The 72,089-nt window shown below is 33.3% G+C and overlaps 3 protein-coding genes and 1 long non-coding RNA gene across 6 annotated transcripts; 3 read left to right on the forward strand and 1 right to left on the reverse strand.

Annotated features, from left to right (window-relative positions):
- The first annotated feature begins 3,560 nt into the window (after positions 1–3,560).
- On the forward strand, positions 3,561–6,488 carry LOC107937313 (small ubiquitin-related modifier 1). The gene is made up of 3 exons (XM_016870178.2): positions 3,561–3,910; positions 5,898–6,047; positions 6,159–6,488. The coding sequence occupies exons 1-3, from the start codon at positions 3,833–3,835 to the stop codon at positions 6,219–6,221; spliced, it is 291 nt and encodes a 96-aa protein (XP_016725667.1). The 5' UTR covers positions 3,561–3,832; the 3' UTR covers positions 6,222–6,488.
- Positions 6,489–11,408: 4,920 nt separating this feature from the next.
- LOC107937307 (uncharacterized) lies at positions 11,409–13,650 on the forward strand. The gene is made up of 4 exons (XM_016870171.2): positions 11,409–11,956; positions 12,244–12,406; positions 12,634–13,284; positions 13,400–13,650. The coding sequence occupies exons 1-3, from the start codon at positions 11,492–11,494 to the stop codon at positions 13,281–13,283; spliced, it is 1,278 nt and encodes a 425-aa protein (XP_016725660.1). The 5' UTR covers positions 11,409–11,491; the 3' UTR covers position 13,284; positions 13,400–13,650.
- Positions 13,651–14,130: 480 nt separating this feature from the next.
- LOC107937306 (uncharacterized) lies at positions 14,131–20,711 on the reverse strand. Of its 3 annotated transcripts, none has more exons than XM_016870170.2 (10): positions 20,218–20,711; positions 19,990–20,064; positions 19,581–19,725; positions 19,204–19,485; positions 18,976–19,123; positions 16,365–17,306; positions 16,024–16,262; positions 15,874–15,947; positions 14,748–14,862; positions 14,131–14,211 (listed from the first exon to the last, which is right to left on the reverse strand). In XM_016870170.2, exons 2-10 carry the CDS (start codon positions 20,052–20,054, stop codon positions 14,155–14,157), a joined length of 2,067 nt encoding a protein of 688 aa, XP_016725659.2. In that variant the 5' UTR covers positions 20,055–20,064; positions 20,218–20,711; the 3' UTR covers positions 14,131–14,154. The 3 variants fall into 3 exon arrangements, 2 of the variants coding, with proteins under 2 accessions (XP_016725659.2, XP_016725657.2); XM_016870168.2 differs by having other exon boundaries at positions 19,990–20,097; XR_005930345.1 differs by lacking the exon at positions 15,874–15,947 and having other exon boundaries at positions 19,990–20,711.
- A 15,348-nt stretch (positions 20,712–36,059) lies between these two features.
- On the forward strand, positions 36,060–37,413 carry LOC107937291 (uncharacterized). Its single transcript, XR_001694638.2, has 2 exons — positions 36,060–36,791; positions 37,097–37,413. It is a non-coding gene; the product is annotated as an uncharacterized lncRNA (long non-coding RNA).
- Positions 37,414–72,089: the final 34,676 nt, after the last annotated feature.

The following is a 72,089-nucleotide window of genomic DNA, read 5'->3' on the forward strand; positions in this document are numbered from 1 at the left end:
AACTTTAAATGTGTTTATAAATAATAAACTTTCACAGTAACTTTGTTTTATTTTAGAGAAAATTTTTGTTTAAAGAAATGGTAATCTTCTTAAACAAATGCAAGATTATTGGTGCAGTTATAATTGTTGGTAGAAATACAAATATTATATTCGAAGAACTTAAATAAAATATTATTCATCATGCATTCAAATAATTATAATTAAAATTAAATATTTTAAAATAATTAGATTGATAATTTAAATATATTTAAATTAAATATTAAAAAATTAAACAAAAAATTTGTAGAAAACTTAGGTCTCATTAATTGAGAATCTTTATTTTTTTTGTTAAAAGAGGTAAGTATAAATATAAGGATAAACTATAAAATAATCACTTTTGTTTGCCTCAGATTACATTTAGTTATTTATATTTGAAATATTACGTTTTAATTATTTACATTATCGTTTTGTTATGAAGTGATCACTCTACCGTTAAACTTCGTTACCTCCCTAAAGGCAATCTTATACTTGTCACGGGCTAGACCTTCCATCTCGCAATCCGTACAGCCTTAGGCGATTCACTCGTCCAAACTTGCCTAAGTCAGCCTTTACTCGAGTGAGGATTCCTTAAGAACTCCTCCAAGGCACTAAATTGAAAGGCGGAAGCGATTTATGCCAAAAGAAGCAACCAAAAGAACAACAGAAAAAACACTCGCAAAGTGTTTGAGTAAATGTTCTCTATTCTCTTATTCACAAAAAATAATGAAACAATGTAATAGAGTGATTACAAATGAGGGGGAGGCTCTCTATTTATAGTTAAGCTCCCCAAAACTGACAGTCAAGATACATTTACATCGACGGACGAGATTAACCATATCCCACGATTTAAGGGATTTACAAGATATGCCATATTAAATCCTATCTAATCTTTACAATATATGACTCCCTCTATCTTTTAAGATTAGTTACCATAATTGCCTAAGTTGCCATATCTTTGCTATCGGACCAACCAAGCTTCAATCTGACAGGCTTCTTCAATAGTTCCTTGAATCGGGCCAGTTTTCGTGGGCCAAATGATCCCCATCTAAACAATAGACCTCCATCGGATGCATTTGTTGCGATGGTCATGGGCTTTGAACTCTGACCCGTGACATTCTCCCCCACCCATTCTCGCAACGCCCTCGTTGCGACTTCCGAATGGCACTGACTTGATTTGCCTCGATCTCGTCTTGATGCCTTAGCTTTTCCCTGCCTTCAGGACTTTTACCTCGACTTTCGTCTCTTTTTAACTCGAGTCGTCCTACTCGTTTGTACATCTCAATGACAAGGAGTTATGTCACTCCCTTGCCTACATTCTAACTCCCCTCGAACAAAATCCTCGTGATTCACAACACTTGGCTTCGCTTTGCCTATAGTCTCTAGGCCTTTTTACTCAATAACTTCGAAAGGGCCCCTACGTTTTTGCCAAGTCAACAAGTTAGAATGCAACACACTATCAGAGTGTTTGGAATGTACCTTTACTCGGGTCAACTGTCCCACATGCATCACTTCTTCCTCATCGAAGTCCGATGCACCACCTACCTCTCCCATAGGTGGAGCCTTATCAATAACTCAACCAACTCCGACGCTTCACTCGACTTGAGACTTATTGGTCTCAGCTTCACTGTTTTCATCGCAACTTCTTCCTCTAAGTTCGATGACAAACTCACCTCTTCCTTGGGTGGAAGCCCCTCCGACGACTCACCATGCTCGGATGTTTCCTTTCCTTTGACTACGGCTTGCTTTGGACAATTTCGCAACTCATGCGGACCACGGGACAAGAAGCCCTTTACTCGCTTCTTTTTGCTCCTTTTTGCCCTCTTGGCTTCGGCTTTTCCCTTGCTCGAACCAAGCTTCTTGGGCTCCTTGTCTGCTCCATCGTTCCCTTCGATGACAGAATAGGTTTTAAATGCCAACTTAGACGTCCAGTTGCTGGGATGAAAATAGGTTTTTAATTAAATAATTTTAATTTGAACAATTAGCATTTAAAATCTATTTGGATTGTCACGTAGGACTGCCGTTAGGAAGGTAATGAAGTTTAACAGTAGAGTGACCACTTTCTAACAAAAAGATAACATAAATGATTAAAATGTAATTTAAAACAAACAAAAGTGACTATGTTTATAGTCACAAGTACAAAAAACAAATATAAACATGATTCACAAGTACAAACAACAAATAATAAATCTTCAATCAACTAAAATTATAATCTAACTTAATATAAAACTCAAGGGATCGAAAACCAAATATTCATATTCAAATCATAATAAAATTGGACAGGGCCAATATATGATATTTGCATGGATGTTACTCAAACTTGGGCATATGAGTTTCTAATGTCTTAATCTTTACCAACATTATGAAAGTCACATTGGGGACGAATTTTTTTTATTAAGTATATTAGGTGTTGTTTGATAAGTTGAAAAAATAAATGTTGAATTTAAGTTATAAAATTTATTCAGTAATTTTTTTAAAAAAATATGATTAGATTATTTGATAAACCTAATTTGATAAATTTAAGGGTGAAGTATTTATAGGATAATAATGTTTAAAAAATAAAGTAAAATAAAAATTGGAAAAAAATTCTACATGGATAAGTATTTCTGTATCTACCTAACAAATTTTCACAAATTTTTATTGAAAAATTTATAATTTATTTTTTTATTATAAATTATCAAAGACAATTAAGATTAAATCAATGAATTATCAAATAAAACTGTAAATATTTAAATATTTAATACATTTGTGATCGAAATTAAAAAAAAACTCCACCATGATCTTAGGAAAAATCAAATATCCTTAGATTACATTAAAAATAAAAATAAATAAATAAGCATCTCCTAATACTATAATTTGGAATTTTTTAAATTTCACTGATAGCTAATAATAATATTCTATCATTAGAGATTAGAGATAGATCAATTAAGATATTTACAACCATAAGAAGAGATTGTATGAAATTGTGATTTTACGTTATTCATATCTCTTTTTAATAAAAAATGACAAATAAAAAAAATCTAATTAGGAAGAGATAAATATGACGTGAAATCATTTTTTCGTACAATATATTCTCTTACAACCATATACATAATAATAATTTTTATTTAAAGTTTCCATATTTGAAAATAATAATTTTTTAATTACATAATTTTATATACTCTCATAATTTAATATTTTTAATATGTCAACAATATAAAATAGTAACGGTATGATGGTAATGTTGAATAGATAAGGCCGAATAAAATACAAAAATATTTATTTATGATTTAGTCTTTGCATTATACTTTTATTTAAATATATTTGTCTCACTCAAATGCTTGGATTATTATTTTCATCACATTTTTATTTAAAAATTACCATATTGACAAAAAAATTTTTGGAGTAAACTGAGATGAAAGATGAAGGTCTAGGTATTAAAGTGAGACAAAAAGAAAATTAGGTATCTAAATTGAAAACAAACAAAATTTAAAGGACTAAATATTAAATTAAAGAAAAAGAAAAGCGATGCTTAAGTCCTTCTCAATCAATTATGTAGAATACGTGTCAAATTATAATTAGTCAATCAATTAAAAATTAAAAGTAGGATAAAAAAATAATCCAGTAATAAATCCCCACTTCAATGAACGTACGGAAATCGAGTTATCGGAATTCGGAACTGATAATAAAAAGATAAAAAGGCAAAGTAAAGAAACCTTGCGCTCGGTCTTCGATAAATACTATAGAAATCCAAGAAAAAATTTTTTAAAAAACCCTAATTCTATAAAAAGATCGAATTAAAGTAGAATCAGAAGCAAAAATCGCCGAGGAAAACAAGATGTCGGGGCAGCAAGAAGAAGATAAGAAACCCGGCGATCAGTCCGCCGCTCACATCAACCTCAAAGTCAAAGGCCAGGTCTCTCGAAACGTTTAGGGTTTATTTTTTATATTTTGATATCGCTTTCTTGTTTTGAATCCTTGGGGTTTTTTTATGTTGGGAGGTGGAATTTCGAGTTTTTAAGAGGTTATACCTTTTAATTTGTTTGTTTGGGTTGTTTTGATCACTTATATGGAAAATTATGCCGATATGGGTAAGTATTGAGTTTTTGTAATTTTAAAATTATTGGGTGTTTATGGTGTTTTTGGCTTTGGGATTAATGAGATGGTGATTGGCTAGTTGCAAAGACTGGTTTATGTTATATAAGTGTGTTTTATGCCTCCGCCGTGCTTGGAAGATCTCACCAGTTCAACCACCATGTGTGGAGTCCGTTAACCGCGGTGATGGCCTCACTGAGTGCTTCGTGGCTACGGACACGTGAACAATACACGATCTACATGTGGCCCTTGTGTGCTCCACACTTGTCTCCCGGGTCTTGGTGGCTATATACAGCCTTTCGCCATAGAATCCATCAAAAGCTCCTATACCCGGGAACGTCTCCCGGGTGAACCATTGTCAACCGTCAAACCCATGTTGGCCCATCAACCAAGTGTTGGTTGGAGGCTGAGTACTTTAGTTTAAGAATAAAACCTGAGCAGGGATTTAAATAGCGGTCCGATACCGCTATAGCGGCTGTTATATAGCGGTAGCGGCACCGTCCAAAACCACTACCGCGTTTAATCGCTATTATGTTTTACAATTTAAAAATTCACGACCGCGAAACCGTAGTGACCGCAATAGCATTCGTTATGTCTGCAACCGCGATAAACGCGGCCGCGACCGCAATTTAAATCCCTGAACCTGAGTACCTTAGCCTGTTATATCTATTTTTGGCTTGTTCTTTTTATAACTGAGATTAATGTTTGAGATTAGTTAAACCACCACCTGTGGAGACCTCATTAGGTTAACCTTGGAGATGGCCTCCCTAACTGCTGCATGGCTACAGACACTAGAACCATACATGATCTGTGCGTGGCCCTTATGCACTCCACATTTGTCCCATGGAACTTGGTGGCTATATATAGCCTTTCCCTATGGAATCCATGAGAAAGGGGGAGTTACTCTCCTTCTCTTGGGAATCTATCAAGAGCTCCGATCCCCGGGAATGCCTCCCGTTTAAACCATTGTCAACCGTCAAATCCATGCCGGCTGATCAATAAAGTGTTGGTTGGAGGCTGAGTACTTTAGTTAAAGAATTAAAACCCAAGTACCTTACCTTGTTATTTCTATTTTGGCTTGTTCTTGTAACAAGATTAATATTTGAGATTAGAGTTAATTTATTCTTTTCTTATTTAAAATATGTGTATTCTAGAATTGATTGCCTTTTCTGTTTGTGTTATATGTTGATATTAGCCGTAATTGGAAGGCATGACCGTGGTGTTTACTCATGCACTGTTATAGATTTAGCATGATTTAGATTACATTAAGATCTAAAAGATATGGTTTGTGATTTGTTATTACTTTTCCTTTTGTGTCTCTTAGCGAATCTTTGATTAAGTAATGATGGCAGGATCTTTGTTTGTCAAAAGGAACTCTATTTTGACCCTGTTTTTTGTGCATCTTAGTTGTCTTTCTTGAAGTTCGGAATTCTATAAAAATTTGAGAGTTTTTGATAATCCAAATAATGGGAAATCAATTGTTGTCTAATTATCGGTTTTAAGAAATTTTCAGGTTTAAATAGTTTTTCTGCTTTTGAACTGATAAAGAACTGCAAATTTGTGAAATTAATTTTTTGGATTGTGTTTATGTGGCCTTAAACAAGCCTTGATTTGACTCATCTATTTGTACAAACCTTTTTAATTTACTATTGAATGGTATATCTGTTTTGGCTTAAGAATTTTATTCACTTCTTTTAAGGTTGAATTAAGAACTTTGGTGTTGATATTTTGCAGTGAAATATAAGGTAAAACTACTCGGATTAAGGTTCACTATTTTACTTTTGGACTAAATTGTATTATGATTGTAGGACGGGAATGAAGTTTTCTTCAGGATCAAAAGAAGCACACAATTGAAGAAGCTCATGAATGCATATTGCGACCGACAATCTGTGGATTTCAACTCGATTGCCTTCTTGTTCGATGGTCGCCGCCTGCGAGGTGAGCAAACTCCGGACGAGGTATGATTTCATTCCTCTCTTGTACATATACACGATTACTTGTACTAATATGCACCACACAGATCGGAATTTTCTCGTTGCATAACTATTTAATTATTTTTGTTGCTTCAGCTTGAGATGGAGGATGGTGATGAGATCGATGCTATGCTTCACCAAACCGGTGGTACTGTGTGAAGCGAGTACTACTTTGCCGCATTTAGTATTTGATGAGTTAGTTATGGTCTGATTATGTAAGATGTTTCCAATGTTTTTATATACGACCTTATTGCCATGTTATGAAGACTTGTGGACCTTGTTTTGAATCATCTTGCTCTTATAGAAGAGCTTGAGTTTCTAGTGTTTACAAAGTGAGATGGAACTCGGAACTTTGTTCCGATATGCACTCGTTTTGAAGGCTGTTTAGCAGTCACTATCTATAAGTATTGATTTCTGGGTTGCTTACTTTGGATTGTGAGTTTTTTTTCTTGAGTTTTTTAGGCTGCCTTACTGTCTGATGAAGCCTGTTATAAAGCAGCAAATGCTTTATATGTAATTAAATTGGCTATAATATGGAGAAGCTTTAAAACTTCCCTCTACAATTTAAGACCTTATAAAAATGCCTCAGAATGTTGAAACTTTCAACTGGGGCTGAAAATTCGAAAAATAAAAAATTGACCCAAAAAACTTATTAAAAACACTGATTAAAAATTTTTATTCGATAATATTCAAAAGTTATAAAATTTCAGTATTTTCAGTTTTTTAAAATAGCGACAGACAATCCAACACCGATAGATGTAAGCTAAGGATGAAAATTGTTTATATGAAGTTTAAAAGATCTACCAGCAGGATTAATTAATTGAATAGCACATTTTTAAAAAATTAGACATGTAATCGCATTTAAACCGAGGTTGAGTTCCAGCGGTGGAATAGAGAATGAAAAAGAGGCCGATGGACCACGGCAGTAAATGTCACCTGGTGGGTGGCAATGGCAAATCAGCTGTTCATATTTGTTTTATTGAATAAATTCTATCTTGTGTAGTACATCTTATTATCGTCTATTTAATTATTTTCACTTATCACTGGTTTAAATTAATTTATTGAATAAAATATAGATAATTATTGTGTCGTTTTCTCATTTGTAGATAAAAACACGGTTCAACTGTTCATTCAATGAATTTTTATCTTAATTTAATCGATTTGTATCCATTTACATATCAATTAATTCTTTCCTTACTCAAATTTAATGTATAATTAATTTCTTCATAATTTATATGAATAAAAAAGACATTCCAAAATTAATGTAAATCTTATTTTTAAAAATGCCAAACTACTACCGTAAATTTTGGACTTTTGGCATGTTTTCAATTTTCTTAAAATTATATAGGGTGAATTACACCAACAGTCATTCAATTTTAAAGTAGTTGACAAAATAGTCACTCAGATTTCAATTCAGTCACTTAATTTTCGAAAAACAACAAAATAGTTACCATTAACTATTTTCCATTATAGACGTAATGGAGTTATCATTTTCCATTACAGACTTAACGGAGCTGCCATTTTTCATCCCCACATCACTGGTCTCCCATCTTTCTCCCTCTTCTCCGCCATCCTTCCCCCGCCCCTCTTCTCCACCATTAGGGATTGAACTTGTTTAGTTATTATTATTCAGAAAGTTCTTCAACTTCGTAAGGTTCGCAATCACCGGCGAAATCATTTCGACCAAGTTTTTCTTTGTGAGATTCAGAGTAACCACATTGCCTTGTGAATCACAAGTAACAAAAACCCATTGACAAACATCATTTCCAGACTAATCGTTAGAGAGAAAATTAGGGTACCCAAAACCACCAACAATCTCAAGCAATGTAGTAACTTGAAGATCAAAAGGATCACCATTATTATTACAAAAATTATTAGTACCATTAACAACAATGTTCTCAACTATGTTGGGAAATTTTGGAAATGGACCTTGTAATTTGTTATTAAACAATGAAATGTTATTCAAACAAGGGAGATTAATTAAAGATCCTGAAACTGAATCAGTCAATAAGTTTTCTTTAAGCTTAATATCAAAGGTACCCACAGATTTAGACAAATATGGGATCTGACCAGTGAACATGTTTTTATGAACTCAAACTTGAAGCAAATCAGTCATGTTAGATAAAACATCTAAAGTACCTGTGAACCCAACATTCTGATTGTTGATCCAAATATTTTGAATCATTGAACCGGCGAGATAAGGCGACAATGTGTCGTTCAAGTTGTTGTAAGACAATCTTATGCTTTGTAAACTGTTCAAAGATTGGAACACATCGGTTAAAGTGTCTTATAAGTTGGTGTTGTCGAATTGAAGTTCGACGAGACTCATGGATTCGACTGGGAATGTCCATGGACTCAGCTTCGTGTTTTCGCTTAAACTCAGTGTTTGAAGATGGGTTAACCTGGTAAACACTTCAAGGGCGACTGAAGTGAACAAGTTGTCGTCGAGGTAAATGTTCTGTAAGGTGGAAAGGTTGGCGAAAGATGGGATGAACCTAGATAAGGAATTGTAACAACCAGTTTTTTAGTGGTGTCGAAAATAGTGGTTTTGGGGCCACCAAATCTGATGAGTAAGTTCGTAAATATTATTACTTAATATTTACAAGTCAAATGTGATTTAAAAAAAATTGATTTGATCATTTATGTTATATAAGTGATTTATTAAGTTCAAGTGGTTTTAGAAAATAAGGTATCAGGACCTTATTTTTACAAACTAAGCGGTAAATATTTTTATAAATATTTAAGGAGTGTTATTAAGATGGTATTAAAGTTTTGTTAAGAAATTTTAACGTTTCGATAGTTAATTAATTAAGAGAAAAGGACCAAATTAAAAAAAAAGTGCATTCCTGAGACTCCATTCCCGTAAATTGGACTTGTAAATATTTTTAATAAATATTTATAAAGCTAGTTGTTTAGTTAATTAGGTTTTGATTAAGTGAATTTGCTTGAATTAAAAGTAATTAGATATAAAGACTAAATTGCATATAGGGTGAAAGTTGAATTATAAATTAAAGAAAAATTTAAGAAACCAAATTGCGGCGGCATAAAGATGAAGATATTTATAAAATTTAAAGTTAAAAATATATAATATTATAATAATAAACCTTAATGTTTAAGTATACATATTATATTATAATAATAAAATAAAAAGAAAGATAAAAAGAAAAAGAGAAAGATAAAACGACACATAGAAGGAAAGAAAGAAAAAAGAAAGTAAAGGAGAAAGTAGGAAAATTAGAATTTCAAGGGTTCAAAGCTCAATTGGTTAGTTAATTAGTTTCTTTTCTTGTAATTTTTATATTTTTAAAATCCCGGTATTAAACATTACTCGACCTATGTCAAAATTTTAGAAATTATTGAATTTTTTAGTGTTGTCTATGTTGAATAATTTGAGTATTAGGGATTAAATTGATAGATTTTTAAGTTAGAAATGAAAATTGATTGAATTGTAGAATAAATTGTAAATTTTGAGTAATAGGGACTAAATTGCGAAAATTTTGAAATTTAGGAATTTATGTGAAAATAGGGAGTTGAATTTAGTCTAAAGTAGAATTTGCATGAAAATAAAGAATTAAATGTGAAGAACAAAAGTTAGTTCAGTTTAGAGACTAAATTGGAATTTAGACAAATTTTGAATAATAAGTTGAAATATTCAATATGAAATTTAAATTGTATTGTATTGATAAATTTTAATTGTCTTAATTCCGTAGCTAACGTCATATCGGAGCTCTCGACTAAAAAGGGGAAAGATAAAGTCGATGAGGAATAACTCAGAATTTCTGGTTTGTATTTCTATAATCCGAAGCTAGTTATTAATTGTTGTAATTTTTGTTTAATGTATATGGTAAGTGTTGAGGTGAGAATATTTGTGTTTTGCAATTGAAATAGATTGATTTGGTATATGATGAAATTATTGAATTTATATTGATTGAATTGAATTGGAATATATATATATATATTAAGAATATATATGTGTAAATGTAATATTGTGCAAATATGATATTGAATATTATTATTGGAAAGTAAAATTAAATCCTATTAATTGTATCGGGCTAAGTTGGATATACATGCCATAGGAGTGGAAGAGTTTAGAAATTTCTTCAATTTCGAGTCGATGAGACACTGGGTGTCAATCTATTACTTCGGATTAATTCGATGAGACATTGGATGTCAATTTACTTTGGTTTAGCTGATGAGACATTGGGTATTAAATTATTACTTTGAATTATCCGATAAGATACTAGTTACCAAACTGGTGTGTTTTGGTTGGATTCGTGTATCCGTCGTAGTCCGAGTCGTGTTAATAGGGGTGATTAAATGAAGTGATACTATGATTGGTATTGGAAAACATTGAATGTGAAAAGCTATTTGAATAGCAAGTATGAGATTTGAAATAGTAAGAGATAAGAATTGAATATGTTATAAATGATGTATTGATGAATTGATGAATTGAATGATTAATGTTATTGTGTGATTAAATGTATATATTAATTTATCTAGCCTTTAATATTTGGATTATAAAAATACTACTGGGTTTATACTCAACGTACAGTTTTGTTTTCCGTGCGCAAGTTAGGTACTTAAGTTTGATTGCCGATTCAGCATCCATCAACGATCCCGAACTCAAAACGTGGTGATGTTTTTCTTTTTGTATCGGCATGTACTTAGGGCGTCTAAATATGAACTATTTTGTGAGTTGATTGTAAATAAGATTATAAGTTAATATTGGTTGATTATATACATACGAGTATATATTATGTTAAGGCTATAATATGACATGTTTTAAATTAGTGCATAAATGAATATGATATAGGCAAATTAGAATGAAATTGGTATCTTTACAAATTGGATTTATATGATGTCTTATTAATGTGTTTCGATGATATAATTGTGGTACTCATAAGGGTACATTGGTTAGATACCTAAGTTTACTGTTCTAACATGTTTTGAATGTGTTTGATCTGAAAAGTCTGATAATGCTCTGTAACCCTATTCCGGCGATAGATAAGGATTAGCAGTGTTACAAGAATTGTGTTGAAGCAATACGGTACGGAGTTCGGACAAGGTGGAGATGTTGGCAGGAAGTGAACCAGACAAGGATTTAGAAGCTAAGTTGATGGAAGTAGAGGAAGGATGGTGGGGAAGTAGAAGAGGGATGGGAGAGCAGTCATAGGGGATGGAAAATGGCAGCTCCGTTACGTCTATAACGGAAAATGGTTAGTAATGACTGTTTTATTATTTTTTAAAAGTTAAGTAACTGTTTTGTCAACTATACCAAAGTTAAGTGACTGATGAAGTGATTTACCAATTATATATTATAAAAAGGAAAGAGGCAAAAGCTTGGCGAAATTGCGGTACTTCAATTATTTCATGCCCTTAAAAGTCCGGGTCTTGTTTGAAGGAAAGGCACAAAACAAATAAAGAGGGAAATGGCAGCCAATCAATCTGAGAGGCAAAGCGAAGAACGTGGAAACACTGCAATTACAGTAACCACAACTCCACCGACATTAACACCATTGGTTGAAACAAAGCTGAAAAGCGCATGCTTTAAGTGCAAAAAGCAAGGTCACTGGGCGAAAGATTGCCCTTCCAACGACAACCCAACGGCGAAACCTTCCTCTCCGCCGCTCGACACCCACCTAATTCCGGTGCTGTGCTGCCATTGCGGTGTGGCTTGCACCATTCATGTTTCCCGTAGTGACGCTAACTACGGCAGACCATATTATTCTCGTAACTGTACTTGCGATAAAGCCACCCGAGGCAGAAATTTCTACAAATGGTGCGATGATGTTAAGGCACCGATGTGTAGTTGCGGCGCCGGTGCTTGTACCGTTAATAACCGGCGAGATGAAAATGGGAAGGAGACCAAGTACTTTACTTGTCGTATTAGAACGGTACGTTGGTCTCTTTTTTTTTGCTGTTTTTAAGGTTTAGGGTTCATAATTTATTAAAGATTTCATCTTAACTGGAGATCATAAGGTTATTGCAGACATTTTCACTTTTAAATAAAAACATTTTTGCCCCAAAAGCACCTCGAAACAAAAAAAAAAAAGTGTCCATCAGACGAATAGAAATTGTGAAATTCAATTGTTATACTTATACCAAGATCGATCTGTTACTCGGGTTCGGATGCGAGTGTTCAAAACATTTACTGATAAAAGGGTTGATGCTCTTTATATAGGGACATGGAGCTTGTGGTTTCTTGCAGTTCGAGAGTCCTACGAGTTCACGGCCAAGGTCTACGGAGATAGACGAAAGACCATCAACAATGAGACTCCGGCGTGGTGGCCTATCAGATATTACCACTCACGAGATATCTGTTACTGGGAATTCACCAAATGGATGTAGGTATCGTTGGTTGCGTCTTTTTTTTTCTTTTTTTTTCCTTCTAGTACTTGTTTTATGATGCTATCCAGTACGGGTTTTTTCGAGTTTTTCATATATCGGGAGGGTTTTTGGAGGATCGAATTCTCTCCAACACAGATACTTAAAGAAGAGTTGAGACAACTTAGATATGTTTCCTTTGCTTCATCCCTTTTAAGCTCAAGTATGATGCCTAGTGTTATCGCAGATGCTGAAGTTGATAAAGTATCACAAAATGCTCTATCACAAAATGCTCTCGGAAGTGGTACTCAACCATTGTGTGATCCTTTAGGGACTTCAAGCCTCGAAACATCGTTCATTGCTTCAGAGAAAGTCAGAAAGAATCTTCAGAAAGATTTCCTCTCTCATTTGGAGACAATTGAGCCACCTGATCACAATTCCATGTTACAGGGAGTGAATGATACTTTTGACGCTTCAGTTAGTCCTTTGATTGAATGCAGATCTTTTGCTGAGCATGTGGTGGAATCTTTTCGGGGTATATCAATAGTTGCAGGAATGGAGTCAACTCTCAAAGATAACTGCAATCAGTCAGTGCCTTCCGTACCTAAAAATATTGGGAAATCTTTGTATGATATATCTGGGAACAATGCAGAAACATTTGCCACCGTAACAGACACTGGCAATTATCATTTTCGGTCAGTCCATGAAGGAGCTTCTCATATTAAAGACACACTCTGTCAAATTGAGAAGCTTGAGACTTACCTTCTAAAAACCGCCAAGGATGTCGGACAGTTAAAGAGATACATGCAGGCTACAAATCAAGAGCTGACAAAAGCCTTGAAACTTACACAGGAGAAAGAAGAGCAAATGCATTTCAATAAGGACAACATTAAATGAGGTAAGAGCTCTACCTAAACTTATGTTATAAAGCAATGTTACATCGAATTGAGAGAGAATTAAAAATGCCGGAAAGAAGTTCTTTTGAGGGTTATATCTACGTATGTTTTGAACAGGTGAAGGACATGGAAGTAAAATGAAAATATGTCGTAATGTAGATATCCGGCTGGCAGTTATAAAGTACAGAAGAAAGCTTAGGACCTCATTAGATTAGAGGACAGCACTTGTAGGTGTATTATAACGTAATACTGCTATTATATTTTGGCCAGCAGAAGTATTTTGTATAACCATGTATGTGGGGATTTCAAGTGGATCATTATGTGAAGACTCTCTTTGATTATCAAGTATGCTGGACCAGTTAATGTTAGCATTAGCATACATCATGAACTGAGCAATCATCACAACATTTACATTAATCATATGAAGATAATCTTACATCCATAGTTATCATCCTTATTTCAGAACTTCCCAACGTTCCTTTTTTTTTTGGGGGGGGGGTTGGGGGGAGGGGATAAATAAATAGATAAAGTGTATATACATAATAATTACGAACTAGAAGCTGACTATTTAGATATCATAGAGGATTAAAACAAAAAGAAAGCTGAAGTTAATGAAACATTGAGAATGAGAAATAGACAGCTTCCTAGACACAGAAGGAATAAAAGAATGAAATTACCTCTAAAGAGCTATACAGGTGGTTTTTCTTTTCCCCTCCTTTCCCATGGTTTTTTTCTGTGTTGATATCAGATTGGCTCATGTTAGCTTTCGATTATTCATGTTATTGGTTGTTGAAAAGATTTTTGCATCGGAATATTAGCTCTCATCAGAACAAGGATTAGCTTCTTACGTTTTCCGAACTCAAAATGGCATTTCAAAATGACAATGCCGGAGGACAAGATTTACCATGGACTCTCCTTCTTATTTCTAACTGTAAAAATATAATGAAAATATCAGCTCAAGGAGTAGCAAATACAGAATGATTTAATGAACTATAAGTGTAGCAACAGAAAAATGGTTCATGCCTGCCATATAATGCAAAAGCATGCGGAGAGGAGAGGTAAAAATACTATGGACGATTTATATTGAGAGTTGGATTGCATTTTGTTTCTTCTATTTAATAAATAGTCAAGTTAGTCTATGTCTATTAAAACAAAGAGCAAATTGGTTATTCTATTAAAATTTTTATCTATTTTTATTGTTAAAAATTAGTTCATATACATCATAATGAGGTATACGTAACAGTTGTCTGGTTATTTTGTCAATTACATCAGCTTTTAAAAGTGAAAATAGATGAAATTTTTAACAGATATGATCAATTTATTTTTTTATTTAATGTACATGAATTAATTTATCTATTTTTTTAATAAAAAAGCAAAATGCAATTAGATTTTTACATAGTCTCATAGTATTTTTCCGGATATGAGAGCAATAGATTAAACAAAGATAAAGTATATGATTGCTTACGTGGGGGTGCATCATATTTCCATGTGCCGACTTACTACGTCTAGGATCTGAGGTTTGTGATGTTGTGGCTCCACCAAATGGTCTTTGAACAAAATGCCTTGCATGGTTATAAATGCTGTATACAGTGGAACCAAAATGTTAAATGCAAGTAAAAACTTAAAGAATGGGTCTTCTGCAGAATATATAAAAGTTGAAGGAAATGTGATCCCAAACGCAGATTGGTACATCACAAGAATATAGTAAAAACAATAGAAGAAAAATATACCCATTAGTACATAGGCATGTGATTCAGAACTCCAACGCTGGGTTGGTATAATGGATGGAAAAGTGTGAAGATTGGCAATTTTATTAATGTAACGGTTTAGCTACAAAGTGGGATTAATAAATTTTCCATTTTCAGTCTTTTTCCATCTTCCATATCATGCAAAGCCTAAAAGTTGGTTTACTGAATACATTTTAGATCGAAATTGCAAAGTAATATTTTAGGGTGATAATTGAATGTAATGAGGGGCCCAATAAGGATATATTCTCATTCTCATCATAGATGTACACAAAGTTGGTAAAAGTACTATGAGAGCTCTTGTACTAGGAGTGAAATTGCATTTTACCCTCTACTCAAAAAAATGAGTAAATTAGTCCCTGTACATTAAATCGGAGAGCAAATTAATCCTTCTGGTAAAAATTTCATACCATTTCTACTATTAAAAATTTATTTTTGTTGTTAGCGTAAGGTACACGTGTCACTGTTTGGTTATTCTATAAGCCACACTAGTTTTTAATAGTACAAATAGATGAACTTTTTAATAGAAAAGGCTAATTTGTTCTTTGGTCTAACATATAGGGACTAATTTGCCCATGATGGGGCAAAATGCAATCTGACTCCTAGTAAAAGGCTCCATGATACTTTAACCACACAATGTCCATTGATAAAATAGTCTAATAATATTTATGTAGTGAATAACTAATTACCTAACTTGCTGAAAGTTGTATAACTAGGTAAATTTAGTTGAAAACATCATTTCAGAAAGTGCTTGCCTGGCTCTCTAGTTAAAATCTAAAATAAAGGGTCACAGGACAAAAAATCAATATGACATAGAAAAGATGCAGATAGATTAAAATGCAACACCTTAGGCGATGTCTATTGCAGGCTGCGAAGAAGGCAACAAAACCATTTAATATACTTCTAAGAGCACGAAAAACCTGTAAGATCATAGAAAAGGAAATGTAAATAAACATAAGGAAATAAATTTATTTAGTTACGATAATGTCTTCTAACCTGAGAAAAAATGTCATTCCAAAGTGAACGCCACATGGAAATCTCATTACTGCTCACTGCAGATTCAGTAGCAGAAGCAAATTGAATTATGCTTCTAAAAGATTGCCATATATCTCCAACCAAACGAGAGATGAAGAAACAAATAAAAGCCACAAATCTGGCGAATCCAAGGAACAGGCGTATTGGGGCATATATTATTTCCCAAAGAATCCAAAAGACAGGACACAGGACGGAAGTTGCTGTAATAGCATGAAATAAGAATAGTTAACATAATTAACATATTAAGCCAATGCCCCTAAATAAGGGAATAGCATAGAAAATTTAATCATCTGATTACCTACCGAGATTTTGAAGAACTAAGCCAATAAAGCAGATAGGCATCAGTACAATCTCTATGAGATCCTCCACTAGACTGTAGAGAGCACAAATCACAATCCATATGACTGAAAAGAAGCTTTCGACTACCTCACTGAATAGATTCCAAATTGGCAAAAGGAAGTCCAAAAAGTCCATAAATGGTTCTGCCAGTGGTAGGCAAAGAAAAGAGAAAAATGATCGAGTAGCACGTGTAAATGTCAAAAACAGCCTCACAGCCTTCTGACAATTATGCAGAAATAGCATAGTTCCCAAGTACTTGATCCTTGATACCATCTCCCAGGTTTCTATCCAATCAAAAAGTGGCCCACATAAACGAGCAGCAGTTGCCTTAAGAACAGGGACATTTTTGTATAAATCATAAAACCCAATTACAACAGTTATGACTGAAATCAAAACATATAAAGCTCTGGCCAGAGGGCACATCCATGGCCGATAGATATGGCAAAAGCCAGGATATGATTGAAGAAAGAGGACCCAGGATGGAAGACCAGCCTCTAACAAACGAAGTAACCTCAGATCAGGAGTTATTATTTGCTGTAATTTAAATGGAAGATCTCTATCATCAAATCTAAACAAAAGAAGAACATCCCTGTACTCTGTAGCTTCAACTGCATTTTCAGTAGAGTTGTCGGATGAGTTTTCAGCTTGCCTTTGGGTTTCCTCACAATGTAGATCGACTTCAACTCCAGTACTAGTTGCCTTGGTCACATTTTTTCTCTTATAAGGCCCAATTGGAGTTTGTGGCTCAAAAGTTTCGCAGTCCCCGGTAGTAGGGTAAACCCTTAAATCGGAAGTGCCAGAATGATCATACAAAAAATTTTCTTCAGTGCTGAAACTATCCTCATATATGTTTCCATCATCATTATCCTCATCAAAATCTTCTTCAGTGTCATGGAAGACCTCTCCTGAAATAATCCAGATTAAATACAGCATTAGCCCATCAAATTGATTGCATTGAGGTGGGGGAGGAAGTGAGATAATGTAGCTTCAGGCTTCTAAGAACTATCATGTCTTGAAAGTGCCTAGAAATGAGATATACATTATGGAAGATAAATAGATTGATATGCAGACAACCAATTTAAGGCATCCACTAATTATTGGACCATTTTCCAAATACATGTACCTATTGCAGTGAACAGACATAAGGGTAACGTCAACTACAAAAGGTACGGTGCAAACAGCAAAGGCTTATAGGAAGCTCCTGCATGTGATCAGATCAATGTAATGAGTTGTTACCAACAACCTGAGACTTGATGGCACCACACCTCAATTCAACTAAGAAGCATGAAATAATACGTGGTACTCATTCAGAAAGCATAGAATTAGCAGTACCTAATGTATAAGACAGCTATAAGAATAGAATATAAATACTAATAATCAATCATACACATTCAGATGAAATGCCGGCATACAGGTCATTATATCAAAGCAGTTTTTCTGCAATACTGCAGAGAACTGACAGGTTTATGGTGTTCATTCCGTAAAAAAACTTGGTAGGCTAAGCCAGAATAACTAGCAATTTCTATTCAATCACATATACAAAGGTAAGAGGATTAGCAAGTTTGATCCAATTAGCTGTCAAAATAACAGCATAAGATTGAAACAGGTGTAATTAAGGATGACTCCTTTCTGATGTCCCGTGCCTTTCTAGCATACTATTATAGGCAAAGTAGAATCACAAGTTTTTGTGCCTGTTTAAGATTCAGAGACTAAAAGGCTCTATAAAGCTCCTGTACAAGAATAAAAATTTGGCAAACCAGTGCAGAAAATATTGAGGCAAAAAAAAAAAAACTAGAAGAAAAAATAAAATTCCAGTTACAATTAAAGATATTCAAATCCAAACTCAAAATTATTTTCTCAACAGCTTTTGGGGACAGGACTGTAACAAACTATTGATACAAAAAATAAAGGATACTGGCAAACCTAACAAAAACACTTTTTAAGAATTAAACAGAAGCTAAAACCACATAACGACAGAGGTAGGCTGCAGGGATTAATAGCGCTTGACTTGGTACATGGTCTGGCTTCACACCATGATACAACTCAAAATTACTTACGAGTGAAAGATACAATAGAGCGGTGTTCAGGAGCTACTCTTAAGTTGTTGGCAGCAAAGGAAGTTCTAGGTTCACCCCTCTTAAAACTCATAACAATTAGAATTCTCCATTATTAACAGTGTTTCTTTGAGTTCAAAGGGAACAGGAGGTAAACTAGAGGAGATGATGAGAATGAGAGATAATGACTCTCCATTACCTTGTTAGGGAATACAGAGTGTAGTAGAACAAAGTAAAGATTTATGCATTACTGAAATGAAAAGTTTGACTTGACTGTGATTGTTTAGTTATATATTTATAAAGTTGATTTGGCCGTCCAACTGTGCTACACCTACTTGACTCCTAACAACACTATAAGGCTCCTGCAAACATGCATGTCCAGTTTGCAATTTCTACATTTATAACAGTTTTGTCAGTTCAAAATGCTATAAATGCAAGTAAAAGGTAATTTGTTGCACCACAAGAATCATAAAGATGACTTTTCTCCTTGTATCTTAAAATATGAATGACAAGAAAATACCAGTCGTTGAATCCAGGTACACTTTTAAATGACACCGCTCCAAGAATGTTCCAGAGAACCATGAAGATATAGAATTTGCAGCTTGATCGATGCTGTCAAATTCCCATCTTTGCATGGATTTAGCCTCTATGGCCAGAGAGGTATCAGTCTGCAAATGAGAAACGTTAAATAAAAAGACCTCGATGGTGAACTACAAACAAAAAAATGAGCATATCCAAGAGCAAATACCTGAAGCTCATTTAAGTAGTTAATACCTCGGACATTTGACCATGTGACTTCAAATACAATGAAGCCATATAATGTCCGATGCAACTCACTGCTAAGGAGTAAAGATGTTCTCAGTTTCTTAACAGGTAGCAAAACCCTCTGTTCAGACAACATTGCAGCATCAATTGAACAGAACCATCTCTCTAACTTTTTCGAATCTTTAGCATTTGATTCGGAAGAAGCTTCCTTGCCCTCTTTTTTCTCCCTACGACCTTTGGTGTTAGCAAAAGGAGATAACCTGGACTGTAAATACATAATAAATAGCTTAATTCAATTATAATCTTCTTCTTTGAATAAATAGCTTAATTCAATTATAAAAGAAAAGTGTTCTCAACAACCTTGGTAACCATTAATTGCCACCACAAGTGAGCTGGCCGTGAATCCAAGTCCCTTAGCCATGGCCTGTTGTCCACCAAAATGTAGAATTTGTTACTTTCAATGGCCAGGTAAAGGCTAAGATCCGAAAGATAAGCCTGCAAGTCCCTGCAAACAGACATTACACAACAAAAACTCATAAGACATAAGGAAACCAGAAAACCCAGACAATACAAATCAATTGATTAACTCAAGGACCAGGGATGAAAATAATCATTTAATCTCTTCAGAAAAAGGTAATTAGGGAGAAAATGATAATGCGTTAAGAAGTTTATTCGTAACATGAATGTATGAACTAGTAGCTGAAGCCAAAACTTTTAAATACAAACAGTAAATGTAATATAAAAATTAATTCAAATTTAATGAATTTACCCGATCTGGAGACTTGTTAAAGGAAAAACAGAGCGTGCATCATCGTGTTTCCCCATCAAAACCATGCTCTAAGCTCTGTTTTAATTTCAAAATACAGCAAATCACTGCCTAACAATTAGCATATCGAGGAAGTTTAAAAAAAAAAAGAACCATAAATTCTCATTAATATCGAAAATAAGCAACAATATTATTTAAAAAATAGGAATAAAGATAGAAGGGAAAACAGACATTGATGAAAAGAATTCCAATAGGAAAGTGAGAGGAAATGAAGGAACAATCACTCTTGAGCTTCATAAAAGAACAAAAAAACGAAAAACGAAAAATCAACGAATAAGCGACACGCACATCGAAAATAAAAGATACGAAAAGAATCAGAAATTTGAAAAAAAAATGGTATCAAATGAACAGGAAGAATGAAAAGAAAATTTCCATTTTCACATATGAAGGATGCGTTTGAAGAATCAAAAACACGTCATTTAATTCGAAAAACAGAAAAATCAAATAATTTAAATCAAATTAAATTAAATTGGTGCTTTATGGATGTGAGCTTTTTGCCTTTGGAGGCAGGAGGTTGAAGAAGAAGGGTAAAATGGGAAGTTAGTAGGTCAAATAGGAACTATGAAGACAATATTGTTTTTTTCTTTTTTTATTTGTTTTTTAAAAATAAATAATTTATTTTAAATTTTATTTGTAGCCAATAAACCGGGGAAAATAACCGAAACATGCGCGGTATATGGGATTTGGGGCCTGTGAGCGGGTTTATATAAATATTTATTATTTGCTACGGCTGTTTCTATTCTATTTAATTTGCACTTTTGGGATATTTTAAGATTAATTAATATTTTGACACATTAATTGTTTTTAAGTGGATAGGATAAATCACGAAATTATATATATAATTTAATGTAATTATATATATGAAATTTTAATTTTGATTTAATAATATATATTTAGAAAGTAAATATATTAATTTATTTTTATATTAGATAAATATGGTTATTTATATATGTAATGTATATATATAATGATGTTATATCAATAATTGTTTTAATAATTTATGAAAATTTTATCAAATCAAAATTTTATTTATAAAATTGTACAATCAAAATTCATGAATAATATTTCATATTAGATTAAAGTTCATATATAATTTTAAATTTTTTTTATTATTATTTAGTTTAACTTTTACATAAGTTCACTTCACTTGTAACCTTAAATTTGGTAATAAATTTTAGAGTGAGTTTGATTTGTCGAATTTTTAGGATCTTTCGAACAATTTATATTAATTTTTTTAGTTTATTTTTTTAATTTTTTCATATAAATTTTAGATTTTGTAATTTTAGACTAGATTTTAAGTAATAGGGTTTTGTTTTATAACTTTTGGATATTGTGTAGTAAAATTTCAAATTTTTTTATAAATATTGGATTTTATAACACATGATGTGGGAGAATAAAAATATTTTATATTAAAATATATTAACAAATGATTATTAGTGAAATGACAAGAGTTTTATATATGAATTTATTGGTCGAGTGTTTGAATCCTAAATAATATTTGTAATTTATTTTATTTAAAGATTATATAAAAGTGTGAAATGATAAAAACATTTATATAATATTATTAATTACCCTTTAAAGTAAGAATATTTTATGTTAAGCTAAGTAAAGAATACAATCAAGAAGAATATCATCTTATTACTTTTTTCATGAACAGAGTAGATACATGCTATTATATACTAGAATAAGCATGCTGACCACGCAAGTTCACTACTAACAGACTAACAGTTAACCCGTTATTAACAGTGGAACTACTAACAGACTAACTAACTTTTATTAGTTATGCTAACATTCTCCTGGTTTCTTCCATTTTTGTTTTCTATCAAAGCAACATCAGCACTGGAGAAGACTTGCAAAGCAGTTCGAAAGGAAGTAAATGCCTTGGGTGTAATGGGCTTGGTGGGAACATCAGCTATCTGTTTTTCAGATGGAACAAAGTTGACTTTCAGGGTGCCGTCAAGAACTTTCTCACGAACGAAATGATGATCAATCTCCACATGTTTTACCTTGGCATGATGTGTAAGATTTGCTGCCATTGAGGCAGTAGAGGTATTGTCACAACAAATCACGGGAGGTTGACAAAAAAGCAGGCCAAGCTCATTGAGCAACTGTTTGACCCACAGCAATTTAGACACACAATTAGCAAGGCTTCGATATTCAATTTCAGAGGAGGATCTGGACACAATTGGTTGCTTCTTTGAGACCAAACAATAGGACTGGAGCCTAAGTACACCACATAGCCAGAGGTGGAACGACGATCTTCAACAGAGGACGCCCAATCAGCATCAGAATAGCAAACTAATTCAAATTGTCCCTTGGAAAGCAACAACCCATAATCTATAGTGCCAATAAGATATCGCAACACGCGTTTGATAGCTGGCCAATGAGTATCACTTGGAGAATTCATATATTGACTAAGCTTATTAACACAAAAGGACAGATCAGGCCGTGTAATGCAAACATATTGGAGCATGCCAACAATGCTACGATACAGATGCTGGTCAGCGAATGGAGGGCTCCCATCGATAGCAACCAACTTTAGGGTGCTCACCATGGGTGTTGGTGTAGCAGATGCGCCGGACATACTAGCCTTGTGAAGAAGCTCAGTAACATATTTCTTCTGAGTCAAGAGCAAGCCCCCCTGAGACGTACAATGAACAGCTATACCCAAGAAAAAACTAAGCTGCCCCATGTCCTTGAGTGCAAACTTTTGATGAAGCTGGAGCACTACATCATCAATATCCTTGCGAGAACTGCCCGTAATCACAATATCATCAACATACGCCATAAGCAACAAATAACTTCCTGAAGTAGATCGAATGAATAGTGATGGGTAGGCCTTTGAGGCATGAAAACTAAGATGACACTCCAAGTACTGCCTTAGTGTTTGAAACCATGCTCGAGGAGCTTGCCTTAAGCCATACAGGGCTTTGTGGAGCTTACAGACTAACTTCTGACCCGAGGACCCTACCTCTTCAAACCCCGGTGGTTGTGTCATATAGAGCTCTTCAGACAACTCCCCATTAAGAAAAGTATTGTTGACATCCACCTGCCTTAGTGCCCACCCTTTCATGACGACAATAGCAAGAACAATTCTAATTGTTGCTGCACGAACCACAGGGCTGAAGGTGTCTTGAAAATCCAGCCCAGCATGCTGCGAGAAACCTTTGGCAACCAGACGAGCTTTATACTTATCCACAGAACCATTAGCCTTTTTTTTCACCTTAAATAGCCATTTGCAGCCAATTGCTCGACGATTATCCGGTAAAGGGCAGAGACTCCACGTGCGATTCTGAATCAGTGCATGTAATTCATTATGCACAGCAGCTTTCCACGACTCATTTGCCATAGCAGCATGAATATCAGTAGGAACTTCTTCAGATAGATTGGATGCTGTGCTCATGTATGCTTTAGGTTTGAAGACCTCTGCCTTGCTTCGTGTAATCATAGGATGAGAATTATGAGCAACACAAGGTGGTGAGGGTGGTGAAATATGAGAGACAGATGGTGGTGAGGGTAGTGGAATAGAGGAAATGGTGTTGGACGGACAAGAAATGGAGTTAGGTGGAGAGCTTTGAGTAGGCAAACAGTTGTTGACCAAAGAAGGAGCTTGAGAGTTAGATGGAAGGACATGTGATGAAGTAGGTGTGGAAGATAAATGTGGAGATAAGACAAATAGTTTGGAACTAGTTTGTGGGATAGAGCTGGTAGGCGCAGACTTGGTCGGGACGGTTTTAAATAGAAAGACAGTCTCATTAAAAGTGACATGACGTGAGACATAAACATGACCATTAGTATCTTGACAACGGTAGCCTTTATGATATGGGGAGTACCCTAAAAATGTACAAGGGGTTGACCAAAAATGAAGTTTATGAGTGTTATAGGGGCGTAGGTTGGGAAAGCACATGCATCCAAAGGTACGTAGACATGAGTAATCAGGTGAAACTTGAAACAATTTTTCATAAGGGGAGAGATTAGCAAGGAAATGGGAAGGTAACCTGTTTATCAAATAAACGGCCGTGCTGAAGGCATCATGCCAGTAGGTTAATGGCATAGCAACATGAGCCAGCATGGAGAGACCAGCCTTAACAATTTACCTGTGTTTGCATTCCACAATGCCATTTTGGGCAGATGTATAGGGGCAAGCAAGGCGATGCACGATACCTTGAAGAGACAGATAGGATCTCAGCACTTGAAACTCTCCTCCCCCATCAGTTTGCAAAGTTTTAAGCTTACAGCCAAGAGTTCTTTCAACTTGTCTATGGAACAAGGGAAAAACAGCAAACACTTCTGACTTCTTTTTCAAAAAATATACCCAAGTATATCGCGTGAACGCATCCATGAAGGCAACATAGTAGCGAAAATCATTTGAACAGATTGGTGCAGGACCCCAAACATCAGCAACAACCAACTGAAGAGGTGCAATATACTCAGTGAATGATTTCTGAAATGGGAGTTTATGTTCTTTGCCAAGATGACAAGCAACACAAGGAGACAACTCTTTATTCGAATCAACAGAAGTATTACAGTTGGCTAAAGCCTTTGTAAGAATTGATTTACAAGGGTGACCAAGTCTAGCATGCCACACATTTAATGAAACATTCGAGCTTGCTGTAAAACATTGAGCTAATCCAGATGACAATACATTAGGGTAGGTGCCATGTAAGTGTAGCTTGTAGAGACCATTCTGAACAGACCCTCGAAGAAGCACCTCCCTAGTCTTGAGATCACGCACTTGACACTCTTGAGGAAGAAACTCAAATATCACTTGATTGTCTTTGGTGAATTTGGATACAGACAAAAGATTTTTTGTTATACCAGGAACAAATAGCAAAGATATCATGTATGACGGCCGTGTACGAGTGAGTAAAGAAGACTGACCAGTAGATAACACAAGGAGTGCATTGCCATTACCGACGTACACTTTACCTGGGCCATTGTAAGTAGTGCTTTCACCTATTGAGGAAGCTGAGTGAGTGAGATGATGGGTTGCCCCAGAATCTGGATACCACGCATTATCATCGACTGTCTCAGGAGTTGCAATGAGGGCCTGAGGGGGCGTAGGTGCAGGAGGAGTTGCACTAACAGGTGGTGAAGAGTTTGCAAGAAACGGATGAGGCCAGTTAGGAACAAGTGGAAAATACCAACCTGATGGAGTTGAAGAGGCAGCATTGGTGGATGGCATAGGGGACGATGCCCAAGGGACCATAGATGAGTCAGTGCCATACATACATATATTTACTTGTGAAGAAGGTAGAGGTTTGTAACCTGTACTCTTATAGGACGCATCAAACCTATAGTAGCAGCGGTCCACAAGATGCCTTTTCTTTCCACACAACTGACATTGAAACCGAGAGTTAGAAGAACGTGCACGTCCATGACTCCGAGTATTGGAGGAGGGACGATAAGTCGGTGTAGGTTCAGGAACACTTGAAGGTTGATGCGTCACCATATTAACCGAACTAGGAATCTCAGACACAAGATCTTGCAATCGGGCTTTAGCATCAAGAAGCATTGTAGTCACCTCCTGAGCGTTGTAAGGAACTGGGCTGGCTGTGATGATCGTAACAACAGACTCATATTCAAGTGGCAGACCATTAAGTATAGCAGTGACATGCTCATGGTCACTGATGACTTCTCCGCAACTTGCAAGATTTGCACAAAACCCCATAATCTTGACCAAGAACTCTCTCATATATAGATTACCCTTGCGTTGAGAGTGCAAGGCACGCCTATAAAACATTAACCTAGACGTAGTTTTACTGCCATATGAGCAACAATGGCATTCCAGATTTGGGCACTAGTGTCCATACCAATAAGATGAGGAAGAACAGCTGGACTTACAGAGGATAGAAGCTAAGAAGCAAGAGCACTGTCCTGCTGCTCAAATCGAGCAAACTCTGGGTTCTCATGAAACACACCATCAGCATCAGGAATTAGCGAAGAAGGAGGAACCGTACCAGTGTCCAAGAACCGTTGAAGCTTGTATGTCTTGACGGCCAAAAGAACCTGTTGGCGCCATAGTAAGTAGTTAGTATCATCAAGAAGTACACTTATTTTCTTAGTAGCAAAAAATCAGCCATCGACAACACCATCTGTAAGACTAGATGTCATGGCCGGTGTAGCAGAATGAGCAGCTGACGGACTGGTAGGCTGCGACATAGATAAACGAATGAGAAAAGAGAAAAAAAAAATCTTGGGATCAATTGGCTCTTGATACCATGTTAAGCTAAGTAAAGAATACAATCAAGAAGAATATCATCTTATTGCTTTTTTCATGAACAGAGTAGATACATGCTATTATATACTAGAATAAGCATGCTGACCACGCAAGTTCACTACTAACAAACTAACAGTTAACCCGTTATTAACAGTGGAACTACTAACAGACTAACTAACTTTTATTAGTTATGCTAACATTTTAGTATTTTTACAATTAAATTGGTGTCAAATTGACTCGTGACGTAAACTCTATCCGTCAGTTTATATATAGTATAATTTTCAAAGAGTTCAGTGACTAAACATTCTTATATAATATTTTTATATAGTATTTTATTGTTAATCATAAAAAGTAATTATAAATTAAATAAAAATAAAATTTGAACTTTATTATAATAATAATTCAAACATCACGATTTGAATTAACTTTGGATTTCTTAATATTCTTAATATTCTTTTCTTCGTCCCTAATAAATTTTATAATAATAATATAGATGAACGAAGACCTCGCAAATATCTGAATGCTTACAATTATAATAAGATAAATTATATAAACAAGTTAACTTACACCATTACGTACCAAATAAAAAGGATTTGGAAATTAAAAAAATACTAAATTAATTTTTTAAAGAAGAAAAATTGTCAATTTTTAATGTCATTTTCAGCTTCTTAATTTCATAAGCTTCGAGATTTTTTTTTTGTTTTAATTTTCTTTTTCTAAAATTAAAAAGAAACTCTTTTTACAAACAATTGGACAATGCATTTTCAAAAGTAGTTTGACAATCATTATCCACAATTGGATACCTTCCAATTGATTTGAATTAAATGATGGCAATACAATGTACACTTTCATATTTTATTATATATTTCCAACAACCTTTCGTGTTTGGTTAATTATTTTTTAATTAAATAATTATAATTTATAATTTATAATTATATTTTTATTTTTAAAAATTGCTTGAATTTAAAAATTTATATCTAATTGTTAATATTTTATTTTTTTAATTTATTAATGTGACATTATAAAATTTAAAACAAGCACTCACTTTATAATTATGTAAAAAAATAACATTGTAAAAGACTTGAACTTAACAAAAATTAATAATATTAACAATTCTTTAATTTTGTATTAATATTTTAATTAAAATAAAATATTTAAATTAACTAATGACATTATAAAAGTTGAGGTACTAAATTATATAAAAATTAAATATAAAATCAAATATCTCATTTCAGCATAATATACAGACCAAAATTAAATTTTAATTATTTTTATATAATTAAAAATTAAATTGATCAAAATTAAAATTTTACCATTATTATTAGTAATGTAAAAAAAAAACTAAGGATAAGTGTAAAAAAAAATTTCTTATGACTTTCTTTTTATATATATAGTAGTATAGATTTTGACTTTTTTTTTTAATTTTTAAAAATTAAATTATAATACATTCATGAAAAAATATATAACAAATATATTTATTAAAAATTGATGCAAAATAAAAATAAAAATTTAATTTAAACGATAAAATTAATATGTAATATTTTAATTTTGTATATATCATGTAATAATATCAAACAAAATATTATTATTTGTGAATAAATTAAAATGTACTTTTGTTAATAAGCAAGTTGTGCTCTAAAAAGAAAAAAGATTCTTAAAAATTACCTGCAAGTCGCTATAAAAATAGATAAATCAACATTTAATCCCTAGATTTTTTAATTTTTAGGCATTGATCCTTAAATTCTTTTGTAGTTTACATGAGGTCTAGAATTTGGTTGGTTTTCTTAATTTAACCTTTAAACTTGGATTCATTGTGATACGTTCACATGGCAGCTGTGTTTTTTATTATTATGTAATAACAGATTGGGTTCACATCAAAAAAGCAAACAAAAGGTCAATTGCACTTCACATCCTTAAATTATAGTTTAGATTTTAGATTCTAAATTTATTTTAACTATATATATATTATATATCATATCTATATATCTATATATTATATATATTATCTATATATATAGATATGATATATATCATATATATATCTATATATTATCTATATATATAAATATGATATATATCATATATATATATATCTATCATATATATATATAGATCATATTATATATATGATATATATGATCTATATATATATTATCTATATATATATATGATATATATATTATCTATATATATATAGATATAGATATCTATATATATATGATATATATCTATATCTATATGATATATATTATAGATATATATATAGATAGAGATTATCTATATATATATGATATATACATATATCTATATATATATCTATCATATATATATATAGATCATATTATATATATGATATATTATCTATATAGATATGATATCTATATATAATATATCATATATGATCTATATATATATCATATATCATATATTATCTATATATATATTATCTATATATATGATATATATCATATCTATATATCTATATATTATCTATATATATAGATATGATATATATCATATATATATATATATCAAAACGTTGTAATTGACTCTCAATACTTAAGGTGATTTTCCATCAGCCTATATGTCAGTTTGATGTTAAATAGTACCTCAAATTTTACATATAACATTATTAAAATAAATGGATCAAAATTTAGATATGTGTGCTTGTCATATAAAATTTAGACTTAATATATTAAAATAGTATAAAGTGTGGCAAAAGTACTATAAAGCTTGTTATACTAGTTGTTATATTGTATTTTACCTTCTTTATTAAAAAATTGGATAAATCAGTCATTACATGTTAAATCAAAAAGTAAATTAATCTTTTTTGTTAAAAAATTCATCTATTTGTACTATTAAAAATTGGCATGGTTGATGGAATAATTAGATAGTGATACACGATGTGCCACATATACCTCATGTTGACATCCAGGGATTAGTTTTTAACAATAGAATTGGATGGAACTTTTAATTGAAAGATCAAACTGCTCTTTGATCTAACATACAAAGATTAAATTACTCATTTTTTAGTATATGGGGCAAAATACAATCTGACTCCTAATACAATGGCCCCATGATACTTTTACTCGCAAAGTGCATTAAATTTAGAGGGGTTGAATTTTTTTAACAATTCAAGCTACTGACAAACTTGTTTAAAATCTAATCTACAAGTTTTAAATATGCTTCACATCCGACTTGGTCTAGCATTGAACATCTAGAGTGATGACTAAACCAATCAAATAGCGTGATTGATCCAATACTAATACTTTGAGAATTCAATTAAAATATTTTATAACTTTGAGGATCAATTTAAAATTTAAGCCATCATGTAAGGGCATATGGTAAAAATAACCCTAGATTAAAATAAAAGCGGATAAGATATTGAGATGTTCGGCAAAAATGCGTAAAGCTCACTCTCTCTATTAAGCCAAATGGAGGCGTCGGCATGATGCCGGATGGGCCCCACCAGACCTCCAAATCAGTAATAAAAAAATTATAAGCTTGTTGGACCCACTAGATTTTTTGGACGCATCTTGAATCTTTAATAAGTATTTAAAAATTAATAATAATAATAATGCATCGGGACAATCACAGAGGTTTCGTGGTAGGTCCGCACGTAATTTGTAGAATTTGATTGAGCATATAAAATAATAGAGTAGGACAGACTATAGAGAATTATTCAATATCATTTATAGATTAGATCATAGATGGATATTTATATACGTGCTCATGATGTGGCACCATCAATCATTATTTGGATGCCGTTAAAGAAGGGATAACAAAATCGAGAAATTCGGAAATTGATTTGAAAAATTCGTGGTTATGTAAATTGAATCCATTCGGATTTTTATTTAATTAATAAATAATTGTGTAAATTATATTCAATGTTATTAAATTATTTGGAAGTTTATGTTTTGATGATTAAGTTTTAAAAATTTATATAATGGTTATTGAATTATTTGAAAGTTTTTATTTAAGTAATTGTGATATTAAGTTTTTTAAAGTTCTATTAGCAAGTTCAAAGTGATGATTTAATGATTGATACAGTAGATCAGTACCCATCGATGAGTAAAAGAATATATTTTAAACCCAATTAGATCTAACTATCAATGTTGAAGATTGGAGATGAAAATTGTTTGAATTTTAATTCGTAAATTTTTATATTTAAAGTTGTTTCATGGAAAAAATGAATTGTATAAAAGAAGGGAAGGAGAACTTTCAGTTGCAAGCCGTGCGAATAGAGAATGCCATACAATAATGATTCTAAAAGCATGGAGACTTAAATGGAAACTTTCGAATTGTTTAGTGACTATTTTATAACTTTTTAAAGTTAAATGACCAAAACGTAAACTTACTAATAGTTTAGCATCCTTGAGTGTAGTTTACCTTAATTAAATTTAGTTTGATATGATTTAAAATTTATTGTATATTTAAAATACTTAAAAGAACTTAAAATTTTTATATCAATTTTATTTTTTAAAAAATATTTGTGAACAAATATGTGAAACTTTAAAAAATAATATTAAAATTTTAAAAAAATCATTTTATTAAAATAATATCCTAAAATCTAAAATCCAAAATTAATATAAATATGAAAAATTAAATGAAACCTAAATATCAAGATTGATTTAAAATTTTAAAACTGTCTTAACTCTATAATGTAAAAAGAATTTTACTGATGATTGGTTAAGAAAAAGATAATTACATCTCATATGTGATTAGAAAATATTTACCGGTAAGTGATAATTTGTGATGAACATCTATCTTTTAATGGATTTATAGAATATTAATGAGTAGTTATTGGACTCGTTTCAATAGATATCTTAAAAAAAATTATTTATTGATTAAACAAATGTATTTATATAAATATATATGCAGTTTTCAAAATAAGAAATTACTTTATGTAAAATTAGAATGACAAATATTTTAAAATTTAGATTTATTAAAACGATCCAATATTATTATTTTTTAACTCAAATTTTGTAGGTTGATATAATTAGGGCTATAAATGAATCGAACTTGAAAGAATAAACCTCTGTTCATGTTCATCTGTTTATTGTTAAGTTTATTCGTGTTCAATTTGTGTTCGTTAAGAATTTTAAATTTTTGCTCATATTCGTTTATTTAAAATTATGTGTGTTCATGTTCGTTTGTTTAATGTTCACGAACATACGAACATGTTCATTTAACTTAATCGAACATGTTAAGGAACATGTTCACGAAAATATAATTAAACATGTTCACGAACAATGTTAATAAATAATAAACAATCAAACAAACAATAAATACATATACACATATATTGTTTAAATATAAAATAGTCAAATATAAATATTAATAATTATATTATAAATGCAAAAAATACAAATTAATACAATTTTATTAATATATATTAATGTAACAATAAACGAGTTTTAAGATAGTTTTATTAATATATACTAATAGAATTTTTATAAAAATCATTGATAAATAAACGAGTTTATAAACGAGTTTATTCGTAAACATAAACAAACTGAACACACTTCTGTTTGTTCGTTCGTTTATTAAACGAATATAAAAATTTTGTTCATACTCATTTATTTAACTTAATAAATAAACATAAACAAACTTTATACCAAGAGTTCATCCAACATTCTATTTATTTTACCCTTAAATATAATCGCATGTGATATAAACACAGTGAACGTCTTCCATTGGTGGCCACCGTCATTCTTTTTTCTTTTTCTTCAATAATTATACAATAATATACATGTGTTTATATAATCAATTGTATTTGTCAGATCACTGTCAAATAATACATATCTGATGGAGTTCTTGATTTTGATTTTAATTTTTTTTAAAAATATATTGCAGTTATAATAAAATTATTTTATATTAAAAGGAATACATATCCAACTAATAACTTAATTTAATTTTTTTATATATAATTTGTATTTTAATCTATAATTTTTCTTAATTTTAAAATAGAAAAAAAAGGGGGTTCAAATTCATTTTCTTTTTATTACTAAAATAGTAACGGTATTGATTGAGCTCAACATGGATTTAAACTTTGCAAATAAATTAAAAAGATATATTAATATAACTTAGTAAATGCTAATAATATTTAATAGTATTATAAACTTAAGTAATTAATATAATCATTCTTATATGAGTTCAATTTGATGAACTTTTTGGATTTTCTCAAATGATGAATTTTTTATGTGAATTTTGAACTTTATTTTGGAAAATTGGATTTTATTTTATAATTTTTAGACAATACTTTATATAGATTTAAAAACTTTTTGGTAAATATTTTTAAAATAATTATTTTATTCAAAATATTTTTTAAATTCTCGACTTTCTCAGTGATAGTGTTATCTAGGTGAAAGAAGTATCATAGAGGCCTTTATTCTAAAAAATAAATTGCATTTTATCCCTCTATTAAAAATAGATAAATTTAGTCTATATGTCTTTTATCAAAGGGTATATTGGCCATTTTTATTAAAAGTTTCATTTATTTGTACTATTAAAAACTAGCGTGATTGGCGGAATAATAAGATAGTGAAACTTGACATGCCATGTGTACCTTATGCTGACATATAATACCAATATTTAACAGTAAAAAAGAATTTAAATTTTAATAAAATGATCAGTTTACTCTTTGATTTAATGTATAGAGACTGATTTGTTTATTTTTTAATAAAAAGAGCAACATACTGTAATACCCCAAATTTTGAATTTATGTTTTGTTAAAATCTATCATAATTAAGTATTTGTTTCAATGGTTAATTGCTTGGAATGTGTGTTTAAGGTTATGAGTCCAAATCTCATTCTTTGAAAATTTTGTTATTTTTGTCCCTATCATTAACTCTATATTTTGATTTAAGTTTTATTTTCGGTCATTTCATGTTAGAATGAATTTGTTGGTTTAGTAATAAGGTGTTAGCTTATCATTTTGTCTTATTTTCGAATCTCTGTATGAGCAAAATGACAAAATTTTTGTTAATCCCGTTTGAGTCGATCATGTAGTAATTGTGGTCTAATCGAGATCTGTATGTGGAGAAAATATGATAAGTTATCAAATTATTGAGTAAGTTAGGGTTGAAATCGTTTTAAAAAATATTATATTTTTGTTATTATCTTTTCTTATCTTTGTTAAATTTAATTAAAATTTAATTTAATTTATTTTTTTTTTGCCAAAATTTGCCCTATTCCCCACGTTTCCCCACCTTCCCATTGACCAATTCATTTGTTTTGCTTTTCTGCCAGTAAAATCACTAGTCAAAATTTGCTTTTTTTTTTTTAGCCTTTTAGATTTTGTTTCTTTAATTCTTTAATTTATTTATTTTTATTATTTTTGTTTCAAGTGTTACCATTTATTTTTCTTTCCCAATTCCACGTTTCTTTAATTTTGTTTTACCTTTCTTTCTGATTTATTTCGCACTACTATATTCTCTTTCTCTTTTCTTGTTACTATAAATTCTTTTTGGAACTTTAATCCTTGTTCTGTTTACTGCAAATGGTGGGGTAAGTTTTCTTTACGTTCTCTTGTATATGTGTGGGTTATAAATGTTTTTAGGCGTTGGGGTTGTATTAAGTTTGTGTTTTTGGGTTTTTGTAATAATTTCGATACATTTTTAGGAAGAGAACGAGAAGCAATCGGAAGTCATCCAACAACTTAGACGTTGAGCAATCGGAAGTCCTCCAACAACTTAGACGTTGGTTTGTTGTTGATTTCTTTTGGGGTAGTGTTCGAATGCGTTTTTGGGGGGTCGATTAAGTACGTTGTGGTTGAATTTTTGTTAAGTTTCCTGAACCGTTACTAATTTGGTTGTGATAATTATCAATTTAAGTGTTGGATATCTCGTAGTTGCTTTCGCATTGAAATCGTATTAGGTGTGTAACGAAAAACCTGAAAAACAGTGAACGACGAAAGTTATAAGTCGACACTGTCGACGCCACACGACCGTGTGCAAACTTTGAGCCACATGGTTGGGCCAGTTGGGCTGTGTGGACCACATGAGCGTGTTTGAGGTCGTGTGGGCCCAAAATTCTAAAATTTTCACTAGGACCGTAAACAGCATTTGAATCGAACGTAGGGTTTTTGTAGGGTTGGTATGTTATTAATTAAGTTATAAAGCATGAATTTTGGACATCTGTTAGTGTAAAATAGAATATTTGTTCGCATGTCTGAAATTAAGTTTTATGAGTAATGTCGAAACCATTTTTTTGTAAAAGCGGGAATAGACTTTGTTTAAAAATGAAAATTAAAACAGGAGTCGCCACCGATCTTTATTAGGTGTGATCAGATCACCTTTGTTTTAATAATACTTTTTTGTTTACTAAAACGGTGTTTTTGGTTTACGAAACTCAAGAGAATGGGTCCGGGAGTCGGTTACGTGTGAGGAAGGATTAGCACCCTCGTCACGCCCAAAATTGGTACCAAATTGATTAGTTAGTGTCTTAATGTCGAAAGTTGAAAATCGTGAACGGATTTAAGATACGATCTTTTTTATCAATGTCGATTTTAAAAACGCTTGAATTAGCTCAAAACAATTGTTAAAGATTTCCTTGTCTCGAGATATCAGAGTATCACATCCCGTAAGTTAGGATGCGATACCATGAACTCCCGGGCGCAAGTTTGTCTTTAATTTTAATTGGGATTCTGTGTATTTTAAAACTCGAAAGGATATTTGGTCATTTAAGATCAACGGGAAAACCGAAACCCCATAAGTTAGGGCACAATTCCTCGATGTTCCAAAACGCGAAACATTGCTTTATTTTGAAAATTTTTGTTTTTGAACAATAGCGAGTACGATATTTAAACAACGTGCATTATTTGTTTGGATTCAAATAAAACGATTTATTGGATAAATGCAAGGAGGCTTGATTCATGAGGCAATGATCTGAAATACAAAAATAGTAATGAGCCTAGAATAACGATACATGAACACGGCATTATACGAATGAATAACAACAATACAAAAATATGAAATAAACGAATTAAAGTATACAATGGCAATAATCATACAACATTTAAATAATAACATCGATAAATAAAGACCAATGAATTAAATGATAAAAAACTATAAAACAAATTAAAATATATAAAATGTAAACAAATTTTAGAATGATAATAAATGAGTTTAAAATAAATAATGTAAAAGAAGAATTTTAAAATCTATAATACACAAAGCAAATTAAAAAAAAGATATATATGAATAATTTTAAAATAGATAATATGTATATATAAAAGTGTAAAATAAATAATATTTAAAAAATCTAAAATAAATAATAATAAAATCATTTGAAATAAGTAAAAAGGGTTTAAAATAAGGTATATAAGATAATTTTAAAATAAGTAATATATAAGTCAATTTAAAATAACATATAACAAGTTTAAAATATATAATATGTAAAAGAATTAAAAGTAGACAATATAAATATATTTTATAATAATAACAGTTCAAATGTAATATAAAAAAAGTTATTTGAAATACATAATATACAATAACTTAAGAATAAACAATATAAAATAATTTGAAATAAATATATTTAACAAAACAGTTTTAAAAGAATAATAAATATATAAAAAGCTTGAAATAAACTATGTATATACATATATATAATAGGAAGGAATATAAAATAAATAATACATAAAAAATAGATTAGGATAAAATATATACATAAAACAAGTTAAAATAAAGAATAATATTTAGATAAACAGTACATTAAAATAAGTTAAAATAGATGTAAAGTAAATAACATATAAAGTATTTAAAATAACATATAATGAAATTGGTTTTTTTTATTAAAAAAAAGGTTAATAAATGAAGTAAATAGATTTAGGACATGAAAAACGAGTTAAAATTCGAGGTATAAGATTATAAATACTGGAAAGTTAATCAAGGATCAAAACAAAACGAGCAGAAACTAGCAGGGACTAGATGGAAAAATATCCCCTAGATGGAAAAATATCCCCTAGATGCTCTGCGCGCGTTTACCCTGACAGCACAAGGGACCATATCGAAAACCAAACGAAATCTAAGGGCTAAATTAAAAAAACAAAAGAAAACAAAAAATGGGGCATGATTGAATGGAGTTGCGAAGGAGAAGGACTAATCGCACAAATCTCCCCTTTAGGGAGAATGCGCAGACCCCACCCCCACCAAACGACGGCGTTTCAAAGATGAAATAAAACAAAAAAAAATCCTTCTTTTTTATTCTGCCGTTTCCTCTTTTATTTTCCAAGAAAGAAAAGAACCACAAAACACTCTCTCCCCCCCTTTTTCTCTTTTCTTCTAGGGGTTTGAAACCCATCATCGCCGCCATCGTCATGCCCCCTTGAAGCCACCGTGGTTTCCACTGTAGACGGTGATCGGGACCACGTGAAATCGGGTTTTTAACCCCTTTTGAAGCGAGCTCGACGGCGAGGGTTTCCCAGACCGAAGAAGATCCAAAAGAAGAGGAACCCCCACGACCTCTTTGGGCCGAATCCGACAATGGAGAAGTGGTCTTCGATGACGGGGTTGCGTGGATTCGGGTAAGTTCCTTCTTTTTCCTTGATTCGTTTTTTGGTTTTAAAGTAAGTTAACAAATAAAAATGAAAAATAAAATAAAGTAAAGCGGAAATAAACAAGAAGATCCAGATATCAGAGAATTCTAAGTTAACCTTCTAAATTTTCTATTCTGTTTTTGATTTCTGATGTTTGTAAAAATATACAAAGGGAAGATTTCAGCTTTTATAACCGAGTTACAAACTGTTAGTTTCTATTGTTTTGTCTTTTTGCTATTGTTTTTTTCTATCTTGCATGTTGAACTCTCTGCTGTTGTATTTAATTTTTGCAGGTGTCAATGGTGCATGATGGCTGGTGGTAGGCACGCGGTGGCGGCAGTCAGACATGCGTGGAGGGAAGCAGCGGCTGCAGCTCTTTAGGAGGGTTTGGGTTTTTTTTTTGCTTTCTGAAAATGATAAGAGTGGGCTAGGGCTATTAGGGTTTGTAAATTGGGTTTTGGGTCTGATATGTAATGGGTTTTAAATTTTGGGCTATTTAATTATTTATTTGTTTGGGTTTTATTTTTTGTTTTATTGATTCGGGCCAAAATTGGCTATTACAAGTAAAATATGTAATATGCTATGTTTAATCTGAAGAAAACATTATGTATGTTCTGTATCTATCATGATAAGCATGCACGTCGTAAATATATCTAATATATGTTAGTTTTGCATTTGCATTTGGGATGAGAATTGTGTATTGGAGGAAGTATGAGGAGTTTAATTTTCTACCGTAATTGGTGGCACGACTACATCTATTTCTGTATATGGCGATAATTCACTTATTGGTTTAGCAGTTAAGTTGCAAATATTCATACTAATACTAACTGGTGTGTAGGGATGGGTATTCCATACCTCATATGGTGTTTGGGATGGTCGGAGTTGATGTGTAGCGAAAGGAGGCAGAATTATATTTTTGCATTTGTACTGCTCTGATATATTCAACATCTGCCATATTTGTTTGAATAATTTTTGTTGTTTGAACAAAATGTTACACACTGAATTTCAAAAACTCACATTCTCAATGTCTGTCACTTTTAGGTAACCCTCAGACTTAGGTGGATCGATGCGATAGGAGCTCAGTTATGATTTTTTTGGATTTTATGTGTTTTGTAAAATTTGGACTATCTTTAGCCATTTTGGGACTGTTTAAATTTATGAACTTTACTATCTAATTTTTAACTGTTTTATTATTTTTGGTGGGTTTACAACTTGTTTTTGCGAAATATTGATTTTTAAATTACAAACCATGTTTTCAAAACTGAACTCAAATAAGACTTTCCACAGCAAACTCAAATGTTTTTAAAATAAAATTTTCTATATAAACAACATTTTTGATAATAGATTAAGAGAGATGGGCTTACAAACAAACCAGATTTTAAGCAACAAATGCTAAACGATGATTTTTTTAAAAACAAATAGATTTTGAATTTTCAATCGATTTATAGTATCATCTCTAAATTTGGCCATAACGTCTAGGTCGAGTTTGAGGTGTTACATTTGGTGGTATCAGAGCATGATTGAAAAACTCGAGCCATGAAATTTTGGGTTCAAAATTTTAGTTAAAACTATTTTCTGAACAAAATCGTTTTCAACTTTAATCTGAGAAAAAAGTCTATGGAATACCGAGTCTCTGACACCGATCATGTATGTTGATAAACCGTAATTTATACATATTTTTACCCCATGCCTAACGCATTTATGGATGGTTTCTCCTTAGATTTGGTGAATTCGATGCTCTTAATCCTTTAATTTCATGTTTTATACTTAGGAGAAACGGGCTGAAAACGGAGAAAATGGACCCACATGGGAAAACAACACGGCATGGACTTCCTCACACGGGCGTGTCACACGGTTTTGTCAATTTGGCAGGATCGAAGTACGACTTACACGGGTGGATCACACGCCCGTGCCCATTTAACAGCTTTGACCACGGCCTTCAGTAATCGCACACGGGTGTGTCACACAGGTGTGTCCTTGCCGAACCCAAGTTTAGTCCAATTTGAAAAAGGACTATTTTGAGGACTTTTAGGCATTCCAAAGCCTATTTAAACACTTAAGGAGGCACTTAGGAAGGGGGATATAGAGTAGGAAGCAAGGAATTACTCAAGGAAAGCCGATTGATCCATCTCAAGAGCCAGATTCATCATCAAGACTGGAGATCTCCCTTCAAGTTCCTTCAGGAGTTTTGGGTTTTCTTACGTTTTGTTATATTTTTATGTTTTTGAGATGTTTTCTTTCATAAGTATGAACTAAACCCTTAAATACCTAAGGGGAATGAAACCTAAGATAGATCTTTTTATTATTATCTGAATTGTATAATAAATATTTGACTTGTTCTTAATTATGTGTTCTTAATTCTTGTTTTGATATTGCAGGATATTGATTCAAGTTAAGCTCTTATTCAGAGGAGGAATAGACCCTGTCTAAGAGTAAATTTGTCATAATTAAGCGGAGTTGATTGCGCGCCTAGAGATAGGGTGACAAGATTTTGCCGGATTTGGGTGAAACCTAATAAGGGAATCCATAGATCGAGTTAATGCAATTCTAGGGTGTTAATTAGAAAGAGATTTCAATTATTCAACCTAGGGTTAGACGTATTAGTCTCGAGAGAGATAATAATATAACTTAAGGATTTCTACGGATCAAGTCAAATGAATAAATCGTCTGATTCAGAGTCAAATAACAAGTGAAGTCTAGGTGGATTTGTCTTTAGGTATTGTCTAAATCAATCGAGTTTTCCCAAAAGTATTTTCCCAAGTTTTTCTTTCTGTGCATTCTTAGTTAATAATTAGTTTAGACAACCAAACCTCTTAAATTTTAGGCTAGATAATAAAAAGGAAGAAAATACTAGTACTCGTAGTTCCTTTGGGTTTGACAATCCGGTCTTGCTGAACTATACTACTGTTCGATAGGTACACTTGCCTTAATCGTGATAATAAGTTAGTCTCAGGAATGTTTCATTTATAAATCTTTAAAACCTGTTACGAATATCACGCATCATATGTATTTTTACTTAGTTAAACTGCTTAGTCAGAAACAAAACTGTAGTATTAAAAATAATAATGCTCTAGTCTAAAACTATAGCACTTTTGAAAAATACTCTGATAAGAATTTTCTGACATAAAACATTTGATAAGAAAAATTTGAACAAATACATAAAATTTTGTAATGTAAATAACATAATGAGTGCGCGTGAAGCTCGTGGACGTGGTACTTGTGGGCATGGCGAGCTCTAAAGAGGGGCTCGGGTTGAGCTATCCTCGATGGGTAGTATGCCCAATTTGGATACGAGTGAAACCCCAGGGACGCCTACTACTGAGACTGTGTCTCAAACTTGGACAGTTGGGGACGACGCATTGTCCCAAGCCATGTTAACGGTTTAGGAGAGGGTCGCTATGCCCTATTCTAGATCTAATAGTTGAGGGTCTGTAATTGAACAACTCTGGTCCAATAGTGTTGAACTGTTTAAGGGCATCATTGGAGTTGCCCCGACTGTGGCCAAGTATTGGTTAGAGGCCACAGAGTGGATCATGAATGATATTGACTTCACCTGCGAGTAGAAATTGAAGGGTGCAGTTTTTTACTTTGCAATGAGGCGTACCAATGGTGGTTGATGGTTGAGGAAGGAACTCATCCTGATCAGATTTCTTGGGAAACTTTTAAGAATGATTTCTAGAGCAAATATGTGGGGGCAAGTTATGTGGAGGCTCGTAGACGCGAGTTTATGGGCCTTACTTAGTGAGATAAGTCCGTGGCCAAATATGAGGTAAAAATTTTGAGATTAAGCAGATATGCTCATAGGTTGGTGTCAATTGACTATGATAAGTGTATTCGATTCGAGGAAGGGTTAAGGTATGACCTCAAGGTTCTAATAGCTCCATTGAGGGAGCGATTTTTTGACATCTTGGTGGACAAAGCAAAGATTGCTGAGAAAGTTAAGTGCATTAAGCGAGATAAAAGGGACCGGAAGCAAGTTAAGAATAAGAGGGATTCAAAGCCTTCTAGTTCTGTTTAACGGTTTAAGAAACAGGCTAGATCTGATGGGTCTTTGAGGGTTGAGGCTCCTATTGCTTCTAATGTGGTTCAGTCATGTGGAGATTGTGGTAGATGCCATCTGGGCGAATATTGGAGGAGGTTCTGAGCTTGTCTGCGATATGGGTCAATAGAGCACCTCATCAGGGATTGTCCATAGCATTTTGATCAGGTGCAAGCTCTAGCTCTGGGTATAGTTCAGCCTCAGCAAGCAGTTCAGCTATAATAACCCGTTTTTAGTGAAATCAGAATAATGGTTTTAGGACCACAAATTATAGTCCTGAAGAAAAAAAAATTTTGATATTATTTCATGATCTGCATTATAATTGAAATATCATATGGAAATTTCGTAGAGAAATTTTATAGATTACATGTCTAATTAGAGGGAAGAGACCAAATTGCATAAAATGTAAAAGTTGAGTTCTAGTAGCTAAAAGTATCAAATAGCTATGAAATTCAAAATTAGATGTCCTAATGGTAAATAAACCATTAAGAAGAGTTAGTAGATAAGTATGATGATTCATCCATGGAAAATTAAATAAAGAAAAGGACTAAATTGTAAAGTAAAAATAATTAAAGATGATAAGTAATAAAAGAATGAAAATATCATCATATTATCATCTTTCCCAAATATTTTTACATGGAAACCCTAAAGATAGCAAGCTTATTTGGTTCAATTAGGTGAGTATTCAAGTCCCGTTTTTAATGATTTTTATATTTCCAAGATCGTAATAGTTTAATCTAGCTATCTTGAGGATTAATTTGCAAAGTTATCAAGGTATTAGGGTTTTTCCATGGATGAATATGCATGAATTATGAAGTTTTATGGTAGAAAATGAAAGGTTGTTGATAGATAAGCAACTTTTGTAAAGGAAATTATGATGAAATTATGATTTAGGGACTAAATTGAAAAGATGTAAAATTTATGAAAAAATTCTGATATTTGTGAAATATATGGACTGTTAATGTTGCTTGTAAAAATCAGTTAGGCTTGAAATAAGGGTTAGATTGTACGAATTTCATTTTCTGAGCCTAGGGATGAAATCGTAATTAAATAAAAGTATGGGTGCAAAATGGTAATTTTGCCTAAGATGTGAATTGAACTGAATTGAATATGAATTATATTAAATTGATGTTAAATTTATTCATATAGATCTAGATAGACTAAAAACGGAGTTAGATCGTGGAAAAGAAAAAGTGTTGGATTAGTAGATTTTGCATACACGAATAATTATCGAGGTAAGTGCGTGTAACTAAATTGAGAACTTATATGTGTTAAATTGAATTGTATGTATGTGATTGTATTATTGTCATGTATATGAAAGTATTCACATATTTGACAATGATCGATAAGTATAAAGTCCAGTTTGAATAGATGAAATTTGATTGGATACAAGATTCCTGAATTGATTGTGGTCCTGCATATGTTGCGGACACACTATAGCTCGAAAGAACGTCCCGATATTTGGCCTTCTCGAGCTTCCCATTATATGGTTCTTACGAGCTTCCCGTTAATAGCTCTTCGGAGCATCCCGATTGGTTGTGATCCTACATGTGTTGTGGACACACCGCAGCTCTTCTGAGCGTCCCGTTATATGGCTCTTCGTGAGCTTCTCGATTAAAGGCACTTTGTGAGCTTATTGATTAATGGCTCTCTAGAGCTTCCTGATATTGACTCACTTGAATTCCAGATATATGGCAATCCGAAGCTTTCCAATTAATGGCTCTCCGGAGCTACCTGCTATTGGCTCATATGAGCTTCCTGATTATGACTCTTATGAGCTTCTCGTTATACAGCCCGGATAAGCTTCCTGTTACATGGCTCACATGAGCTTCCCGTTATATGGCTCGAGAGAGAGCTTTCCCGTTTATATGCTCATATGAGTATTCCCGAATATGAATCAGTTTTGTACACTTCAGGTGTACTACCTGTGTATCTATCGATATTTCAAATAAATTCAACGGACAAAGTTCTGATATGGAATAATTGAACTTGAGATGAATTATTATGGAAATGTATATGTTATATGAATATATGATATGGAAAACATATGTATATGAAAACTTTTACATGATGAGCTCATTCTTGTTTCTTGATATTCACATGAAGTACATGACTAACATGTTTCTTGAGGTTACATGTGTTTAGGCAAATTGGCTAAATTGTTTGAGTATGCTTTGAATATTTACCTTAATTGTAATTGAATGGTAAGTTAATTTCCCATTATACGAACTTACTAAGTATTATATGCTTTCGCTGTTTTATTTTCTTTGTTTTATAATACTTGGAAGCTCGTAAAGGTTAAAAGTTGGTCGGAGCATCATCACACTATCCCTCAGCTCATTTCGGTATAAATAGTAAACTTATTTTGGTTATAATGACATGTATAGGTTAATTAGCCAATATTGGCACATAAATGTTTGGTTGTAACTAGCCATTTGAAATTCCTTGTGATTGATATATTTTGATAAGTATTTATGTGTGTCTTTATCTAGTTAATATGTATGGTAAAATGATTGAAGTTAAAGTGATGATGGATTTTGCATATAAATATTTGATCAAATAGGTAAGTTTGGATACAAGAATAAAAATGACAATATTACATGATTAAAATATGATCCTAGCTTAAATTGAATGTATTGATTTGAAGTGTTGATATGTAAATTGGTTGAGTTAGAGTGATGATAGAATTTGGGTGGGAAATGAGGCTTAAAATGACCTATTTCGTTTAAATGGGCAGAGACACGGGCGTATGTCTCAACTGTGTGTGATACACGACCTAGCACATGAGCATGTGTTTTGGCTGTGTGTCCCTTGCATCTTTAAAATTTCAAAGTAGAATGCTCAGAATTGATCACACGGCCTAGTGGCTAAAACTATACTAGTGTTTGATAGGTACACTTGCCTTCATCGCGATAATAGTTAGTTTCAAGAACGATTAATTACAAATTTATAAAACTTATCACACAAAATCACGTATCACTTGACCACATGGGCATGTGTCCCCTGCACCTTGGACCTCAAGCGCCTAAAACAACGTCGTTTTGCCCTTACCTGACCGGATCCGATCCGACCTGGCCTAGGATTTGCGTGTTTCTAAACGAGTTTGGTAGAAAGTTAAAATGAGAAGGTGGGATTAAAGACTCAGGTGTCAGAGTTAGAAAGCTCCCTGTATCTGTATCGTAGTCGTAACTCTGTAATCGAGTTGAAGGCTAGCCTGAGCAAAATTGAAGAGTTAAAAGGGAAGATAGAAGAACTTGAAACCGCACTGCAAAACTGTGAACTTCAGGTTGATTCTTTTGAGGCGAATAATGAGTAGTGGAAAGAGCAACTTCATCAATCTCAAGACCAGGACAGGGATAGGGACTACGTCATGGGTGCAACTTTGGCTCAAGTACGAGAAGTGGCTATTCACATACAAACCTTAGTAGACTAAGCTGATGCACTGAGTTTGAAATATGAGTCAGAGGCAGATCTAGGCCGAGAGTTAGCTCGGATTCTTAGGCAAGTCAAGGCCTTAAGTATCAGGGCAAGGCCGTATATGTAATCTATTTTATGTAAAGAAGTTTGTTTTCTAGAAAAGTTACTCTAATGAAATTGAATCAGAATCAATGCCTTTTTGTTGCATTCATTTCATGTATTAACATTGCATTGCATCGTATGCATTAAGTTTCACAAAAGACCTAATTAATTAAAAGAGTTGAAATTCTTTAAAGATGTCAAAGGCCCGATAGGAATGATGGGAAATCTGAACATCAACACCATATCTAAAAAATTGAGGGAGAAAATTTATCGAACATTTGCTCTTATGTACTTGGAAGTGTTCTGAACAATTGGACTGCAGAAGAGATTCCTGTAGTTTTTAGAGCTAATTTAGAGTAATGTTCAAAACACGCTTATTGTTCTAGGCCTAGGGGCAATAAGAATCCTTTTATGAAATAGGGCTATGTCCAACATCTTTATTTCAATAAAATGCATCTTTCTGTCTTATTCCGACCAAAATATTCTTCTATTCTTTCATTTCATTCATACTCATACCCCATAAATAATTATTCCTTGATTCATTTGTTCTGTGGGACTTCCTTTGTTTCTATAACAGGTCTCCAGATATCAATGATATAAGTGACACTGCTATTAACTCAGAATCTCCTTTTGAGCGAGATATGTGTCTAAAGGGATCTCAAGACTTTGAAGATGACAGAGATTGTAACTTATCTCCTGATTTGTTAAGGATGGTAGAACAAGAAGAGAAACAGATTCTACCTTAAAAGAATCAGTGGAAATTGTGAGCTTGGGGGAAGAAAAAGAAGTGAGGATTGAAACTTGCATCGCCACAAAGACAAAGAGAGACCTCATTGAGTTACTCCAGGAATTCATGATCATATCAAGACATGCCCGTGTTAAGTACTGATATCATGGTACACTGTCCCCCCATAAAGAACGAGTGTAAGCCAGTTCAACAGAAGCTCCGAAGGAGGAGACTTGATGTTTTGCTAAAAATAAAAGAAGAGGTCAAGAAGCAAATCGATGCTTGTTTCTTACAAGTGGTCAAATACTCAGAATAGGTAGCCAATATCATCCCCGTCCCTAAAAAAAGATGGGAAAGTACGAATGTGCGTGGATTACAGAGACCTGAATAAAGCCAACCTGAAGGACAATTTCCCATTGCCCTATATCGATACTTTAGTGGGCAACATGGCAGGTTACTCACTGTTCTCATTCATGGACGGTTTCTCAAGGTACAACCAGCTAAAAATGCATCCTGAAGACATGGATAAGACCACATTCATAACCATGTGGGGAGCATTTTGCTATAAGGTGATGCCATTTGGACTGAAAAATGGAGGAGCAGCGTATCAAAGAGCCATGGTAACCTTGTTTCATGACATGATGCACAAGGAAATCGAGGTTTACGTCGACGACATGATTGCAAAATCCCAAACAGAAAAAAGCACGTGCAAGTTTTGAGGAAATTATTTTTGAGGTTGAGAAAATTTTAGCTAAAGCTTAATCTAACAAAATGTATCTTCGGGGCTAGGTCAGGGAAACTGCTAGGATTCGTAATCAGTGAAAAATGGATCAAAATTTACCCGAATAAAGTCAAAGCTATACAAGACTTGTCTCTCTCCTTCACCTCTGCATGTTATGACTTCTCTATGGCCTTTCTGTATGTGGGGCATGAATTTCATTGGGCCAATTTTTCCAAAAGCTTCAAATGAGCATCGATTCATCTTTGTGGTCATCGACTACTTCACCAAGTGGGTAGAGGCCGCTTCATATGCCAATATTACAAATTCGACAGTTAGCAAATTCTTGAAGAAGGAAATCATTTATCGATATGGAATGCCAGAAAGGATCATATCTGACAACGCATTGAATTTGAAAAACAGCAAGATATCTGAAGTCTACAGTCAGTTCAAAATTAAACACCACAACTCGTCACCATATCACCCAAAAATGAATGGTGCAGTTGAGGCATCTAATAAGAATATCAAGAGTATTGTGGGAAAAATGACTGAGACTTATAGAGATTGGCATGAGAAGTTACCTTTTGCTCTCTATGCTTATTGAACATTAGTCAAAACCTCTACCCGGGCAACTCCTTTCTCTTTGGTTTATGGAATAAGGATGGTTTTACCCATCGAAGTTGAGATTCCTTTCCTTCGAGTCTTGTCCGAGCTAAAAGTGGATGAAACAGAATGGATCTAATCTCGATATGATCAGTTAAATTTGATTAAAGAGAAGAGGTTGAAAGCTATCCGTCATGGTCAAATGTACCAAAAAGGAATGATGCGAGCTTACAACAAAAAGGTTTGCCCCAGAGAATTCCAAAAGAGGGACTTGGTATTGAAGAAGATCCTTCCCATCCAAAAGGACTTCAGAGGAAAATGAATGCCAAACTGGGAAGGACATTATGTGGTAAAGAAGGCCTTTTCTAGAGGAGCTTTGATATTGAGCGAAATGGATGGCAAGAACCTACCTAATCCAGTGAATTTAGATTCAGTTAAGAAATACTTCGCCTAAAAAAAAAAAGGAGAGGCCAAGGTGAAAACCTGCAAAGGGCGCTTTAGACCAAAGGGATTTGAAATGAAAACCTGGAAAGAGGCAGCTCAAATTTGGAATAAAGATTGAACTTGTGATGGTCGGGTCTTCTCAGAAAGAAGAACGTTACATCTTGGGGCATCGACAAAGTACTCTAGATCCTATAAACACATAATTGAGCTTAAAATGGTCCTCAAGAAGTTTGTGTAGAGAAGCTCATGTTGCGATTTCTGGGGTACGACTCTCATCTTACCCGCTTTGTACTATAGCAAAATTTACTATTTTGATTAATTCCATTCATTGCATGCTTTGCTTCCGATAAATTTCAGTATTGTCTATTGTTACAATCTTTTTCAAGCATTTTCCATTGAAATAACGATTAATGGGCTCATAATATTCACGTAAAAGGAGTTTTGCATATTGCTCTGAAAAGCTTCTAAATAGTACAGAGACCTGAAACAGGACCACTAGTTAGAACTAACCAAACCTAAGAATTAGATACATTTGAGAGAGAATAGTCTAAACTGTGACTATTTCTTTAGATTTTCTGCCAAAGATACCAGCTGAATAAGAGTGCATGGTAACACATCAGTGATAGAACCTCGATGAGCAACAAGCAATGGCGACCTAAGCACTACAAAGTGATCATTCTTGAAAAATGACATTCTGCATTCATGCAAATATCATTCATACACATCTAGTTAGGAGCATTTGATTCATTCTGATCATGACATCCTAGTCACTTGGCATAAACATAGGCCCATAAAATGGATTCTACAGGCCATGTTCCCTAGAAAATGGCGTAATAGATCAGAGAAGTCATAAATCTCATACCCCTAAAGTTGCAGTGGGATGGATTGAAGTTATTATGACGAATCTTACCTCCCTATAGTTGTAGTAGAGCAAATTGAAGCCACAAATTTTATCTCCCTAAAGTTGTAGTGGAGCATATCGAAGTTACCATGGCGAATCTTACCTCCCTATAGTTGTAGTGGGATAGATTGAAGCCACAAATTTTATCTCCCTGAATTTGTAGTGGAGCATATCGAAGTTACCATGGCGAATCTTATCTCCTTATAGTTGTAGTAGGGTAGATTGAAGCCACAATTTTTATCTCTTTGAAGTTGCAGTGGAGCATATCGAAGTTATCATGGCGAATCTTATCTCTCTGAAGTTGCAGTGGAGCAGATTGAAGTTACAAGTCTTATCTCCCTGAAGTTGCAGTAGAGTAGGTGAAAGATAGCGAGTCTTATCTCCTTGAAGTTGCAGTAGAGGAGACTGAAGATAGCAAATCTTATCTCTCTAAATTTGAAGTAGAGTAGATTAAAGCGATAAACCTTATCTCCCTGAAGTTGCAGTGGAGTAGGTTGAAGCTACTAATCCAATTTCCTTGAAGTTGCAGTGGAGCGGATTAAAGCGATAAATCTTATACGTCTGAAGTTGCAGTAGGTCGGATAAAATCTACTATAACTACAAATCTCATCTCCCTGAAGTTGCAGTGGAGTAGATTGAAGTTACAAATCTTATCTCCCTGAAGTTGCAGTGGAGTAGATTGAAGTTACAAGTCCTATCTCCTTGAAGTTGCAGTGGAGCAGACTTAAGATAGCGAGTCTTATCTCCCTGAAGTTGTAGTAGAGCAGATAGAAGATAACAAATCTTATCTCTTTGCCCTGAAGTTGCAGTGGAGCAGGTTGAAGCTACTAATCCTATCTCCTTGAAGTTGTAGTGGAGCAGATTAAAGCGACAAATCCTATACCTCTGAAGTTGCAGTAAGTCAGATTAAATCTACTATAACTACAAATCTCATCTCCCTGAAGTTGCAGTGGAGTAGATTGAAGCTACAAGTCTTATCTCTCTGAAGTTGCGGTGGAGTGGATCAAAGCAACAAGATGCGGTGGACTAGAACGAAGCCACTTGGGAAAAAGAAACCCTAGAGAAATTGAGATTCGACGAGACTGAGCAAAATTGGTCTTTCTTAAAAGTCTTTACTCCATTCCGGTTACACGACAATAAGCAAAAAGGGGCAGCTGTACAAGCCCAATTCTGCCTGGGCCCAATTAACAGTCCATCCATTTACATCAGTCCAAACCAACCAAAACCCGAAGCCCAAGTCAAACAGCCCATTAAAACCCAAGCCTAAACCTAAACCCAACAACCCCAAAACTAGCCCAATCCTAAAAAACCAATAGGCCCAATACCCTAAAAATTATCAGAAAAAAGCCCTAATCCCCCTAACCCAAGTGGTGCTGTAGCCTAACCCCTAGCCTTTGCCTATCCTGCCATCGCTTGTCAGCACCGCCCTCAACTTGCCATCGCTACCTGCAAAACAGCAGTAGAAAAGACAGTGAATTAAAAATATTGAAAGGTTGTATTTGGCTATATAAAGCCAAAAAGAACTTGTATTTTTGGGGAAACACATATCAAATACATAAAAACAAAGTTTCAAGCATACAATAGAGAGTGAGAATAAAAGAGAAACAAGCAATAAAAGAACAACAAAGTTCAGAAACGTGTTAAGGATACCTTTTTATTTTTTATTTTATTTTCCTTCTTTTTGAATCTATTTATATACATATATATATCCAAAAAGAGTATAAAAAAGGAAAAAAAAACTTACCTTTTTTTTATCGCAGAAAAAAAATAAAAAATTTATTTTTTTCGGCCGGCCGATGGCCGGAGCTTGGCCAGAGGGGAGAGGTATTTGAGAGAGAGGAGAGGGCTTTTTTTCAGATTTTTTTTAAATAAGTGCTAAATGATTTTTTTGTCAAAAAACTAACTTATATAGGCTCCCAAAACGACGTCGTTTTGGGACTGGCCTTAAGCGCCCAAAACGACGTCGTTTTACCCTTACTCGACCCGGCCTAGGATCTGCGTGTTTTTAAACGAAAGAGCTAATTGCACCTTTAGCCCTTCCGCTTTTTAATGTTTTTGCAATTAAGTTCTTTTTATTTTTAATTTTTACTTTATAGTTTATTTTGTTTACATTTTAGTCCCTTTTTGAACGATGCCGTTTTGGAGGAGAAGGGAAAATTTACCTTTTAGTCCCTCATTGTTAATCGCGCATTAAGCTTGATCCATTACCTTTTTTTAATTTTCGATTTCACCCCTAAAATTTGTTTAGCCTCCAATTTTAGTCCTTATTTTATTTTCTCTAAATATTTTTGTATTCTTATTTATTTTACATTTTTATCTATCCATTTTATTTAAATTTCTATTTTTTATATTCACTTTAATTTCACCTTAATTCATAAATTCAACCCTTTTACATTCTTATTTTCTTATTTTATTTTATTTACTTTTTATTTTATTTATCTGTTTATATGTTTATATTTTGCCCTAAATTCAATTTTATTTTTTAAATTGAACCCTTTTTATTTTAACTTTTTATTTGTTCCGTTATAATTGTTATTTATGTTTATCATCTTCCTTACTATTATTCTACTACTTGTATTAGTATCGTTTTCACTGTCTTTATTATTGTTTGTGTTATTATTATTATTATTATTATTATTATTTTAAACCATTTTACATAGTATTTATTTATTTATTGATTTACTATTAGGTTCTATTATTTTATTTATTTATTTATTTAGTTTTTACCTATTATTTTTCTTTTTATTTGTATAGCTTGTTTGTTTTAGCTCTTTATTTTGTTTTATTTTCGTCCTCATTATTGTCAGTCATATTACGCATTTATTATTATTTTGTTATGCATGTTAGTACTGTGATTTATTTTTTATATTTTACCACAAATTTGTATTACATTAATCTTTTTCCGATACATAATTTTTTTAAAACAAACAATGTTTCGTATTTTGAGATTTAAAAAGTCGTTCCCTAACTTAGGGGGTCTTTATTTTCGCTATAAATCCAAATAAACGAATGTTTTTTTTAAAGCACGAATTTTAAATATTCTCGGGAATTAAGAAAAGATCGTGTTCTAACTTATGAAATATGATTTCATTCTAAAACCGAGATAATCAAATATCTTTAAAATAAATAAACTTTTTGGAGTTAATTCTCGTTTCAAGAATTTAGGGCATGTGTCCTAACTTACGGGACGTAATTTTTTTTCTCGATTAACGTGAAATACCTCCTTTTTCTAAAAAAAATTAAATAATACTTTAACAAAGAATCATATTTTTAAAATCTTTTCAAATTTTCAATTTTGGACACTAAAGACACCAACTAATTAACTAGGTACCAATTTTGGGTGTTACGAGGGTGTTAATCCTTCCTCATGCATAACCGACTCCCGAACCCATCTTTCTAAATTTCGTAGACCAAAAGCGTTGTTTTAATAAATCAAAACCATTTATTAAAACCAACCACTTTACGAGGTGACCCGATCACACCTTATCAAAAAAGATTGGTGGCAACTCCTCTTTTCATTTTCATTTTCAAAATCAAAGTCGACCTTTGGTTTTCAAAAAATGGTTTCGACACCCCCCCAAAAAAAGATACATATAAAGATAAGAGATTTGAAAAATAGTTATGCATGCTTTTATCTACTGATTATAAAGTTATATGATATTTTTGGTACCTTACTCAAATTTGTTTACTCGTCTGCCTTTGCACCAAACTTTGCAACAACATCAATAACACCACCACCTCCTCCTCCTTGACCTTCAGCGGATGATATGGATCAAAGTAATAGTATTAACATGGATGAAACAAAATTAAATTGAATGGCCATACTTTCTTTTTATTTACTTCAAAGAGAGAATGATTTCTGTCTTTTGTTTTGTCTCAAACCATATTATATAAAGAGAGTAAGGCCAAATTACAACTAACTAAACATTTTCTATTTTAATTAGCGTGGGTAAATAATATGACCAAGTTTTACTTACTATAATTAGCACTTTTTTTCTTTTTGGAAGGGAATTTGCTCGTTAATTTGCCAACAAACTTGAATAGTAAAAAGAGTTAACTCACACGTGACTTAATATTTCTATATAAGGTTTCTATATATGATTGAAAATAATGAATAAAATTGTCAACTTAGCTCAGTTGGCATTGACATTGTTGCACATGCAGGCAACCGTGGGTTCGAGCATGCTGAAGGGCATTAATGCTCTCCTATTTTAAGGGTTGGGGAGGAGTTATGAGTAGTTCTAGGCATTATATCAAAAAATGATGAATAAAATCATCCATTATTAATTTATTTTCTTTATTATATTAATAATTTATTAAATGGTTAGATATAGATAATTAAATATGTATGTTTTGTAACACCCTAAACCTAGCCTAGAAGTTTAGACCGAATTCCGGAGGTTACATTGATCACCGAAGTGATCATAGGAAAATTTTACAAAACAAGTTATCTCAAATTCCATTACAAACATATTTATCTCTTTACGAACCAAGAACATTTAACCTTTTAGATTTCAATCAGAAAAATTAAAGTTATGTTTAATTTATAAACAAAATAGGATTTACGAGAAAATTTCAAAAACAGAACTTGTACCACAGATTTTACAAAACCTTACAGTTCAAAACAGAATAACAAAATGGAAATTGAAAAGAAGAATTATTAATTTATTTTTCATCGTGACTGTCTGTTACCTCCGCATACCAAGTCCAGCGTCATAATTTAGAAATGCTCTTGCAAGGGAAACACTAAGGGGGTGAGCTACACGAGCTTAGTGTGAGTTTAAAATGATTAACAACAGATTTACAAAAGAGAACTCCATATGGTAGTTCAATGGCAAAACGTACTTACAGAGATGTACAGAATCAGAAAACAAACTCGAAAACAACGTGACAACACATGTAACAATCAAGCACACCAACTCACTCACATAATACTTAAACAGATGCATATGGATGCAGTTAAGAATTAAAAACCCACCCATCCAGCCAAAAGACCTCTCCATCCCCCGATCACACCCTAAAAGAGCTATATAAGCTTATCCAACCAAACACACCACTAAAACCTCGAAGGCCCATCCAACGCTACACATCGTGTATATAGTCTAAGCCATTCAGATAATGATTGATGTAAATCGTGATAAGTTTTATAATTTATGAATGACAGTTCTTGAATACTAACTATTATCACGACAAAGGCAAGCGTACCTATTGAATAGTAGTATAGCTTATGGCAGGACCAGAATGTCGAACCCAAATGAACTAAAAGTACTAGTATTAACTTTCTTTTTATTATCTAGCCTAAAAATAAAGGGATTTGTTTTATCTAAACTAATTACTAAACTAAGAATGCACAGAAAGTGAATTGGGGAAATCACTTTTGGGAAAACTGAATGATTTGGACAATACCTAAGGAAAAATCCACCTAGACTTCACTTGTTATTGACTCTGAATTAGACGATTTATTCATTTTACTTGATTTGTAGAAATCCCTAATTTATATTATTATCTCTCTCGAGACTAACAACGTCTAACCTTAGGTTGATTAATTGAAATCTCTTTCTAATTAAAACCCCTAGTGTTGCATTAACTCGATTATGGATTCCCTAATCCGACAAAATTATGTCACCCTATCTTTAGGCGTGCAATCAACTCCGCTTAATTATGTTAGATCTACTATTAGACAGAGACTTTTTCTCATCTGAATAAGCACATCAAAACTTGAATTAATATCCTAGAATTTCAAAGCAAGAATTAAGAACACATAATTAAGAACAACTCAAATATTTATCATATAATTCAGAAAATAATAACAAGATTCGTCTTAGGTTTCATTCCCCTTAGGTATTTAGGGGATTTAGTTCATATTTATGAAAGAAAACATCTCAAAAGAATAATGTTAACAAAACATAAAGAAAACCCAAGAACTTTTGAAGGGAATCGAAGGGAGATCTTCAGTCTTGAAGGTGAATCCGGCTTCTGAGATGGATCAATCGGCTTCCTTCGAGTAATTCCTTGCTTCCTACTTTCTGTGTCTTTTTTAAGTACCTCTTGGGGTGTTTATATAGGCTTTAGAATGATTCAAAACCCTTAAGAGTGGCCTCTTCAGAATAGAACTAGATTTGGGCTCGATAGGGACATGCCCGTGTGCAAGTGCTTCAACCCGTGTTCGAGTTTGTTGAATAGACACGGGCGTGTGGTCTACCCGTGTAAGGAAGTCCAGGCTGTGTTGATTTCCCACGTTGGCCCATTTTCTCATTTTTTGGCCCATTTATCGCTCTTTTTACTCTCTTATGCTCACCTAAGTATAAAACATGAAATTAAAGGATTAGGAGCATCGAATTCCATGAATCTGATGATAATTCATCCAAAACTATGCTAAGCATGGGATAAAAATATGTATAAATTATGATTTATCAAATACTCCCATACTTAAGTGTTTGCTTGTCCTCAAGCAAAATCCTCAACTCACATTCAAAATAAATTCTTCTCAACTTATAATTCTCATCAATAGTATCTCAAAATAATCCATAAGTAATCATACATTGAAAATTCAACTCGAAGGACATCAAAGTTTCAAACATTCCAAGTTGAGCATTTTATCACAAAAACATAGGTGTCTCCCCTCATCTAAGTAACCACTTTTGATTCAAAATATCACAGAGTTTCACATCCTCACTAAAGATTCACTCAAATCACTCGAGGTGTTTAAGGACAGGAAATTTGGCACTCAACACTCAATATGAAAAGTTATTACCATAGGCTTGCGTGAAAATCAAATCTCCACCACTATATATTGAGATGATTCATCAATCAAAAGGTCTTTAGAGGGTTGTAACGTGGCTTTGGTTAGGGGGTGTGGTCACAAGCTTGAAAGAAAAGTTAGAATCGAGATTGAATTGAAAAATTACCTAACTAGAAAAATAATAAAATTTGATAAATTACATTCCTAATTAGAAGATCCTAGAATTGAGCTTTTCTTCATGGGATATGGAATTAAATACTTAAGCTCAAAAACAAAAAGTTACTACTAGTATGTATGTATGTTTTTTTTAGAACAAGTCAATTATCATAGAACTTTGCTAAAAATAAAACATAGCTAAGCAATTTATTCAAATCGAATCTTGACAAAAAATAGGGATAAAATTAATTAAGGGGATTTCAACAATAATGGGTTATGAGTTAATATTAAGGGTAAATCAATGAATGGCTTACATTTTCAATTTCATGCAAATATCAATAAACTACATTCATATCATCCTTAATACGAGCCTACGAGGCTCAAAACATGCATTTGGGGTGGTCTGGGACTAAAGCGATAACTTTTAAAACTTAGCGAACACTTAGAAAATTTTATCAAAAATAGAGGACACACACCCGTGTGGCCTAGCGGTGTCTCTCACACGGCCAAAGGCACGCCTGTGTCACAGGTCGTGTGGACAATCAAAATGGAAGCACATGACCATGTTCTCGCCTGTGTCCGACCCCGTGTAACTCTCTGACTTGGGTCACACGGCCAACACATACGCCCACGTGCCCTAAAAATGGCCACACACGTTCGTGTGCCAGGCCATGTGCTAGGTCGTGCCAAACCTGTAGGGTATACTGAATTATGCCACACGGCCAAGTTACACGCCCGTGTGTGAGGCCATGTGAAGCATACTGACTTGGTTTTTAATTCAACACTAGGGGACACACGGCCGTGTACATGACGTGTACCACACACGGCTGAGACACATGCCCGTGTCTCTACCCATGTGGACAAAAATAGGCTATTTAACAAGTCAATTTGCCACCCAAACTTGCATAAACCTTCACTAAACTAAATTGAAAAAAAAAACAAGGCATAATTAGGCATCCAAAACAACCACAACGTAGACTAAAACATGCCATTTCGATATCAGCAACCACAAAGCACATGATATCATGTTTTACCAATTCAAAACATACTAATTTCTCACCTAAAAATTTACTTATATGTTTTCATTCAAATATACAACAATTACCTAAAATTTCAAGCATACAAATCTCAAATTCAACCATTTGCTACTCAAGCTACTCATCCACCACAATCATTCATCAAGCAATTATAAACCACATCACAAATAGAGCATTGGCACATACATAAATATATAACACTAACCAAACCAAATAGGCCAACTTACATGGCTATACACAAAACTAAACCTTAGACATTTACAAGCTAATTCATTTGGCTATATTCATTATCAAATTATGAACCAAAATGACCAAAGTCCCTATACATGCCATATATTCCAAAACATAGATTCAAAAGTACCAAAATGATAGCTTGATAGTGTGATGAAGTCTCCAACGATCCCAAATCCGAGCTAGCTTTGAAATCACTATAAAACATGGGAAAATAAACAATGTAAGCTATAAAGCTTAGTAAGCTCGTATGAAAATAATAAACAAGTTTCACCATTCATTTACCATTCAAATTAAATGACATAATATGCAACAATGCATTAATCTCAAGCTAACATGAAATTTAATCACATAATTGATCATAAGCTCACAACTTCCTTAGACTCGTTGCTCATATACTTTTCCGTACATACCTATTCGGTACGTATTCGTTTCTCACCATTTCACATCTTCAATATACCCGTTGAACCATTCGGAATAAAATTCAGATACTCGGGAGTCTCACACCCTAAGTGCCAATATCATGACCCGAAGCCAAATCAATGTAACTCACACTAAGTGCCAATATCATGGCCCAAATCCAACTCAATGTAACTCGCACCCGAAGTGCCAATATCATGTCCCAAAGCCAACTCAATGTATCCCCTAATGACATGCCATTCGTATTCTAATCTATTTCTAAGGTTCAACTGGGATTTCCAATGTCGAATCTTCGTCGAATGTACCTGCAAGCTTGTAATTCACAATTTATGCAATATCAAAGCATTTAAAACACTAATATAGCAATGCTTATTACATACGAACTTACCTCGGATGTAAAAACGATGACACGAGTTATGTAACACCCCTTACCCGTACCCGAGGCTAGGATAAGGTACGAGGCGTTACCGGACAAACATACAAACATTAAACTAAAATACGGGCCATAAAATTTCAGTCATATTTCAAAACGTTCATTCACTTACACATAGTCCCTTATTTGAGTCTACGAAGCCCAAAACATACTTTTGAAAGGGTTCGGGACTAAACCAAGAACTTACGAAAATCTTGGAAATTTCATGATATAAGGCTCCACACGCCCGTGTCCCAAAGTCGTGTTCCATACACGGCTGAGACACATGGTCGTGTCTCTGCCTGTGTGGAATATACCTAGGCTATTTTCCAAGCTTTGGTCAACCTTAATCTCTTACACACTTATACAAAATCAAAAGCATATAACATGGTATTCATTTAATGATTAATTATTCTCAATTAAACCACAAACATAGCATTTGTATGTCATCATACATGTGTTTCTCATACTCATTTTACCTTGTTTATTATAGTACCACTTATACATTTATACCAAGATTATCATCTTACAAAATATCTTCAGCTTAATCATCAAACATTCATATTTAAAACTAGATCATATCTTTATAAAATACCACAATTCAGATACGCAAAATAACATGTTTTCCTGAAACATTTCAATTCAACTCCATACCCAACAAGCATTACATTGAGACTAGTCATATATATATATATACATGTCATGATACATATCATTCTCTTTCTGTTTTCTTATAAACACATATCATTTATTTCATTATATCAATATTTCATATACCATAGTTTCCATGTATTCCACATATATTTATTTTCCTCCTCTTCCTCTCCATTCCACATCCTTAATGCATATAGCATTCTTGTAAGTACTATTTCACAATTTGCTAATAAATGCTCACATCAAACTGTCCACACGAGTCATAGTCACTTACTTGTTTATAATTTGAGCTACAGAGCTCCAAATTAAGATCCGTAAATTTCTTCTAAAACTAGACTCACGTATATTTCCACCATAAAATATTCATAATTTTTGGTTTAGTCAATTAGTACAGTTTATTCATTAAAGTTTCCCCTGTTTCACTTTTTGACAGTTCTGACCTCTCTTCACTAAAAATTAATTATCTCACAGTACAGAACTCAGATAATGTTATTGTTGATTTATATTGAAAATAGACTCATCATGGATTTTAAAAATATAAGTTTAAGCCTCTAATTATTTTTATCCAAAATTTTGTGATTTTCCAAAGTCAGAATAGGGGATCACGTAGTCATTCTGAACTAGTCTCACAAAAACATAAATATCTCAAAGTATAGAACTCCTTTTCTTGCTTTGTTTCTTTTATATGAAAATAGACTCATTAAGATTTAATTTTATATCTCATTCAGTCTCAGATTCAATTTATACTATTTTTGGTGATTTTTCAAAGTAACGCCACCGCTACTGTCCAAAACAGTTTTATTGCTAATTCACTCTTTCACACTTTCTTTGTATTAACCTTATTTTAACATACATATCACAAATCATTTTCACCACATTTCATACATCACAAGTATAGGCCCATGATCACAAGGTCTGTAATATCCTGATTTTGGGCCTAGTCGGAATAGTAGTTTCGTGACCACAAAATTCGAGATATAAATAATTATTTTATGATTATTTTAAGGTCTATGATATGATTTCATGATTGTGTGAAAATTTCGTGAAGAAATGTTATGCATAAAGTGCTTAAATTGAAATTAGGGACTAAATCGAATAATTTGCAAAACTTGCATTCTAGAAGTTTCTAGTATGAAATTGTTTTGAAATATTAATTAGGAGGTCTTAAATAGCAATTTTACCAATTTCTAAGTCTATGGACAAAAATTGGACATGGATGGAATTTTTGGAAAGTTCAGTAGTAAGGGCATTTTGGTCATTTAGGGGTAAAATGAATTAAAATACAAAATTAAAAGCCAATTTTGCTCATCTTCAACCCCATGGCCGAATATAGCAAGGAGAAACCATGGCTAGGGTTTTTCAAGCTTTCAAGCTCGATTGTAAGTCCGTTCTAGCCTCGTTTTTAATGATTTTTACGTTTTTGGAGTCCCAGTAGCTCGATTTAGCTTATGCTAGCAATAATTTAACCTAGGGTTTATATTTGGAAAAATACCCATAGGTGAAATTTGTGTATTTTGATGTTTTATGATAGAATATGAGGTTTTAAATTATGTTAGACAACTTGTGCTACTCGGTTTTAAGTGAAAACGAGCAAAAGGGCTTAATCGGTAAAAATACTTAATAGTCATAAGTACATGTTAGAGTGAGAATTTGATGTTGCCATAGAAGGGAAAAATGATCAGCATGTCATAAAACATAAGAAAATAGGCTGAAGTTTAATTTACGAGCTTTGGGGCAAAAGTGTAAATATGCAAAAGTTTAGAGGCAAAATTGTAATTTTTCTAAAATATGATTTTGGGTCAATTTGAATAATGTGAGTCCTAATTAGACTATATTTTAAATGATAGAGTAAGAAAAACTAAAATTTGGGCTAAAATGGGGAAAATACCAAGTTGTGGACGAAATGGTAAAAGTAGCCATTTTCGCATACGAGGTAAGTTCATGTGTAAATGTAGTAACATAATTGTCATTTTAAGCAATTTAATGTTGTTTATATGATATGATGCTGATTATTATCATGAAATATTATGCTTTGTGGTTATTTTCGAATAAAATGCAAATTATGTGTATTAATTGTTAAATATAAAGTACTACCGAGTATTGGTTTTGGTATTTTACGGAAGATGGCAAGGATATGTGTTCGAGGAAAATCCCGTTTGAACCTTAGGAATAGATTAGGATACAAGTGACATGTCACTAGGATGGTTGAGCATCCGAACTCGTTGAGTTGAGTCTGAGTTCACTTATGGATGCGAATGTCCGAACTCATTGAGTTGAGTCCGAGTTCGTGAAATGTAACTAGGCATCCGAACTCGTTGAGTTGAGTCCGAGTTCACCTATGGATGCGAACGCCCGAGCTCGTTGAGTTGAGTCCGAGTTCGCTTATGGGCGGGTTACATGGTAGCTTGGCTACATATGTGGCACTTATGTGCAAACTTTCCATGTATCCGAATTATATTCCGATGTGTTCAATGGGTAAAGTTCTACTGAAATGGAGGAATACTCAAGATGAAAGGGATGTATTGGTAAGTGTTGTGAAACGGGTACTTTGAACAGGTATGTACTTAACCCTCGGGTTGAAAATCGATATAACAACAATATGGTAAGATGATAAATGAAAATGTGATATGAATGTCTCGGTGATGATTATGCAAATGATGTTTTATGTTTGCTTATATAGTTATGTTACTTGCTATTTGCATGTGAACTTACTAAGCATTTATGCTTACTCCCTCCTTTTCATTCCTTGTAGTTTTGACAAGCCAGCTCGGAAATCGGGAACGGTCGGAGGCTCGCTCACACTATCCGTATACGATCTTGGCATAATGGCTTGTATATTTTGAGTATGGCATGTATAGCATTATAATCATTTTGTATATATAGTCTTATGATATGGTTATTGAGTGGTATGGAAATGCTTGGTAATGAGTAGCCATTGGAATGGCTAATTATGATCATATTTGGTGTTATGTATGTCAAATTACTAGCTAATCCATGGAAACCATGAAATAGGTAAAATTTACCATAAAATAGATTCAGACAGCAGTAGTGACGTGAATTTGAAAAATCACTAAAAATAGTAGAAATGGAATTAAATAATAAATAAGTTATCGAATCGAAGCTTGATGAGTCTATTTTCATATGGAAGAAACGAAACAGGTATATGAGCTATATTTTATGAGATGTTTAAATTTTTGTGAAACAGGGCCAGAGCGATTTCTGGATCCCCTGTTCTGACTTTGGAAATTCACCAATAACCATATGTACAAATTCATTATTGAGTCTAGTTTTATTAGAGACAAACGGCATAGTCATTGAAGCTCTGTACAGGGAGATATTTGATTCGTAATACACAGAGGTCAAATTAGTAGATAGATATATGAGTCTAGTTTCAGGAAAAATTTACGGAATTGGATTTCGATTTTCGGAACTCGAGATATGATTTTTAAAGCGATTGTGATGCAGTTAGCCAGCTTGTCTGGAAATTTTAAAATGAATTGTATGAGCTGTTTAAGTAATGAATTAAGTCCATTAACAACTCGTGTTCGACTCCGGCAACGGTCTCGGGTACGGGGCGTTACAAGGTCACCATAAAATCATCCTCATGTATAACTTACTTGTTTATAACCTTACCACATCCCGGTCACTTAATGTACACATCATTCACATAACCAAGTTCCTGCACTTATTCATCACAAAACTCACAGAGCAATACATAGAGAGTCTCCCGTTGAACATTTCAGATCAATCCTCAATACTTGGTGGTTTCAGCACATAGCTCCACCCATCATATAGTTCGGCTCTCTTGTACACACGGTGAACACTCAGTACCACCCATGTGACCTAGCCAATTTATCTCGTAGCTCTCTTGTCTACATGGTGTCCTTCACCTGGAACCACGCATGCGACCTAGCTACATATATCCCGTAGCTCTCTTGTCTACATGGTGTACACATAGTATCACCCATGCGACCTAGCTACATCATAATGTCTTGTAGCTCTCTTGTACACATGATGTGCACTTAGCACCATACATGTGACCTAGCTACATACTATCTGTATCATCCAATCTTTCCGAAGGTTCAACTGGGATTTCTCTCTTTTCCAACAATTTCACCAATCAAGTAATTATCCACAAACATATTTCCAATATTATTATAAAATATCATAATACAAGTAATATTGATGTATTACTTACATATAGAGGTGTGCATGGGCCGGGCTACCCAGCCCGGCCCGAAAGCCCGCCCGAAAAATGGGAGGGTTTGGGTAAAAATATAGGCCCGAAATATGGGTTTGGGCACAAAAATGAGGCCCGTTTAGAAAATGGGCCGGGCTCGGGTAAAATTTTTTTGGCCCGAGCCCGGCCCGAATTATATAATAAATATATATTTTTATTTTTAATTATAATTATATTTTAGTTTTAATTTTAATATAATCAATTTTTATTATATATTTTCAATTTGTGTATTGTTTTAAGAATTGTTTTAATATATTTTTTATTTGTTTCTTGTTTTAATATTTGTTTTAAATGTATTTGATTATTTAATATATTTTAAATTTTTTATTTAATAAAATAAGTTAAAAAAATTTAATATGGGCCGGGCCGGGCCGGGCTTGGGCTTAACAATTTTATTTCGGGCCGGGCTTGGGCAAATTTTTAGTCCCATATTTCGGGCTGGGCCGGGCCCGGGCCTAGAAAATGGGCCTGAAATTTTTTGTGGGCCCGGCCCGAACCCGGCCTGGCCCGGCCCATGCACACCTCTACTTACATATAAACTTACAATTTCCCATAATATCCATAATCATAGAAATCACATTTATATATGATAATTCAATGCACTTCATGTACCATAGACATATTTTTAAATCAATTCATAAACTTGGCACCATAATCATTTAATTTAATATAATTCAATTAATTCACTAAATTTAACTTTTTAAATATAAATTATAGCATTATTGCTGTATTATTATCATACCAACTTACATACTTTCAACACCTCAGAAATCATAATGAATATATCAATTTTACATTGAAACATGCATAAATTAATGCTTATTATACATATGAACTTACCTCGATACTAAAACGACCATTTTACCAACTTTCCCAATTTTTGATTTTTCTCTCATTCTAGGTTCAAATCTCGTTTTTCGGGATTTAAAACATCATATTTTACTTATTTAATTAATGTACTATTCAAAATAGTCATTAACTCAAACTTTGGAAAAATTACAATTTTGCCCCTAAACTTTTGCATATTTACACTTTTGCCCCTAGGCTCGGGAATTAAACTTCATCCCTTATTCTTATATTTTATGACATGCTGATAACTTTTCCCTTCTATGGCAACATCAAATTCTCACTCTAACATATACTTATGACTATTAGGTATTTTTACCGATTAAGCCCTTTTACTCGTTTTCACGCAAAACCGAGTAGCACAAGTTGTCTAACATAATTTAAAACCTCATATTCTATCATAAAACACCAAAATAAACACATTTAACCTATGGGTATTTTTCCAAATATGAACCCTAGCTTAAATTATTGCTAGAATAAGCTTAATCAAATTACCGGGATTCCAAAAACGTAAAGAACTTGAAAAAAACAGGGTTAGAACGGACTTACTATTAAGCTTGGAAAGCTTGAAAACCCTAGCCATGGCTTCCCCCATGCTAATTTCGGCCTCCATGAGAAAGATGAGTCAATTTTGGCTTTATTTTCCCTTTTTATTTCTTTTAATTACCAAATGACCAAAATGCCCTTCCTTACTAAACTTTCAAAAATTCCATCTATGTCCAATTTTTGTCCATCACTTAGAAATTGGTAAAATTTATATTTTAGACCTCCTAATTAATATTTCAAAGCAACTTCATACTAGAAACTTCTAGAATGCAAGTTTTGCAACTTATTCAATTTAGTCCCTAACTTCAAATTGAGCACTTTATGCATAGAATTTCTTCACGAAATTTTCACACAATCATGAAATCATATCATAGACCTCAAAATAATCATAAAATAATTATTTCTATCTCAGATTTTGTTGTCCCGAAACCTCTGTTCCAACTAGACCCAATTTTGGGCTGTTACAAGTTAACTAATCCGAAACTTTTCTTCCCCCGATCTAAGTCCGTATTTCTCCTTTCTTGATCTAAATGTAATCAAAATTAACTTATTTAATTATCTTTCTATTCAATTTAGTCCCAATTTACATTAAGGCACTTTTATACATTTGACCCTAATGTTTTACATTTTTACTGTTTATTCCTTATTTCATAAAAAACACAAATTCATGCAATTCAACCGAAACCCATGCTAGCTAAATTAAAATTAGGTCCCTAGCAGCCCATTTTTTCATTTATTTCACATTTTAACCACAAAATTTCCACATTTCACAATTTAATCCTTAATTTACATTTTCTCTAAAAATCACATAACAAAACAGGTATAACTATCATCAGACATTCATAATCTATCATTAAACATCAAAATACTCATGTATTCATCTATGAAAACATCTATAATCTTTAATAGTTTAGCAAAATAGTTTCTGGGCTAGCTAGACCTAGTTGCAACGATCTCAAAAACATAGAAATCATTAATAACGAGATGAAAGTGAACTTACATGCTCAAGAAGACAAGGCCGAATGCTTCAAAATCTTTTCATGGTTTTTATATGCCCTAGATTCGGCTAGGAAGACGATGAATGAATAAAATTACCTTTTGTTTTAGTAAATCATCTTTTAATTAACTATTTACTGATTTAACCTTAATGTGTAACATTAAAAATTCACCTAATCATGTCAATCTTTGTCCACTCATGTTTCAGATGCTCTAATTACAACATAAGGACCTATAATTTAATAATCCATAGCTATTAGATACCTTTAACTAATAGAACATAACTTTTTCACTTTACGCGATTTAGTCCTTTTATTGAATTAAACACTCAAACGATAAAATTTCTTAACGAAATTTTCACTCTATCATATTATAATGCTGTAAATATTAAAATAATAATAAAATAATTATTTCAAATTTAGATTTGTGGCCTCAAAACCACTATTCTAATTTGACTAAAAATGGGCTGTTACAACTCTCCCCCTTAGGGATTTTCGTCCTCGAAAATCTTACCAGCAAAAAGGTTAGGGTACTGTTTTCTAATAGCTTCCTTCGGCTCTCACGTAGCATCTTCGACACCATGTCATTGCCAAAGTACTTTCACGAGAGCTATGCTTTTATTTCACAATTGTTTAATCTTACGAGCTAAAATTCTGATCGGTTCTTCACTATACGTCATATCAGGTTGAATCTCAATCTCTAATGACAAAATTATTTGTAATGGATCTGATAGATAACGACATAACACCGACACATGAAATACATTGTGAATCTTTTCTAATTCTGATGGTAAAGCTAGTCGATATGCTACTGGTCCTATTCTCTCAGCAATTCATACGGCCCAATGAATCGCGGACTCAGTTTGCCTTTGCGACCTAAACGAAGTATTTTCTTCCACAGAGATACTTTCAAGAATACTTTGTCGCCAATCTGAAATTCAATGTCTTTTCGTTTCAAATCCACGTACGACTTCTATTGATCTAAAGCTACTTTCAAACTATTGCGAATTACTTTCACTTTATCTTCAGTCTCTCGGATCAAATCAACCCCGTGAATCTATCTCTCACTAAGTTTGGTTAGTAAAAAAGAGTTTAGCATTTGTGACCATACAAAGCTTCGTACGAAGTCATCTTTAAGCTCGATTGAAAGCTGTTATTATACGCGAATTCAACCAACGAAAATTGTTTCTCCCAGTTGCATTCAAATTCTAAAACACAACAACGAAGCATATCTTCGAGATTCTGAATTACTCTCTCATACTGACCGTCAATTTGCGAATGAAATGCTGTACTAAAATTCGACTTCGTACCAGAGCTTCTTGTAATTTCTTTCAAAATTACGATGTAAACCTCGGATCTCTATTTGAAATAATTGAGACTGACATCTCGTGCAATCTAATGATCTCAGAAATGTAACACCCCTTACTCGTATCCAATGCCAGAATAGGGTTACGAAGCATTACCGAACTTACAATACATATAGACATACTTTTCTCATACATTCAACCATTTCATACAATCATCATACAAATTTCATCATTTTATCCATATACGAGCCTATGAGGCCCTAAACATGCTTTGGGAATGGTTAGGGACTAAATCGATAACTTATGAAATTTTCACAAAACTTTGAAATTTTTTCTCAAAACAGGGGACACACACCCATATGACCAGGCCATGTGTCTCAAACGACCACCAGACATGCCTGTGTCAAAGGCCGTGTGGATATTCGAAATGGTAGCACATGGTTGTGTCCTAGCCTGTGTCCGACCCCTTGTAACTCTCTGAATTGGGTCACACGGCCAACACACACGCCCATGTGACTAACCTGTGTGCCTGGCCATGTACTAGGTTATGCCAAACCTATAGGGTATACTAACTTATGCCACACAGACAAGTCACACACCCGTTTGTGAGGCCGTGTGGAGCATATTGACTTGTTTTCAAATTCAACACTAGGGGACACACAATTGTGTAACATAACTGTGTGTCACATACGGCTGAGACACACGCTCGTGTCTCTGTCGATGTGGAAAAAAATAGGATATTTACAAAGCCATTTTGTGACAGCCCTAAAGTGACCCTAGTCGGAAAGCAGTTTTGGGATCGCTAAACCGAGTCACCAAATTATTTGAACGTGATATTTATTGTCTAAAATATGTGATTATGAAGGTGTGAAAGTTTTAGGCTTCGATTTAGTAAATTGCATGTGAATTTAGTCAAAAGGACTTATGGGTGACATTTTTGAAATGTGATAGGCTAATCTACAAGGACCTAATAGTGCATGTAATCAAAAAGGAGGACTTGCATGTCAATTTTCCCCCTTAATATGTAGTGGCCGGCCATGAGCATGGGTGGACAAGATGTTATGGCTAAAAACATGTCATAAACATGTTGGGGTAATGCATTATGTAAGGATTAATAAAATAAAGAGCATGGGCAATTAAATATTAGTGTTAGTAGGATGAGAAACAAAAAAAGAAAAAGAAAGGATGTGTGTGATTGTCCCCCCATTGCCGTGAGTTGAAGGAAAGAAAAAAAAAAGTGTTCATCCTTTGGTTCATCCTTGGCTGAAAATTTTAAGGAGGAAGGAAGAAGAAAGGTTGAAGAGGTTTGGCCATGCATGTAACTAGGCTAAGGTATGTTTGATGATGTTCCATGAGATGCATGCATGTTTTAGTTGTTAGCTTGAGTTCTACCTAGCCCATGGTCTAAATCGTGCTATGTGATGGAAATGACACTCGGCCATGGATGCATCATTCTTGCTTGGTGTTGATGTTGTGTTGGTGAGATATCAAGTTATTTTTGTGACCAAGTTGAGATTTTAATTTTTGGAATGAGTAAGGTTTTCGGCTATGGTAAATATAAGGGTGATGGATGTTGTGTCATGCTAAATCTAGATGAACAATGTTAGTGCTTATATCTCGATATTCATGAGTTTCTTTCTTGGTTTTACCTCAAACCCATGAAGTATTTTAATTGGTGTTGTTAGAGGTTTCAGTCATGGGACTATAAGCTTGTTAGTTTTGATGATGAAATTTATGCCTTGCAAGGGTAAATGGTGTCTTGATGCATTCGGCCATGGTAGAAAGTAGATGTGAAATGGTAGTAAGATAAAATGCAAAATGTTAGTATTTGATTACTAGTGTATAAATGCGTATTAGCCGAGTTTTGAATTTGAATCGAAACGGTATATAACCAATACAAGTAACCATACTTGTGGGAAGTATTAAGCATATAACTGGCCTCAACATATACATGCATACTCGGCCACATGAGAAGATTAGTGTTGCATGCATTCGGTTAGAGGCAAGCATATTGATGCCTTTATCTTGGTTAGGACAATCGGCTAAAAGGGAGTGTGGGTTAATATGTTGAGTTGATGCATGATTTCACATGTATGTGACTTTAATGTCTAATGTATAAATATGAGCTAAGTGCCTTGTGTTCCTCTTTTCGATGCTCAAATGATTAAATCAATTTATTTGTTTAATTAAGCTCAAGAGCAAAGGGGATCTAAATCCGATAAAGGGAAGGAAAAAGTGGTCGAATAGCCATCGAAATCGTTCGACAACATCCGAGGTAAGTTCTTGAGTAATAGAGCTTAAATTATGATTTGATTAGATCATGTTTTAAGCAAATCAAAATCATGCTCTTTGTGTGTGGCTATTGAGCCGAAATTGCAAGAGTGATAAGTGTCTTGTGTTTGAGTTTTGCTAATGAAAATGAAATACGAATGTGTCATGATTTATTGTTAAATGTGCATGGTTATTCGAATGATGTCCGGGCTAAGTCCCGAAGGCTTTGTGCTAAGTGACCATATCCGGACTAAGATTCGAAGGCATTTGTGTGAGTTACTAATTCCGGGCTAAGCCTGAAGGCATTGGTGCGAGTTACTAAATCCGGGTTAAGTCCCGAAGGCATTTGTGCGAGTTACTATAACCGGGCTATGTTCCGAAGGCATTTGAACGAGTAGCTATATCTGGTTAAATTTCGAAGGTACGTGATTCGGGAATGAACGATCTTGCTGTAAAAATTTCAGTTAATACGCTTGTAACATCCCAACATTGAGGTATGTTTCGTATGTGCTTTGAATTAGTTGAGCCCTTACAAATAAGTATTCGCTCAGTTGATAAATGAGCTACCGGCCTTTGGCTAAGTTGATCTTTGTGTATGAATATAAAGGTTGGTAATGTGAAGTAAGTATGATATTGAAAATTTGTGCATATGAAATTATCTGTTTAGCTACATGAATGCTATACTTTGGTTGTGTCTAAATTCTTTGCTCAAAACTTACTAAGCATTTAATGCTTACTCCGTTTCTTTGATTCTCTGTTTTATAGATTTTGGTTCTTCAGCTATTGGACTCGGGATTTTGAAGTCGAAGTCGCCCACACTATCAAAGCTCCTTTTGGTATACTTTTGGTTGAACTTTGAAATGGCATGTATAGGACCACCCTTTTGTTGTTGGTCATGAACCCTTCGGTATTGTGTAAATTTGGATAGCCATGCGAAAATGGCTTAAATATACTTTGATCATAGCATTATAGTTGTTTTGTATGTTGTCCGTCGAGAGGTATGGAAATGTTGGCAACGGTTAGCCATGGGAATGGTTATTCATGATCACTTTTGATAAATGTATGACAAACTCTAGTTGATCCATGAAGGATCATGAAATAGGTAAAGTTTACCTTAAAAATAGATGCTGGCAGCAGCAGTGATGTGGATGTGAAAAATCACTAAAAATAGTAGGAATGGAATTAAATAGTGAATAAATTATGTAATCGAACCTTGATGAATCTATTTTCATAGGAAAGTAACGAAATGTTCATATGAACAGTATATTATGAGATGCTAAAGTTTTCATGAGACAGGGTCAGAACGGTTTCTAGATCCCCTGATCTGACTTTGGAAATTCATTATAAATTAACCAGAGACATTTAGAAGTCATGCCATATATGTATAGATTCCTCTTTGAGTATAGTTTCTATAGAAACAAACGGAATCAGTATTGGAGCCCTGTACAGGGAGATATCCAAATCGTAATGCATGAAGGTCAGTGTAGTCGCACCCTGTAACAGGGGCGACTTTAACTAATAAACTGTACTAATTGGCCCAACCAAAAATTATAGAAAAAATATGTAGATGGAAATATGAGTCTAGTTTCAGGGAAAAATTACGAAACTGATTTTTGAGTTTTAGAACTCAAGATATGATTTTTAAGGTGACAGTGACACAGTTAGCCAACTGCCTGGAAATTTTTAAAATGGACTGTAAAAGTAAATGAATTAAGTCGGTTAGCACCTCGTGTTCGACTCCGGCAACGGTCTCGGGTACGGGGTGTTACACATTTTGCCACCCATTTTGCACATACCTATTCAAGCTCAAATTTGCAACATTTTAAAACCCAATAGGCAGCAAATCCATAACATTTTATACACATATTAAACTAATTCAACTACAATCATTTCTAAATTCAATATTCAAATGATATAACCAACTGCACATGGTATTCAAATACCTAAATTATAATCAAGCATTTTCCATTCATATGCCTATCACATATCAAGACAACATTTGCATATTTCCTTTCCATTTACTACTTGCCAAATTGTACCATATTGAATACTTATATGCAACCAAAACATTATACCAAGTTAAGCCAAATCACATGGCTTTATCTTATACCACAACATGTACCAAAATCACTAGCTCAAGTAACCATAAATATCATCTTTATAACTAGCCTATACGTGCCATATTTACATATATCCATGAGTTCAAAGGTACCAACCAGCAACTAGATACTGTGATGCGTATCTCTGACTTTATCTGAATTGAGCAAGCTATCAAACCTCTATAAAACACAGAAATGAAACAGAGTAAGCTTTATAGCTTAGTAAGCCGATATAATTTAGAATTAAACTTACCATTTATACATAATCAAGACAAATAAATAAGGTATACTAAATTCAATTACCAAATGCCTGAACAAAAGCATTCATCAACAAGTTAGTCACATAAGTATATGTAGTCATCCATATTCAATTCCGCTCTTTCGAACTATGATCAGTAAGCTCCTCCTGAGCTAATGGACAGTAAGCTCTATTGAGCTAAAACAGTAAGCTCTAACGAGCTGAAAACAGTAAGCTCTTACGAGCTAAAAACAGTAAGCTCTTATGAGCTGATATATCGGTAAGCTCATACGAGCTGTGGTGAGTCTGCAACACATGTAGGATCTCATCCAAAATAGCAACCCTAGTAACATGTCATTTGTAACCTACTACTTTCTACGTTTCAAACGAGACTCATTATTCAATAATTCTCATCAACCAAGCATTCAAACTCGGTAATACCATTTACTCAGTTATACTTTCATTTCAAATAATTTACAAGTATTTAAAAATTTGATTCTAATAATATGAACTTACCTCAAGCTGTTTAGATGGAAATTATTGACTATTCTTCCACTTTTCCTTTTCCCAAATCTAATCCTAATCTTGGCTTATCTTGAAAAGCATGAGATTATGTTGGCCGAACCTTAACAACTCCCATGGCTTCTTTCTCTTTTAATTTTCAGTGAAGATGAAGTAAAAATGATGATATGCATGTTTTGTTTCATTTAATTAATCTTGAATAATTAATTTACTATATTATTCTTAAAATAAAACCATTAAAACATGCATAAATAATACCCATTAATGTCCATTCAAACTTCAAATGGTTTAATTATCATTTGAGGATCTCCACTTTAAAAACCATAGCTAATAAACACCTTTAGCTTATAGAACTAAACTTTTACACTTTACGCGATTTAGTCTTTTTTTTTATCAAATTGACCATTTAAATGATAAAATTTCTTAACGAAATTTTCACACAATCACATTATCATGCTGTAAATATTAAAATAATAATAAATTAAATTTTTTTACCTCGGATTTGTGGTCCCGAAATCACTGTCCGGTTTAACTAAAAACGGGCTGTTACAAGAAATGTATAATTCAGCTAATTTATCAAGTGAATAAACAGTACATACCGGAATGAAATGTGTTGATTTTGTTAGTCGATCTACAACAACCCAGATAGCCTCCTTTTTTTCCAGATACAGAGGCAAACCTGATACAAAATCCATCGTAACTCTATCTCATTTCCACTTTGGTATCATCACTAGTTGTAGCAATCCCGAAAGCACTTGATGTCCAGCTTTAACTTGCTGACAAACCAAACATCTCGATACGAACTCTGAAATGTCTCGTTTAATGCCCGACTACCAATACAACTGTTTTAAATCATTATACATTTTAGTACTCCCCGGGTGAACAGATAGACAACCACTATGTGCTTTGTGTAAAATTTTCTGAATGATCTCAGAATTCTTTGGTACACATATTTTGCCTCAAAACATTAAACAATCATCAGATCCGATCTAAAATTTTGAATCAGTAGTCGACTCACATTGCATTCTTTTAGTTTGCAATTCAGTATCACACTTTTGAGCTTCACAAATTTACTGAAGAAAAACCGATTTAACTTTCAACTCTGCTAGAATCGAACCATTATCAGACAAAGTTAGTTGAGTATTCATCGCACTTAAAGCAAATGGAAATTTTTTACTCAAAGCATCTACGACTACATTTGCTTTTCCCAGATGATAATCAATCACTAACTCATAATCTTTCAGCAACTCTAACCATCTTCACTGTCACAAATTCAGATATTTCTGAGTCATTAAATATTTCAAACTCTTGTGATCGATAAAGATATGTCACTTTTCACCGTACAAATAATGTTGCCAAATTTTCAATGCGAAAACAATAGCGGCCAACTCTAAATCATGCATCGGATAGTTCATTTCATGCGGTTTTAACTGTCTGGAGGCTTAAGCTATGACTTTTCCTTCTTGCATCAAAACGCATCCGAAACCGTTCAATGACGCATCACTAAAAATAAAAAATTCTTTACCTGATTTAGGTTGAACCAACTCTGGTGCCTCAGTTAACAATGCTTTCAACTGTTCAAAAATCTGCTAACATTTTTTAGACCTGTAACATCGTAA

This window comes from Gossypium hirsutum, chromosome A07 (assembly GCF_007990345.1).
Source record: "Gossypium hirsutum isolate 1008001.06 chromosome A07, Gossypium_hirsutum_v2.1, whole genome shotgun sequence".
Classification (NCBI taxonomy): Eukaryota; Viridiplantae; Streptophyta; class Magnoliopsida; order Malvales; family Malvaceae; genus Gossypium; species Gossypium hirsutum.

Excerpts from the sequence above, each read along its gene's own strand:
- LOC107937313 (XM_016870178.2), top strand. The coding sequence starts at position 3,833 with ATGTCGGGGCAGCAAGAAGAAGATAAGAAACCCGGCGATCAGTCCGCC. Across the intron at positions 3,911-5,897 it reads ACCTCAAAGTCAAAGGCCAG|GACGGGAATGAAGTTTTCTT; the intron begins GTCTCTCGAAAC and ends TTATGATTGTAG. Across the intron at positions 6,048-6,158 it reads GTGAGCAAACTCCGGACGAG|CTTGAGATGGAGGATGGTGA; the intron begins GTATGATTTCAT and ends TTGTTGCTTCAG.
- LOC107937307 (XM_016870171.2), top strand. The coding sequence starts at position 11,492 with ATGGCAGCCAATCAATCTGAGAGGCAAAGCGAAGAACGTGGAAACACT. Across the intron at positions 11,957-12,243 it reads TTACTTGTCGTATTAGAACG|GGACATGGAGCTTGTGGTTT; the intron begins GTACGTTGGTCT and ends CTCTTTATATAG. Across the intron at positions 12,407-12,633 it reads TGGGAATTCACCAAATGGAT|ATGCTGAAGTTGATAAAGTA; the intron begins GTAGGTATCGTT and ends GTGTTATCGCAG.
- LOC107937306 (XM_016870170.2), bottom strand. The coding sequence starts at position 20,054 with ATGGTTTTGATGGGGAAACACGATGATGCACGCTCTGTTTTTCCTTTA. Across the intron at positions 14,863-15,873 it reads TGCAATAGACATCGCCTAAG|CATTTATAACCATGCAAGGC; the intron begins GTGTTGCATTTT and ends CACTGTATACAG. Across the intron at positions 14,212-14,747 it reads GAAATATGATGCACCCCCAC|TTAGAAATAAGAAGGAGAGT; the intron begins GTAAGCAATCAT and ends ATATTTTTACAG.